General features: G+C 42.8%; 1 protein-coding gene across 3 annotated transcripts; it reads right to left on the reverse strand.

The window, feature by feature from the left end:
* Nucleotides 1-3,269: 3,269 nt before the first annotated feature.
* On the reverse strand, nucleotides 3,270-54,243 carry LOC142463951 (mucin-5B-like). 3 transcript variants are annotated; one of them, XM_075566861.1, is made up of 31 exons: nucleotides 53,745-54,243; nucleotides 52,982-53,053; nucleotides 46,990-47,251; nucleotides 46,745-46,862; nucleotides 45,766-45,856; nucleotides 44,973-45,079; nucleotides 43,896-44,109; nucleotides 43,079-43,204; nucleotides 42,725-42,842; nucleotides 41,489-41,627; nucleotides 40,892-41,002; nucleotides 39,586-39,655; nucleotides 39,140-39,277; nucleotides 38,334-38,498; nucleotides 29,996-30,090; nucleotides 28,999-29,125; nucleotides 28,100-28,355; nucleotides 27,575-27,627; nucleotides 27,017-27,117; nucleotides 26,774-26,925; nucleotides 26,342-26,480; nucleotides 26,119-26,223; nucleotides 20,211-20,390; nucleotides 17,246-17,485; nucleotides 16,868-17,024; nucleotides 16,340-16,468; nucleotides 15,519-15,663; nucleotides 14,953-14,996; nucleotides 9,782-10,210; nucleotides 4,480-4,591; nucleotides 3,270-3,459 (listed from the first exon to the last, which is right to left on the reverse strand). In XM_075566861.1, the coding sequence occupies exons 1-31, from the start codon at nucleotides 53,815-53,817 to the stop codon at nucleotides 3,288-3,290; spliced, it is 4,440 nt and encodes a 1,479-aa protein (XP_075422976.1). In that variant the 5' UTR covers nucleotides 53,818-54,243; the 3' UTR covers nucleotides 3,270-3,287. The 3 variants fall into 3 exon arrangements, with proteins under 3 accessions (XP_075422976.1, XP_075422977.1, XP_075422978.1); XM_075566862.1 differs by lacking the exon at nucleotides 53,745-54,243 and having other exon boundaries at nucleotides 46,990-47,264; XM_075566863.1 differs by lacking the exons at nucleotides 46,745-46,862; nucleotides 52,982-53,053; nucleotides 53,745-54,243 and having other exon boundaries at nucleotides 46,990-47,077.
* Nucleotides 54,244-60,112: the final 5,869 nt, after the last annotated feature.

Genomic DNA, 60,112 nt, shown 5'->3' on the forward strand with positions numbered 1-60,112 from the left:
GAGGCACGTGCCGGGCCGCCATCTTGGTTCATTCCGGCGCTATCAGGGGGTTTGTTCACCGGCATAAAATAGCTAGACACGCTCTGCTGTGAGGGGCCTTTTGATTTTCTGCTCATAGCCCGTGAGCTCCGCTGTGTCCTGCTTGTTTTGGGCGGAATTTTCTGTCCGATTGGTGCTATAATTCTAAGTTATGCTGCGGAGGGCTCCGGAGCCAGCTCCTCCTCCTCCAGGCAGCCATACACGCTGACGTCACCGGAAGTCTCCCGATGATAGGTTTTTCTTATAATTGAAATTCAATTGGAGTAGCCAGACCTAGGGGTTTGCTAGTCAGGTTGAGAGCTTCCAATTTGTTGGAATTGATTTTGTACCCAGAGAGTAATCCAAATTCTGTAAATCAATGACGTAAGTTTGGGAGGGAAGTGAATGGATTCACTGTTAGAATGATGTCGTCTCCGAAGCCTCCGATCCATGCGCATGCGCTACCAGATGGAGCCGCTGGTCTATGTGCATGCGTTGGCAGAGATGGACGCTGAGGCAGAACTTCTGGTGATTGCCGCGGATGAATGTGGGCATGCCAGCACTCACGTCACTTCCATAACCTACTTCTATCTCCTTGTAAGGTGATTTGGTCCCAGCAAAGAAGTTTCACTTCAAAAATACATAATTGTAACAAATGGGGGGCTAAGTGTTTAAGATATATCTTGTGTAATATATGTTAGAGCCATCTGAACTAGAAGTCTTAGAAGGTTTTACATTTTGTATTACTTCTCCTAATTCTTCGCTCGCGGTCATAATGTTCAGAGTAATAAGATCTTCTTGCGTGAGTGTCCGGTGATCATAGCTTTTAAGGTAATCCAAAGTTTTGGCTGTCAACTTTACTGTAGGTCTTGGTTATAATTTGTGTCTAAGTTATGAAGGCGGAAAAACATTTTGGCATATTTTTGTGTAGTTTTAATCAGATTGTGTGATATTTCACCATTCTTTCGTTTTATGGCTAATACATTAGATTTTGCTTTAATACTTCTTCATTGATTTTCTAAAAGCCTAACCGTCTTGTTGCACTTGTCATAAAATAATTGCTTTGTCCATTTCAATGCTTTTTCCTTATCTTCTAATTGAACTTGATAGAGATCTTTTTAAAGGGAGATTAATCTTTCACATAATTTTCTAGGTGGTTGGTAATCTTGTCTGTCAGTTCCAATATAGTTTACAGCTTGGACTTTTTCTTATGTGTTACCAGGGCAATGAATGTACCTCCTATGTAAGGGTTATGGGCTTCCCACCGTATAGAGGAGGAGATTACATTACCTTCATTAATCTTAAAATAGTCATCTAGTCATCTATTCCAGAAAAAGCATTTTGCAGGATCGATTGGCCCTATCTGAACGACATGCTTGAGGCATTTCGGTTTGACACGAGAGCAATGAGAGCCATTTTGTCCTTATATACTAATCTTAAAGCCAGAGTCATTAATCAAGGATTTCCCTCAAATTATTTTGAGATTGAGCGTCACGAGACAAGGATGTCCGCTTTCCTCGCTTTTATTTGCCTTATGCATGGAACCCCTGGCGGCCCAGATTAGGAAGAACCTGGATATCTCAGGTATTAACATACTGCTGCGGCCAGCTTTTATCTAACAAATGCCCGTAATTTTCCAGGGCTTTTATCGGCTGGCGCCGAACTTGGCCGTGCGCCAGCCGCATCTTCGCATCTTCCCCTCCCCTCGCGCGCATCTTCCCCGCATCTTCCCCTCCCCTCGCGATCCCCTGGCTGCTCCGCCTCTGCCCGCCTCTGCTTCGCGCATCTTCCCCGCATCTTCCCCTTACCCCGCTTACCTTTCACCCTTCGGGGATGCCGGGGGAACCCTGGCACGTGTGACCGGCGCCACAGTGACGCGCGGCACGCGTCAGAAACCAGCCGCGTCTGCCCGCACATTGCCCGCACATTGCGGTGGAGGCCTCAGGAGAATAAAGGTGGCCGCCACTGTAAATGAACAATCGCACAAAATATCGCTTTTTGCGGATGATGTAATCCTAACGATCTCCAAACCTCTACCCAACCTATTTAGTCTTTTCAGGACTTTTAATACAATTTCAGGGATTAAGATCAACCATACTAAATCGGATGTGCTGAATATAAATCTCCCCAAAAAAGTTGAAAAATTGATAGCTATTAACTTCAACTTCAAATGGCAACAGACTTCTATTAAATATTTGGGAGTCTTCCTTACAAATAGTTGCAAAACTCTTTATCGTGCAAATTTTCCCAAACTGATTCAAACTCTCAGAGAAGACATTAGAATTTGGTCCACGTATAATATTTCATGGATTGGTAAAATACATTGCATTAAAATTAACCTGCTCCCCTGTATTTTGTACTTATCCCAGACCCTACCGGTGCCGGTAATTTCAAAAGAGATCCTCTCCCTCCAGTCCTTGATAACTAAATTCATTTAGAACCACAAGAAACCAAGAATCAGGGGAAGAGTTCTGAGAAGACCGACACTAGCGGGTGGTTTAGCCGTACCTTGCTTGTTGTCCTATTACAAAGCGGTCAAACTCTATCATATTGTCCAATGGCACATTAATCCCAATCTGAAAAGATGGGCGGCTCTAGAAAGAGAAGCCTGTCTACCTTTAGATCTAAAGAATTTAAAGACCCTTTTGTTAAGTCTTTGTATGAACCTGCAAAGGGATCATGCCTTGGCCTTAATCTGGTCCCCCAAAAAGATGATGAATTTGCTTAGAGATCCGCTGTCCTCTATGACCAACTCAGTAAAAATCTGGGAGAACACCAGGTTCAGACTCTGACTAGTAGGAATTCGCTAATGGCCCCCCTACTAACTAAGCCTGATTTTGCTCCCGGTCTGGACAGAAAGGATTTTACAATTTGGCAACAGAAAGGGCTATGGTAAAGATGTTTGATCAAATCCTGGAAGAAACAAGTATGCCCCATTCTGAATTCTTCAGATGCCACTCTGTGCCCAGGACATACTTGAAAACGAGAGGTAACTCTCAATGTATTACTTCCTGGTAAAACCATTTTATAAATAAATACAATATAAATAAATAAATATATAATTAATTGCTTTTCATTTGTTTGTCTCCCTTTGTAGCCTGGAGACCTTTATAAATGACCACCCACGAACCTCTAATATCATAAGATGTACAGTATCACTGGTGGGTAAATATCTGCATGTTCAGTATCTTCAAATTCTACATCCATGCACTGAAAATGGCAATGAATATACCAGAACACAGATACGATGCATCATTTTTATTGGTAGCTCATGCTCCGAGGTCACAGACACTCTGCTGACAATGACATTCTTCCATTTGCTTGTAAGTATACCCCACACTAGTTCCATCACCGCACTCCAGCTGGATCTCTTTGATGCTAGTGCTGCTTTCTTGGCAACAGGAACAATTGTGTTCTATCTTCTTTGATGAAGGGGAATATCTGCACAATAACAAAAGGCGACACAGTCAGGCTGAAGGAGTCTGGTCAATTAAAGGTACCGTCCCTTCGCTGTCATGTTAAACCTACTGTAGGTGACTAGGTAACAAAAATCAAACAAGAATATTTGTAGATGCAGGTTTTTAAGATGTTTCTAAACACAGGAAGCTGAAATTTAGGCTGCGCTTATAGTGCCGGCGACAGCGACGCGACGTCACGCTGCGGTCGCTGGAAAAATCTCATTGACTTGACTACCAGCGATCGCAACCAAGCCATCGGCACCACTTCTACAATAAGCGCACGTGACGACGGCAAGACATTTGTTTTGCCGCGACGTCGTGTTGCTGTCGCCGTCACTATAAGCGCAGCCATAGGAGGGGTTTGACTTCATTTGGCTACCACTGCAAAGCCACCCTTTCTATATTGGCAGTGACAGGGAGAGGGCTAGGGGGTAAGTAACCACATTTGCTTGACAGGCGTTCCCTGGTTAAAAGAAAATGCTACTTATATTTCAAATAAAAGCCACATGTTGAAATATGAATAAAGTTAAGAAAAAACTTTGTTAATATTGTTACATTTCATATAAAAAGTTTTTGTTTTTTTTTGGGGGGGGGGAGGGGTTACAATACAGCAAGAGTTGCACAGTTCCAAAAATTTTTTTATAAACTTAATAATGTAATGCAGCACTTGGCCGTTTTGGTACAGTCTCTTTGGAAATGAAGAATGTTTTCCATTTCAAAAGGGCCCTAGAATAGTACAATGCGCGTCAATTCCATTTTTCCTACACCTTTAACCACACCCCTGCAAGACGGAGAAGTTGAAGGGGAGGGCAGTTTCCTGTGACACAGAGACATAAGACAATGCCCATGCTTTAGCTTACTGTTTTTAAAAGCTACCTTTACAGAATTGCCGTAACCTAATAATTTGGGAAGCCAGAAGACTTTAAATTTAAATTATTATTTAAAAAAAAAAAAACAACACCTGGAAAAAACAACTACGAATGAAATTGAAAAAAATTCTCACCTGGACAGGCTGCTGCAGAGACCCTCGCAGTGAGTTAGAGTCACGTTAGCCAAACAATCTCCATATTGGACAATAGTCCACATCTCCTCTACTTTACACGTGGGAATGGGTCCTGTGTAAAAGATTTACGTTCAAGTTTGATCATTTACACATGGCTGTGTGGTACCAGTCTGGTGCTGCTCTTCATTCCTTTGGGTAATGTGTGTACATACAGATATAGCCTAACGTATCCCCCAGGGAGCATACAATCTGGAAGGAGGGGAGTATTGCAAAGGTGGAAATGACCTGATTTGGAGAGGTGCTCAATGTGCATGGTGAAGGAGAGGGAGGAATGGAAAATGACATGTAGGCATCTACGTAGCTTGAGATAAGGGGATTATGATGGAGTATTCTATTGCAAGTCAAAAATCTATACTGTACCTGTAGGTGTAGAATTAGGAGGGGACATGATAAATTCAGTTTTTGACATTTTAAGTTTAAGATAGTGATTGGACATCCATGAAGAGAAATCAGAAAGACCATTAGTGAAGTGACACGCGATTTGCCAGTGAGAGTAAGGAGGAGGCTATCAAATAAACGCGCAACAAGTACTTTGTTTCTGTCTAACTCGGCTATACATTAAGCCTTGGGACGAATTGCATATATATTGTAATAAGAGATTGAATTGCATTTATCTAAGTACTAGTAATAGCTCATTATTACTCACGATTATCCCTGTTGAGTACAGTGGTCCATCTCATACTGTACATAAATGAGACTTATATTAGTATGTGACTCTACTGCAGTAATGATCCTACTGTATAGGAATTTAGTTCACAAACTTCAGATCACACTGCTCTCCACTAAATCTATTTTTTAGTATCTATACCAAGCTAGGTATGGTATATATAGAAGTTTATAACAAGCTAAGTGATTCACTTGGGTCGACACTCATGATGATATTAGTCCAATTATTATGGGACATCTGTTTTCTACATCTGTCGCCTTGGACCTACTAATAAGTATATATATATATATATATAAAGAAAAGAAAAAGGAAAAAAGCGCACCCCCTAGTGCAATAACTTCCAGGACATAGAATAAAATTATTTAATAAAATAGATGTGTGATAAAAGTGCACACTTACAAGATGGATATAGAATACATTCACATAAAGGTTTCTTTGGTAAACTGTGTGATTAGCCGGGTGACAGAGGGTAGGGGCATCAGCCAATACTCACACCTCTGCAGACCCGTGGAGCACTGCCAAAAGCCTGTAGGTAACAGTAACAAACTATGCCAGCAGGAACCGATGTCAAGATCTTTCAAAGTAGTGTTACAGTCCAACAGATCTATTCACCGCGACACACCACCTCAGTAAACATCCAATATTAGTGTCCACAATGATCTCAAGACACCACGTGAACGACGTGGTGACTTCGTCAGGCTTAGACCGACGTAACGCGTAGGACTGACGTCACCACGTCGTTCACGTGGTGTCTTGAGATCATTGTGGACACTAATATTGGATGTTTACTGAGGTGGTGTGCCGCGGTGAATAGATCTGTTGGACTGTAACACTACTTTGAAAGATCTTGACATCGGTTCCTGCTGGCATAGTTTGTTACTGTTACCTACAGGCTTTTGGCAGTGCTCCACGGGTCTGCAGAGGTGTGAGTATTGGCTGATGCCCCTACCCTCTGTCACCCGGCTAATCACACAGTTTACCAAAGAAACCTTTATGTGAATGTATTCTATATCCATCTTGTAAGTGTGCACTTTTATCACACATCTATTTTATTAAATAATTTTATTCTATGTCCTGGAAGTTATTGCACTAGGGGGTGCGCTTTTTTCCTTTTTCTTTTCTTCATAGTTACCGGGGAGTGATTCTCCCTTGGATCTAGCAGCCCCCCTCACCAATTATTTAACTGGCTTTCGATTCAACACACTGCTACCAAAAGATTTTGATGACATTTTGTGTCTGAACACTTTGGACTGGATTTTGTTCATTTTGTGGTATATTTTTATTCATTCATCATCAGATTTATGTGTAAGCGCTGTTTTCTTTTTCTTGTTATTTATATATATATAGGAAAAACAAACAGAAAACAGGCGCACTCATAGTGTAGTAAGGTTAACAATTTTATATGGGACTGTTTAAAATATGAACTGTACACTCAGAAACGGAGGAAGATTAAATGCATGTATGAGATAAAATCTCAATCGCCAACAAATGAAGCAGGAACTCAGCTGGAACTCCGGATAAGATGCCGTTACGTTGCTGCTCAGTAGGGACCTGTTGTGGTGGTTACTCTGTGTATCGGAGACAGGATACAGACACCTCCCTGCTGTTCAAACGTTCCTCTCACCATAGAGAGCTTCCGGGTAAGCCTCGTCACTCACAACACATCAAGCGCTGCAATGGCAATGAATCCCGATAGCACAGGGATAGACTCTCCGTTCGTGGAAATTATGGCAAGTCCAATATAATAAAATAAATTACTATACTCCAAGTATTATGCCCTACGCGTTTCGTCTTATAGACTTCGTCAGGAGGAGGAACGTTTGAACAGCAGGGAAGTGTCTGTATCCTGTCTCCGATATACAGAGTATCCACCGCAACGGGTCCCTCCTGTACCGTGACGTAACGGCATCTTATCCGGAGTTCCAGCTGAGTTCCTGCTTCATTTGTTGGCAATTGAGATTTTATCTCATACATGCATTTAATCTTCCTCCTTTTGTGAGTGTACAGTTCATATTTTATCCAGTCCCATATAAAATTGTTAACCTTACTACACTATTAGTGCGCCTGTTTTCTGTTTGTTTTTCCTCTAGGGAGTGGTGTTCCCCTCAAACAGGCTGCAAAGACTCTGGAGGACAGTGTTTGGGACTGGTTTTTGTATCTTCTATTTTTTTACTTATCTAATGATATTCATTGCTGTTTTTTACATTTTTTATATTGTTTCCTATTTTTTTTTTTATTTTTTTAGTAGTTGATATTTTTATTGAGTTATATACTCCTTTAATTTTTTATGGTTCACTAGTTCTTTATACAGTAGTTAGCACCTATTATATTTGGTCAGTTCAGCCGTCATTAGGCGCCACTTCTTGTTTCCCCTCCTTGTTTTTATATATATACATATTCAGGAACATCTTGTGTTCCTCAATGTTATTGGACCAGATGGTTTGATGAGAATCATCCAAGATCAGATAACGAAGGAGACATTGAGAGTTATGAGGTAATCACAGCAAAAGGGATTAATGTCTGCAAAAGTAAAATACACCTCACCAGTATTCATTGCAGAGCCAAGAACTACCCAGAAGTCCCACTGCTAGAATTGGAACAGGTTATTCAATGTGATATATTATCTGGTTTAGTGTGTAGGAACCAAGATAACAGGGGACTACGAAAAATGTGCCTCAATTATGAAATAAGGTTGAAGTGCTGTGATGACTACAGTTATTGTCCTACATCCCCTTTATCTATCATTACCTCCACTCCCTGCCTTTATCCTATAGGCTAGTAAGTGTGGTGTTGGATATAGACAGTGTATACACTATGCTTTATCAACAAGACGTTAACACCTATCCACTTTCATAGGTTATATATATATATATATATATATATATATGCAAAAGGCTTCATGATTAGAATTGTGAGAGACTATTTGGCAGCCCATACATCATATTGGTCTATCATTACCTCCACTCCCTGCCTTTATCCTATAGGCTAGTAAGTGTGGTGTTGGATATAGACTGTGTATACACTATGCTTTATCAACAAGACGTTAACACCTATCCACTTTCATAGGTTATTTACCCATTAAGACAACAGGTGACATTCAGACACCTTAGAGACTACTCTACCAATTCTTTAACAATTGGTAGAATTGTGGCACTTTACCTATATACCTCCACTGGATCTTCATTCATGTATCATATATATATATATTGTATGGCTTCTCAGTTATTCACCACACACGTTAATGAGATCCATATGCAGTAGCCTATGCTAGCTTTTTATTTGCGTCGATTGCGGAGTTTGTTATAACTCTGTTTGTGTGTTTTGTCCACTATTATTTTATAAATATACCATAATAAAGGTTATGTTTTATTATCACAACCAGATCAATTACAGGAATTCAGTGCTAGCCACAGAGGCTCCTTTTCTTGTTTCGGCAGGTATTGGTATTTCTAGTGGGGGATAAGGATGTAAAAAAGATGGTACCTCCAGTGACTGAGGATGTTGTTGGAGAATTGGAGGGTCTTGCTGTGACCGAGGGTGTAGATATTGGAGAAGTGAATGTCCTTGTAAATGCTGGAAAAGTAGAGGTTCCAGTTGTGTCTAAAGATGTTGAATTATTAGTGATCTCTGTTGTGACTGATGATCTTGATGGAAGCTGAGAGGTCTGTTCAGTGACAGATGATGTTGTTGATAGAGAAATTGAAGTTTCCTCCGTGACTGAGGGTGTAGTTGTTGGAGAAGTTGAGGTTTTTGTAGAGACAGAGTATGTAGATGGTGGAAAAATGGAGGTTCCTGTAGTTATTGATGATGTTGTTGGAGAATTGGAGGGTCTTGCTGTGACCGAGGGTGTAGATATGGGAAAAGTGAATGTCCCTGTAAATGCTGGAAAAGTAGAGGTTCCAGTTGTGTCTAAAGATGTTGTTGAATTATTAGTGATCTCTGTTGTGACTGATGATGTTCTTGATGGAAGCTGAGAGGTCTGTCCAGTGACAGATGATGTTGCTGTTAGAGAATTCGAGGTTTCTTCAGTGACTGAGGGTATAGATGTTGGAGAAGTGGAGGTTTTTATAGTGACAGAGGATGAAGATGTTGGAAAAATTGAGGTTTCTGTAGTGACTGAGGATGTAGATGTTGTAGGTTTGGAAGTTATACTTAAAGGGGATGTAGGACAATAACTGTAGTCATCACAGCACTTCAACCTTATTTCATAATTGAGGCACATTTTTCGTAGTCCCCTGTTATCTTGGTTCCTACACACTAAACCAGATAATACATCACATTGAATAACCTGTTCCAATTCTAGCAGTGGGACTTCTGGGTAGTTCTTGGCTCTGCAATGAATACTGGTGAGGTGTATTTTACTTTTGCAGACATTAATCCCTTTTGCTGTGATTACCTCATAACTCTCAATGTCTCCTTCGTTATCTGATCTTGGATGATTCTCATCAAACCATCTGGTCCAATAACATTGAGGAACACAAGATGTTCCTGAATATGTTGTAATTGTGCTTGTAGTGGATTCTATACTGGATTCTGTTCTTATTTTCTCTGTTGTAAATATGGTTGGAGACGTACTTGTTATTGTTGGTGAAATGGAAGTCCCTTTGCTGATTGCGGTTGTAGATGATGGAGGGTTGGATCTCGATTTACTCACTAAGGACATGGTTAATGGTGAATTAGTCTCTCTGGTGACTGGGGATGCAGATGTTGAAGAAGTAGAGGATTTTGTATCTATTGAAGTTGTCGATAATGTAGAAGTCCTTATGATGGCTGAGGATGTGGATGTTGGAGATGGAGGCTTTTCAGTTTGATATGAGTACGGAGCTTTTCCTGATGTGGTTTCTATTTGATTTGGCAGTGAAGAAGGCAGAACCGTTGTGGAACATTTAGAGGTGATGTTAACAATTGTCCCATTCCCATCACATATCATCGAGTTGCATCCTTCAACTCCATCAATGCGATCCATGTAGTGGTATATTTTGCCCCCATACTCACAGCGACAGGCTGAAAAGGAATATAAAGTGGTCATTATTCTCTTGATTCAGGTTTATGAATCCAGACTTCAGAAATGGGAGGCCTAACCTAAAATATTCCTCTTTTGTTGTTTGTGTGCTCTGTGGTCTTTCTGCCCTCTCTTAACTGAAACCTTTTACACTTTTCTACTGTCTATAGAACTCTCTTCCCATCAATATTCTCTCTCCCAATCATCAAATCTCCTCTGTAACCCAAATAATCAATGGATTGTTTTGAGATGTACTTAGAGACACCAATTACTAATTACATTCTCACCAAACACACTTAAGAACCCTCTTTGGTATGCAATGCATAACATATTAAGTGTCACATATGAAGTGTCTGTGTAGTTAAAATTGGAGCTGTCATCTCTGGAAGATTTCCATATCTTTTCTATATCTCTAAACATGGATACATATATCAGGACTAAAACATTGTGATTATTTTTTCACACAGGTATAGTATGTCTGTCTGAGTTGATTTGCCTTATATCAATTTAACCCCAACGGTAACAGAACTATTATTACATTAGCATATCTTTGGTTTCTCTGTCTGAGTTAAATAGGCACCAATCTCTTCCTTAATTTTTTTCCATAGTTTTTTAATTGGGTTCATAATGATTAAACAACAACATTACAATAATACAATACAGAAAAAAAACAATAAAAATCACAGAAAAGTATACTTTTACACAAAATTGTTTTTAGTATTGCTCATCATTCTTTGGATTTCAAAATTCAACACATTAACTCAAATAATAATCGAAAGAAAAAATAATAGCATTTTCAAAGATTAACATCAAAGCTATCACCACACATCCTCCTAACAAAATCTGGCATAAGATTCCCTATTCACCATCTCCCCAATCAACAATATACTATCATATTTCCTCAAGGAAAATAAAGTATCTGTGTCCCATCGCAATCAGTCTGAGGAGACCCCAAGTGGTATGCTCTTACTTAATTTTTATTGTCATGTGATATTATTAGAGTATTTAATTCAGTCTATGATGACTGTGGCATATGGCTGTGTAATATCTTAAATATCACATATGATGTGTCTATGGAATTAAAATTGGAGTGCAATTGGAGGTGAAGAATACAAGAAGAACTGCACTTCATCAACAACCCTGCCACGGTGAGAGCTTGACTTTCTAAATGCTCGGCCAATTTTTACACATCTAAAGACTCACTTTCTAAGTTTCTGTTTACACATCAGTGCTACCCTGCCCTCACAGCCGGATTTATACACCTGCTCTTTCAACTTTTATGCCTCATACCTTCCAATACCTGGGATCTCTCTCCTCCTACCTTTCTCTCCTTGCATCTCATTATGTCCTCCCTATTGCTTTTCCTGTTTGGTATTTCCTCACTCATTTGTAAACTTTTATGTTCTCTCCAACTCCCTCACTCTCCTCCTTCTATCCACATTCCTTAATCTGTCTTCCCCTGCACTTATGTTTGGGCCCATACACTGAACAACTATTTACACACCTTTCTCTCAGCAACTTCTACCACCCTCAATAAAAAGCACCCCACAAAACCTCTTTTCACCTCCTCTCGCTCTATACTCCTCCTTGCTGCTGGGGATATCTCTCTTAATCCTGGACCCAGCCATATACACACCAGCTCTCAGCTATGCCTTCTTTCTATACGTGTGGCAATTATATAACTTTCTCTCCTAACCTTTTACGGGGGGACTTCAACTATCATATTAATAACCACTCAGTCTCCTGGGCATCTTGCCTTCCTTCATTAACCTCCTCCTTTGGACTCCACCAGTGGACCAATTCCAGCACCCACAAAGATGGTCACTAGCTAAACCAAGTCTATACTAAAAACGATTCCCCTTTCTGATTTCTCTGTCTATCCCTTTCCGCTCTCTGATTATCACCTCCTATCATTCACCCCCCTCCTACCTGTTCTACTCCCTACTCTCGAGATCTTTGCTCCATTCACCTCTCTGCACTCACATCACCCTGAACGCTAACCTCAATTATCTCTCTCTCCTTCATCTGAACCTGACAATCTTGTCAACTCTTACAACTATATCCTATCCTTTGCTCTTGATCTACTGTATATGTCCCTTCTCGGCTCTGGCACACCTGGCTCTCCAACCAGCGGCTTTTTCCAAATTCACAAACATGCTTCCATTGCACCTGCACTCTCTTCTCTGAACAACTTCGGAGGAAATCTCACACTCAGGCTGATTTTCTACACTATACATGTCTCCTCTCCTGTTTTAACTCTTCTCTGTCCAAGTCCAAAGAACACTATTTTTCTTCACTCATCCACACTCACAAATACAATCCACGCCGTCTTTTGTCTTTATTTGATTCCCTTTGCCGACCTCCCCTTCCGACTTACCATCCTTCCATCATTTCTCCTCAAGCCTTTGCTGAGCACTTTAATGGCAAGGTGTATGCTATCCACAAGGAGTTTCCTTTTCTCTCTCCCTCGGGTGCTTCTACCTAAACATCTTTCACTCTTGACTCCGTTTCTCCTGTTGCAAAGTTGGAAGTTTCTAATCTGATTTTCTCTTCTCCCTCTACTACATGCCCTCTCGATCACATCCCCTCCCACCTTATCAGAATTCTTGACACCTTAGTTCCCACTCTCACTCACATCTTCTTTCCTATCTTCTTGCATTTTCCCCTCCTCCTTTAAGCACACGGTGGTCACACCTATTCTCAAAAACACCCTATGTGCCTTACTAACTACCAACCTGTATCCCTCCTGCTTTTTGCCTCCAAACTGCTAGAACGTCTTCCGCATGATCAACTATTTAAATTCCCATGCCCTTCTGGACCTTCTACAATCATACAGCTCACTCAACAGATTGCGCTCACTAATGTAGCCAATGATCTACATGAAGCCAAATCCCATGATCATTTTGCCCTGCTAATCCTGCTCGATCTTTATGCTGCCTTCAATATTGTCAATTACAGTACGCTCTTCTCCTTCATATTCTAAACTCTCTTGGTATCCGCAACAAAGCTTTATCCTGGTTCTCACCATACATCTCCCATCGCACATATTCGGTCTCTGTTGTTAACATGTCTTTGTCTTCTGTTAATCTGTCTGTTAGTACACCACAGGGCTCTGCTCTGGGACCCCTTCTTTTATCACTTGTGACTTCATCAACTCTTTTGGCCTTAGGTATCATGAGATCTATGCAGATGATGCACAGATATATCTATCCACCTGACACCTGCAATCCAGTCCCAAGTCTCTGATTGCCTCCTGGCTATATCCTCATGGATGTCACTCCGCCACCATAAACGTAACATGGCTAAAACTGAGCTCATATTTCCTCATAAAACTGGCCCAATATCCCATTTTTTCCATCACCGTAAATGGCCCTACCATGTATCCCGTCGCTAAAGCGCGTTGCCAAGAAGTGACATTTGACTCCTCCCTTTCCTTTTCTATTCACATTCAAGGCATGTTCTTCTCAAGGATGTCTTCTTTCTACCCCCTTTGTATCTAAAGCCCTCTCCCACCTTAAACCTTTTTCACTGGCTGCCCCACACCTCTGGAATGCCCTTCCCCTCAGTACCCGACTAGCACCCTCTCTATCCACCTTTAAGACCCACCTTAAGACACACTTGCTTAAAGAAGCATATGAATAGCACTGTGGATATTCTGAACACGATACATAAAGCTTGCCCTCCTGCAGACGCACTTACCAGAACTCCCTCCTACTGTCTCTGTACGTTCTACCTACCTACCAATTAGACTGTAAGCTCCTCGGGGCAGGGACTCCTCTTCTTTAATGTTACTTTTATGTCTAAAGAACTTATTCCCATGATCTGTTATTTATATTATCTGTTATTTATTTGATTACCACATGGATTACTACTGTGAAGCGCTATGTACATTAATGACGCTATATAAATAAAGACATACAATACAATACAAGGAATGGTTAAAATGTGTTGCGTCTTCTTCCTTAATATTGCCAAGATCTGCTCTTTCCTATTGCTAAACCGCTAATTCATGCCCTTATCCTCTCCTATCTGGATTAATGTAACATACTGCTAACTGGCCCCCCCTGTCTCAGAACTTTCTGCTTTATAATATATCCAAAATTCTGCTGCTAGAATAATTTCACTTTCTCCCAAAACCGTCTCTGCTCACCTCCTCCTTAAATAGGGTAACTAGGGTGACTAGTAGGGTTGTCAGGTGTCCGGTATTGAACTGGACTGTCCTGTATTTGGATACTCTGCCCAGTACAAAATGAGAGGTACTGTAATACTGGACATGGATGTGTCCGGTATTACCTCCCTGGACATAGTGACCTGACGCACCTTTCACCATTGTGCCCAGTATTTTTGGAGAAGCCGCCTGGTAACCCTAGTGACTAGGGAAGGGCAAAAATGATTTTATTGTATCCAAATTACCCACAGGCACGACGTTTCGGTCCCCAGAGAGACCTTCTTCAGAGGTCTTCTTCACAGGGACAGAAATGTTGGGCCTGTGTGCAATTTGGATACAATACAATAATATTTGCCCTTCCCTAGTGCTGTGACGATGCTATAGATCACTTGTGATCTTATCTTGACTATTCCTTATCTCATTTACTATACCCCACGTCTGCCTCCTAGAAAGGTTTTTTATCCCCTGTGTGTGCGACCTGCGCAATGATTCACACCGAGGGCACAATGCAAATACCACACAGGAATCTGGAGTACAAAATCAGAGGAAGGTATAGTACTACTGTATAATATTTACCTTTGATATCATATCCGCATGCAAGCCCTTCCAAGGTACACTCACTGAAAATGAGAAAAATGAAAAGAAAAATTGCACACTTTTATTTTCTTCTTGAAACTTTGTTCTTTTTTAGACATTTTTTTTTACCATTCCACACCCCTCATTTCCTAGGAAGGGGCTCAATATACAAAGTATTTAAAAAAAAAAACTGTTTAGGACAAAGTGGTAAAAATAGTTATTTTTTGTTTTTTTGCAATAAATCAGGGGTGGTTAACTCCAGTCCTCAAAGGCCACCAACAGGTCAGGTTTTCAGGATATCCCTGCTTCAGAACAGGTGACTCAATCAGTGGCTCAGTCAAAGACTGAGCCACTGATTGTGCCACCTGTGCTGAAGCAGGGATATCCGGAAAACTTGACCTGTTGGGGGCCTTTGAGGACTGGAGTTGAGCACCTCCCCAATAAATTTTACTGCACAACTTTGCATGAAGGTTTTTTATTTGATAAAGCAGCTGCTCTTATTTGGCCCCAGTTTTGCACACTTTGATAAAATAGCCTCCGGTCTGGTTATAAATAATAGATCTTACCAGGAGTGACAGTTTTGCGGCAAGAACCATTTTTCTCCAGGATTGTGCAAATTCCCCTCGTGGTCATAACAGCCACATTGCGACACACACTTTAATGTATCCTCGTTAAAATAGGGTTTATTTGCTGGGCAGATGGGGTAGCAGCCTGAGGAGAAGAAATCGGAATGAGAGGCAGTACTGTAACTCAAAGGTCAAAACCAAAAGCTCGGGAGAAGCTTAGTTGAGCCAGTAATATAATTAGCCCACAGCACCTTTTTACCTGTGTATATTTATTACATGTGTACGAGTGTGTATATGGAAGGCTAGCATTGCTACGGGCATGTGTGTATACAGTACATGTCAGGTTTGGCAATATTGGTATGAAAGAGAGGGTGTGGGGCGGGGGGGGGAGGGTACCCTGCTACTGCCATCAATGTAGCTGTGTCGTATACAAATGTCAGGGTTGGCAGTGTGTGAGGGGGAGGCTGGCATTGCCAGTGTGTCTGTGCCATGTATACATTGGAGGTTTGTTAGTGTGTGAGATGGGGACAGTTGTCACCGCCATTGTGCCTGTGCTGTGTAGAAAATTAGGGGGTTGGTAGTACAGTACAGTATGTGTATTTTGGTGATGGGAAGGGGTGGTATAAGTGTAAGGTTTGGCAGTATGCCTGAGCCATGGGTTTAGCAGTACAGCGTGTGCGGGGTAGCTGGTAATGCTTCCAATACCCTAGCTTCTGTAATGAACAATGAGTGTACTGTGATAAATGTAAAGTTATCTTATATTGTAGATTATAGATAAATATTGTGTTAGTGTCTTGTAGTGTAGTATGGTGTAGTGTTACCTTCTGATCCAGGCAGGTCGTACTGACATACACCCTTAAGGTTCCTGCAGGTCTTCATACAGGGGAAACCACATGGCTTGTAATGCCACTCACACTCCCCAGCAGTGTTATAGTAGTCACAGAACAGGGCTGAAAAAGAGAAGGTGTTTCAGGGAAAAGTGATTTCTTCAGTCCACATACAGATGCAATCAGACTCAATGTTCCCGGAGTGGCGTAAAGAAAAGCAAAATGCATCGGCTCCAAGGACAGTTAAAGCCGTGGCTGCCTGCAAGGGGGGGGGGGGGGTTAGTCCATTCTTGAGATAAAGAGCCCCAGGGCTTAAATGTTAAGGTTACATCTTAAAGGTGACGAGCTCATTATTTGTTGTCCAATTGGTGTGTTCAACCTTAGACATGTCAGAGCCTGTATCACTACACCCATCCCTCCCTACAGGTGACCACATCTGTATACCAGCATCGATCTCCTGTAATGTCTATGACTGACCCTTGCATCCCTGTACCCTTCCAACAATTATAAGGTGACACTCACGGCATATAGTTGGCGTTCTCCATTTGATACACACTCCAGCCTCACCGCAGGCCTGGGCATAAGATGCCACTGCTGTGCAGAAACATTCACAGTCTCCTCCAGCATCACAGGTGCAGGCATCACTAATGCAGGCTTCGTAATATGTAACAGGGTCCACCTGAGAGGGGAGAAAGTCATGCACCAAATAAATACAGGTTCAGAACAGTCAGCAGTATGGCTAGCCTCCACTCACACACAAAGACAGGCCTGCCTTTCATACATAGATACAGCATGGAAAAAGGCAATGACAGCCCCCGATACTCACACACTTAGGGGTTGCATTGTCTTTTACTCTCCAATGATTTATAGTGTAGGTGACAGGTGAGATCACAGCCTCACCTGAGAATGGCAAGGCAGGAAGGTTTTGCTGGTGATTATGCCACACTGCTTCTGTGCCCATGGCTTCCTGTATGGGTTGGCAAGACAGGGGTCCTTTCTGACAAGCACATCTGGGCACGTCGGGGATAATTTCCAGCTGTTGAAAAATTCCATCTCATTCTCCACAACAGACTGACTCCTGGTGGTAAAGTCATTGTTTGCATTCCCATCGTAGTTACCGCAGAGACCACAGACCTTGCCCTGCGTGGATAATGGAAAATGGAATAGAGAGAGGAGTGGAGGGGTCAGAGAGAGGCAGTGATAGAGAGAGAGCAAGAGAGAGGGGGGTACAAGAGAAAAGAAGAGGGAGATAAGGGAAATAGAGAGTGTAAGAAAGAGGAAGGTGCAGGTAAATGGAGAGATAGAGATAAGGATATAGAAAAAGAAAAGCAAGATATGGATAACGCAAGGAGGAGAGAGAGAGTGAGAGTGTGAGAGACAGTGAGAGAGAGAGAGTGAGAGACAGTGAGAGAGAGAGAGTGAGAGACAGTGAGAGAGATAGTGAGACAGTGAGAGAGAGAGTGAGACAGTGACAGTGAGAGAGACAGTGAGAGAGAGAGACAGAGAGAGACAGAGAGAGACAGAGAGAGAGAGAGAGAGAGAGAGAGACAGTGAGAGAGAAAGAGAGACAGTGAGAGAATAAAAGGGAAGAGTGCAACCGAGAGAAAAAAAATTGTAAAAGAGAAGCAGATGGGAAGAGAAAATATATATTCAATACGTTCATATTCACAAGAATTACAGTAAAGTTGCCACTTACTGTATGAAAAACGGAAAACTTATGGCACAATAAAACAGAAAGGTGTCCAATTCGAGAAAAATCCCCCCACTCCAAAGTGTTAAACTCACAAGATGTAATCTTTTTAGGAGAGCGCGGTTGTATGTATATGGTAGATGCAAAGGACCACTGCATACTCCTCCGTTTCTCTCCTGACTTTCCTCCTTATTATCCCCACTGATGGAACCCCAAAAAAGGAAAATAGCACAAATAGTATAATATTACTTTAATGCTCTAGAAAATGTTTAAAAGATAAGTGCTATTCAATCACAACGCGACAATAAGAACCAGCATTTAGCAAACAGAGCGAAGTACCGGACTGGTAATACTTCTGCGTCACGTGACTTTGGTCCTCTCATCTCGCGGTACTTTAACTTGGCTCCGTCCTCCTTCTCACGTCTTCGTAACAGCCTACGCGTTTTGCCTGGCTCTTCATTAGGGGTGGCCTGATGAAGTCCAGGTGAAATGGAGGAGAATCCAGGAGTCCTTTTCATCTATCATATTCACACAACCATGCTCTTATAAAAGATTCAAGCTTGTGAGCTTAACATGTTGGAGTGGGAGATTTCACATTGGATATTTTCTTTTCTTTTTTGCGCCATACTGTAGGTTTTTATTTGTTCCCATTTGGGTTTTCCACATGATTCTCTGGGTGAGGGTATAACTACCTTAGGCTGCAGGTATAGCATTTGAGATTTTTCACACCAGCACAAATCATTTCATTATGTTATTTGCATTGTATTGCATGTGTTGTATTGTGTGCATAATGTGTCACAAATTATATCAGTTGTATTGGGTTGCGCAGTTCTTAATTTGTTTATCAATTTCCCACTTATAAATGTTTTATTTCTACTATACACTATGTTGTGCATGAAGTATGCTCTGTGCTGGACACAGAACATATTGGGGTCTATTCTGGTAGCTCTGGAACTGCTTCTAAAGTGCACTTTAGGAGTGGTTTGGCATGCTTTGTTATTCTGTAAGCCCTTATCGCATGTCCAAACCGCGTCTAAACTGCTTATTTTTTTAGAAGCGTTTTCACTCTTGCTCAATCAGTTTGTCAAAAAAGCCTCCAACTCACATTTTTTGCCCACAACTGCTATTCCCGTAGCTCCGTTATGCAAACCGCTTCCAAAAACGCACATTGTTTTTCTAACACCACCTCAAAGGCAGCGAGATGGGTATTGCAAGTAACATCCAGAGACTGAAATATGGCTGAGAGAGAAAAATCCATAAGTCAGACTGGAGATGGAGTTAGCAGCACCTCTGGTCATTCCACTTCTAAACAAGTACAAACCAAGACGGTTTGGCTGTTAAACCGTGCAGTTTGTCACTTTTTCTAGACGTGGTTTAGAAGAAGCGGTTACCATTAGAGAATAGGGTTGTTCTTTAACATTTAATTTCACTAATTCTGAACGTGCCAAATGGTGCGGTTTGGCAATGACTACTTCAGAGCTACTAGAATAAGCCCCAATGACTAATAAGTATTTCTCCACAAAACACCTTACAGCCTATACATGTGAAAGGTCTGTAAGTAGCTATATTTACTAAGCTGTGCTGAAACGTATCTTATAGAGTAACATGACAATAAATATGGCCTGTAGCGATTTGAGAACAATCCCTTGATGCTAGTACTGGATCTCCAAACAGAGGCACAGCCTTCAAAGATCAGAGGGCTACACCACCTCATTAGACATGCAAAACACTCACAGAAGTTTGAGAAATGTAGTCATTTTGGACTTTTACTGCTTGCAAAATCATCATCATATTCTTAGAAGAATTCGCAACTCGTGCATTAGAAATGTTCAATACAAATTGCTGTCCTCTTAAAATTAATTTGAATTGCACTTACTGTAGAGCATGGCACTTAGTCAAAGTTTAACTATGGCATTTTTTCTTTTTAAACATTTTGGACTTTTATAGGGAATTTCAAGAAAACCGGAAGGGAATTTCTGCAAATACCAGAGCAAGCAAATCTTTCACAAAAATGCAACAATTTACATGTAAATGTGAACAGTTGCACCAACCAAACTACAAGAAATGTTCACGCCCTACTCATCATTTCCAAACAAGGTTACTCCTGTCTTGCACATTTGTCTGTCCAGCCCTTCTGTTCCCGTACATCAGACCATGGTGTCATTATCTTTTCACCTTAAAATCCGGGCTCAGCTTGATGAAGATGCTGGTCTTCTTGTCCCACATGAGCACCAGTCCATTCCCAGCTCTGATGACCAAGTAGATGCCCCTGTTTTGGACCTCATAGCGTATGGGGTTAGTTTCATTTCTCTTCACAACCTCAAACTTTGCATCGTCAAGGAGAAGCTCATAGCCCTGAGGAACCCAAAGAGGTTAAGCAGTGAGGCAGAGCAAATGACAACTGAAATCCATTACAAACAAAATATAAGGGAATGTGCTTGTAAATGTTCAGGGGTAGGCTGATACAAGCTAAATGTCTCTGAGAATAAGCAAAGAATGCAAAGCCTCTATACCTCTACAACGCCATGCCTCAGGGGATGGATTCAGGAAAACAGATGCCTACATTAGCTTCACCAAAGGGTGTTAAACTTTAGTACGCCTTAAGGTGCGCTAAAGTTAAGCACTTTTTAAGGTATTTGTGTGAAGGACTTTTACTTTAATGACTAAACAGCCAGAAAGTAAGCACAATAATACATAATACATTAGCTCTACAGTATGGCTACACCTCAAAGAGAAAGTATTAGACAAAGGGACCGAGTCTTGCACTACAGGTCTCAGACAATTGGCACATGGCTTCTCTACAGCTAAGTAGATCAAAAGATGAAAGGCAGAATACAGAACTTCTCAGCCATAGCGTTTAGGGGACAAAGAACCAATCATCACAATGGCTCGGGGAATTGTCAAAGCGGTGCAGAGCCTCAAGGACTAAATAGTGGGATTAGGATAAAGAGGAAAACAGCACACTCTTTCAATGCAGATCAAATTTTCATTATACTAAAGTACCACGGGGCATATTTATCATGGCACAATTGGTGCAATTCTGGCGGAAAAACCAGTGCACCAAATGTATCGAAGAAACAAATATCAATAGGACTTTATTCTTTGATACATACTGTATGGTGCAATTGTTTTGTCCCTTAACTGCTCCAATTTTTCCTTGATACATACTGTATGCCAACACTTGAACAAGTGACCACCGGGGGTCACTATAAGCCCTATAGACTGCACTCATAAGTTACAGTATCCATGTCAAACACTGTTTTAAATGGATAATGTGTAGAAGTGAATAGGACCAAAGGAAGGGTCCACCAACCCTATGACAGCAGACTCAAATGCAAATTAAAACCAGAAAATAACAACATTTTATTAAACTATTCATGACAAACCAACATACAAAAACACATAGGATATAAAATGTATATGTACAGTATATGTATATGTCCTACGGCTGTGACGTTTTTGGGCAGATAGTATGATTCCTATCAGAACTCATCCTTTAACATCTAGCCCCTAACAGCGATTGTTTTTGCACTAACTACTGACAGTATATTCCCTATACCTTATATACTCTAGGACATTAGTCCCTACAGTATATGAGCTGTGGTTAGATAGATACCAGCTCACCCCATTTTTCCAAGCGTCTCTCCCACCTGAGGATTTTATATCCTATGTGTTTTTGTATGTTGGTTTGTCATGAATAGTTTTAATAAAATGTTGTTATTTTCTGGTTTTAATTTGCTTTTGAGTCTGCTGTCATAGGGTTGGTGGACGCTTCCTTTGGTCCTATTCACTTCTACACATTATCCATTTAAAACAGTGTTTGACATGGATACTGTAACTTATGAGTGCAGTCTATAGGGCTTATAGTGACCCCCGGTGGTCACTTGTTCAAGTGTTGGCTATATTATTTTCCCTTTGCAAAAAGTTTTTTATTTATTCTGTACTATTAGGTGAGCGATCAGTCACTATGTGTATGTTACATACTGTATGCCCCATATGTATAGATGAATGATCCCATGGGGATCCCATGGGGAACATTCATCATGGAATCAAAGAAGGGATAGAAGTATAACAAGAAACATGACAGATTGGTACGGTAGACTCAGTACTTTTAAGTGTGATGTGCCCTTTTTAATCTTTTTTATTTTAATTGCAAACATTATATTTGTATAGATAACATTTATTCCCTGAAGAAGTAACCTAGTGTTACGAAACGCGTTGGATAAGAGGTGTCCATGCTCTTCTCCCCCCATCCTTTGTGATTCTGGACACTATTTGGACACTGTTTATTAGTCATTTGCCTGGCGAAATATCTCTCCCCGCTGCCTTACAACTCTGGATTGACACGCACGCTGTGCGTTCCATGAGAAGCATTGCGGAAGCGGAGGTGCGACTAGTGACGTCATCGCTGAGCGCCCAACGAGGAGTGGCGGCAAATGCTGCAGTGTTCAATGGATGCTGAATCCTACGGCGTCTTTACTTGCCTGTGAGCTGTATGCTGTGGGGCTCTCTCTGCAAGGGACTCGTCTACCTACCATCCCCTAACAGAGGACGCTGGAAGGGACTGATGAGGCGGCTGCTGACCCGGTGTATGCTGGGATCCATCTGAGGGTGTCGCACAGTGTCTTCTCCTGGTGTGGTAAACCTATATACCAACTGCTTGTTTATTCCCTACTTGATGTACGCAGAACTATTTATTTTTTAACCATAAAGTCACATTTTATACTTTAATACATTATGTGCGTTGTGCGCCTTGTTTTTTTGTTTTTTGTCTAACATTTATCAAACCTGGTTGATCTGTGCTACGTAGCTCTTTCTCACCTCTCTATATTGGGGCCATTTTCTCTGAGTATTGGGGCCGTTTCCTCTGATGAAGCCGAGCCACATTACATCTACCCTGGAGAGACTGCCACAGCCTATATAACACACTGCCTTTGAAATTCTTACATTTTGTAAGTAGGCCATCTATATGAGCCAAGAGTGGAGCTGACATTAGTCCATTCTGTATTACTCCTGCATTTAGATGTTCTGTGTTCTTGTTTTTTCCCCTTCATGCTCCCCCTGGATTTTGTGAATCTACTGCAACATGTTGGCACAAGTGAAGACAAGCCCCTGGGGGTTAACATTTACTATCATTCTGTATTTCACATTTATTTTTTATTTTTTATTTACTATATTTTATATGTGCATTTTATTGTATGTGCACCTGATATTAACTATATTAGAGTGTTTTATTCACTTCACTTTATTAATAGTGATCACCTGTTAAGTTGTTTTTGCGCCTAATATATCACTTTATACCGGTAATTTGCCAAATAGGAATAGTAACACCTCAACTAAAACGGAAAATTTCTCAAACACAAGGGAGTTCCCAGAGCAAAAAATAGGGACAAATGTTACAAAAATCCATATGAAATGTAGGGCAGATCGCTGCTCTCTAGTCAGTTACAGGAAGAGATATTTGGAGGAGCAGATCAGAAGGGTTTGGGTAAAGAATACGGGCCCTATTTACTAAGCAGTGCTATTCCAATCCAGGACACCGTCAAGTGTTGGTAGACACTTTAAATCCCATTTCATTATGAAATAGCATTCCTTAGTAAATATGGACTTATATGTTACTGTAAATATCCCATTAAAAGAGTCAGGAGGGCACACCTATCATAATGCAATTAACTTAACTGAATTTATTATAATACCTTTTGTTATAATAAATCCAGCTACATTCTTTGCATTATGATTGCTTATCTGGCCTGGGGTTGTGCTTCCATTATTTAGGAGCACCCTGGTTCTCAAGTATTTTTGTTTATTGTTCTTTGCAGTTTTATTTTGTGTGCATTACCCTATATACATATTTTCACTTGTAGGGGTACGTTATGAAGAATGGAGTGGAGTGGCTCAGTGAGTAAAGACACTGACTCTGTAAACAGTGACAATGCTGAGTTTGAATCCTTGTAACCTTGGGTAAGTCACTTTATCTCCTTGTGCCCCAGACACCAAAAACATAGATTGTAAGCTCCACGGGGCAGGGACTGTCAGTAATAATCATATGTGCTGCGCACCGCGCACTGTACTGTAATTGTGAAGCGCTTTGAGTCGCATTGGGACAAAAGCGCTATATGAAATAAAGTTATTTATTTATGCAGCCATTATTTCAATTAGTTTTTTTCTATGTAACCCTCCCTGCCCGGCTTCTAGGGAGATTACATCGGTGTGTTATGTATGTATATGCTGCATGGGTTACCTTGACTGAGGAGCTGGATCCAGGCGGTTGGGCGATATGGTAGTAAGGTTGTGGAATAATTGGCGCCATTAACTTTTGTCATACAACAGTCTTTTATTCGCGTCCCCCAGGCACGGAGACTGCACACCACACTTTAAACGTTCTAATGTTTCTTTATTTGTATGTATGCCTGTACGCATGTCTTTATTTATATAGCGCCATTAATGTACATAACGCTTCACAGTAGTAATACACGGGACAATCATATAAATAACAAATAATACAAATAACAGATCATGGGAATAAGTGCTTCAGACATAAAAATTAACATTTAGCAAGAGGAGTCCCTGCTCCGAAGAGCTTACAATCTAATTGGTAGGTAGGAAGGACGTACAGAGACAGTAGGAGGGCGTTCTGGTAAGTGCGTCTGCAGGGGGCCAAGCTTTATGTATCAGGTGTATAGTATTATCCACAGCGCTACTCATCTGCTTCATTAAGCAGGTGTTTTTTTACGGTGGGTCTTAAAGGTGGATAGAGAGGGTGCTAGACGGGTGTTGAGGGGAAGGGCATTCTAGAGGTGCGGGGCATTCTGTGAGAAAGGTTTAAGGCGGGAGAGGGATTTAGATACAAAGGGGGTAGAAAGAAGACATCCTTGAGCAGAACACAAGAGTCGGGATGGTGCATAGTGAGAAATTAGGGCTGAGATGTAAGGAGGAGCAGAAGAATGTAAAGCTTTAAAAGTGAGGAGGAGAATTGAGTGTGAGATGCGAGATTTGATAGGAAGCCAGGAGAGGGATTTCAGTAGGGGAGACGCTGAGATAGATTTAAGAAAGAGTAGAGTGATTCTGGCAGCAGCGTTTAGGATAGATTGTAGGGGAGACAGGTGAGAGGCAGGAAGGCCGGACAGCAGGAGGTTACAGTCATCGAGGCAGGAGAGAATGAGGGCTTGTGTCAGAGTTTTAGCAGTCGAGCAAGAGAGGAAAGGGCGAATCTTTGTGATATTGTGGAGGAAAAAGCAACAGGTTTTAGATACGTTTTGAATGTGAGAGGAGAAAGTGAGAGAGGAGTAGAGTGTGACCCCTTTCTTTATTGTTATCGATGCTTTATGTGCTTCCATGAACACCCACTTTTAACTTTCAGAGGGATGTATATCTCTTAGTTGCTTAACTGTTCTGAGACCCGGGCCCCCCTATTTCTTCTGTTTGAGATACCTCTGTGGTGTGCCATTGATTATATAGGACTCCCTTAAACTTCTTCTGGGATCCTGACTTAGAGGGTACTATCCCTATCAACAACATAATAAACAAGGGGGCCTGGTCTGTGCTATTACTTTATAAACATGAATTATCTACTCTCCTCGAGGCTCCTGTACTCTTGTCCTCCTGGAACCTGCCTTCTCGAACTTTCCCCTCTCCTTATGTACTCTTTGATGTCATGATCCCATGGCAACAGTGTGTGGCCTGATACACGCTAACCATACTAATAACCCTTTATAAGAGGGAGTGAGGGGGGTCATGAGTTTGAACAAAATGTGTTTGGTGCATATTATTTCATTTGTATAGTTGCATGTAATTAAAGTGTTTTTAAACAATATTGTAAATACTTTTTAAGCCCAGTAATTTGTTTTATGTATTAAAAACTGACATGGGATCCGGTACCTGGCACCCTAAGACCTGTAAAATTTGCTAAACAAGAGTATGTCACCATGTTGACTACATGGCCATGGGATGGGTAGAAGGAATGGTTTCTGAGATGCAGAGCCTGTCGTCTGTAAAACTGGGTGACTTAGTAGATTGGTGCAAAGCTTTTGAATCTGTTACCTCTAGGTCTGTGTTATCATGGATTTACATACATTGCACTCACCCCCAAAAAGATCTTGATGTCTTTGGAGCAGGCAGTACCTGTGGTCCCACATGGGATGTTCTCTGTGATGACTCGAAAGGTGCTGCCACCCTGGCCACCGTGATCCTGGAAATACAGAGGACCACTGAGTACAATGGGGCTAAGCACAGTTGTTGTGTCTCAGCATGATAGAGGTAGGCAGGTAGGCAGTGCAATTGCTCATTTAAAAATATTATATCCGTACCTGGGCCAGTGTGTATTCACAGTCCCCACTGAAGCCATAATGTTTTCCATCAAAAGTGATATAATGCCCATTCCCATAAACAGCACATGTCCCCAGACAGGCCTTGTGGGTACAGTGCCAACGCCTGGCCATACAGGTGCTATGAGAGAAAAGAGTGACATAATGACACATAGGAGAGACACAGAGCTCTGTCCCTTCCACTGCAGAGTGACCCAGGCAAAAGGGGCCTATGACCCATCAAGTCTAACTCAGTGACACACATATATGGCATGGTGACACAGCGACATATTCAAGGGAACTTGTGACTTATTAAATATGTTCCTCACACTGCATTGTGACACAGTGACATACCGTAGCGAGGGATTATTTTAGTTCATCAGGTCTGTTCCTTCTTTCCAACAGCATCCACTCCGAGGGCCTTTGAGGACTTACCAGGTGTTACAACCAACTGCAATGTTCTCTCCCGGAAGGTAAGTAGCCTCATTATGAATACATGGACACTCCTGCTCAAAGATGCAGCTGCCTCTTCCATCTGACACCAGCCCTTGAGGACAGATGCAGCCTGAAACACACTGAGAGCTGTACTGTGAAGACAGAAAGATAGAGTGTGAGTTCAAAGCAATGTGACTAACCCATCACAGGAACTGAAGGAGCATCAGGGTCGCAGATACTTACACAGTCCATGTCCAGCGTGTGACAGCTCTTCTGGCACTCCGCACCTTTAGTGCCCACTGTTACATTGGTACAGTCAAAGTAGACCATTGGAGGAGAGCAAGCTGAGAAGAGAACAGGAGGGGGAAATACAAGTAGTAAATAGGAGGTGTGAAGGAGAGAGACAAAAAGAGGGCAGCTAGAGGGAGTGTCAGAGCTGCAATAGCAGAGGATACTGTTGACACAGTGAAAAATCTGTGTGCAGAGTGAGAGGAGTCAGGAGTCAGAGAGGAATGTAATGACAAAGCCAAATGTGTATTGGGGATGGCAGTCAGTAATGAAGTATCAGGGAACACAGGTATGTGTATGTGTGAATTCAGTACTGGAACAGTAGTACTGAAGGTAGTATGGCAGGATGGAGGTGGAGTGACAGAGCTGTGTATGGACAGTATTGGAGTAACAGAGGCTGCTGAAGTGAAGGACGGAGGCAGGATAACAGAGATGTGCGTGGTCAGCACTGGAATAGGAGGGTTTTCAGGATGACATGAATAAGATACAGCGAGTGTTGGAATGAGGGTTTACCTGGATTTTCAATGATGCCCCCCACGCAGCTCAGCTGACCTAGGTTACAGATGCTGCAAGCAGAAACCAAAAGGTATGTATCAAACTGATTGACCCTTGACTGTTCCTCTTAAGGATCCCCTGGTGCATTTCCAACATGAAATATACCAACTCCATCCAGTGCCAGAGGAACCAGCAATGCATTGGGAACTCTGGCACTGAAATCCAAAACATTGCATGTCCTCTCTGTAACTGTCCTATACTTCTGTATGTGCCATATGTTTCAATGTCACTGTCTCTTTTCTCTATCTCTGCTTTGCTGTCTCTTTTCTTCATATAACAATTACAGTCCTTTTTCTATGCCATTGTCCCCTGCCCCATCTTCTACCTCTCACTGTGATGGTCCACTTTCTGTCTCCTACCTGTCTTCTCACCCTACATCCGTTTGCATAAAAGAGGTGTTACCAACTGCAGAGAGATCCCCTTGTAATCCCTCACAATTTCCTCCTGGGTGCTTCCCCTTACTGCACCCTGATAAATCCTTACCACATAAGTCCATTCTCCTGAAACATCTCCCCAGACTCCATGGCAATGCCTTTATAGTAGCATGGGCATGAACTGGGCATGACGCAGGTCCCACTGTCGTCCATATAGAATCCTTCTATGCATACACAGCCATCCACAGGGACAAACTCAATGCCACAGGTCACATCTGTCTCACTCCGGGCTCGGCAAGTGGGCTGACACCGAGTCACACTGTAACTGTACGTCTGGGATTTCTCGCAGCTCTCTGTGTATTTTTCTTAGAGGTACAAGGGAAATAAGGTAATAATCATACACTATGTTTTATACTACAGAGTGTGTGCAAAGATGCACTAAATAATGACATGTCAGTGGAGGTGCGGTTTATGGATTTAATTCCATTCTTAACTATTAAAGGTAATTTTAACTGCTAGTTTTACATAGCCCTTTACAGAGACATTTTGCAGGCACAAGTCCCTGCCCGTGTCGCTTACAATCTATGTTTTTGGTGCCTGGGACACAGGGAGATAAAGTGACTTGCCCAAGGTCACAAGGAGCCGACACCGGCAATTGAACCAGGTTCCCCTGCTTCAAACTCAGTGCCAGTCAGTGTCTTTACTCACTGAGCCGCTCCTTCTCCCTCCATATCCACTCTCTGTATTCATTTGAATCGATCTGATCTCTTCCCCAGCACAATCAAGATTTTTTTTTGTTTGTTTGACAGCATATTGATGAGTGGCCCCAGAGAGAGTGAATGTAAGTGGCTGGAACTGAACTTACAAGCTTGTGCATTCAACACTACAGTACTATGATACTTGTGGAGTGCGTTGGGTCAAGATCTGGGTGTACTTGGAAGGCAGTGAAGGAGAGGTACTGTAAGTAAAGTGGAAGTGATCCACTAATGAGGTGACTTCAGTACTCACTGCAGACAGTTGCTCTCCAGCCTAAGAGAGCGATTCCTTTTTTGGCACAGGCGTAGACGTAAGACGAGAGAGCAGCACACATGCAGTCCTCACTGTCCTTACAGCTACATGTGGCAAACAAACATTTCTAAAGACACATAAAAAGACATCTTAGTTATAATGCTACTGGGGGCCCATTTTTCAAGATCGTTTAGCTACAAAGCTTTTAATTCATCCAGTTACTCTATTTTGTAATGCATTGCATTATTATTTATACAACACCAATGTGTATGAAGAGCGTTACTATCTAATTGCTATTATATTTTGCACCACAACAAAGTAAAAGTGTTAGACTTAAAAAGCTCTGGATCATTTGACTTGTATACAGTAAGTGCTATTTTGCAGAACAGCGTGGTCTTTGGCAAAGGTATTATATCCAATCACTGTATCATTTTCCAGTACAGCAAGTATATATTGAGGGGGCTAGAAGATTATAAAAATACTCAGTACTATTAAGTTTGGCACAATATTCCTTTTTTTTGTCTCAATCTTCTTTTATTGAGCATATTTAAGTACAATTGTAACAGTGATAGCGACATAATATAATGCACAGAAATGAAGACATATCTTATCACCAGTTTCCCCATTTGGGTGTTTTCCGGGATCGCACCCCTCTTTGTCCGAGTTTTTGGGGCGACTGGTCTAGTCTTATTTAGTTAAGTTAAACAATTGTGGTCATCCATAGTCTTTTTCTTTTTTATGTTTGATTCTCTTTTGGCTGAGTGGGGGGAAAGGGAGGGTGTGGAGACAAGCAAGAAGGGGGGGGGATCATTTTTAAGGAGGCTGAAAGTATATGTAGATGTTAAGTTGCATTACACGGTGTAACATCCTCTTTTGCAGGGGGTTGGAAGTGTAGGGATAGGACTAGAAATGCATAATTGGGGTAATTTACAGTATATAACCATGTCATATGCAAACAGAACAAATGATAATTAGATACTGGTTGTATATGCATTACCGAGTGGTAGACAAGTGGATTCACCAGGCTGTGACATTGAGCAAAAGGTCCTGCTGGGTCAGTAAGAAGAGCACACCAGTGCTGGGCATATCTCTCTGTAGAGAATGGAAGAAGGTTCAGAATACAGCCAAAAGAGTCAAGACCAATGACAATCAGATGAAGCGAGATAGATGCAGTAACAGATGTGTGTTATTTGTGGCTCCCGCAATAGAAAAAGATGGGAGCCATGACTATTTGGTCCTCCCACCTCAGGGTGTCCCTAAATGATTCTGACAAAGAAAAGAGACCTTACCCAGTAAATCTGCCCCACTCACTGCAACATAACAGTGCGACAAAAAGGCAGAAGGGATATCAAATCATTGACGTGTAACAGTGTTTCCCCAGCGCCTCCATCTGCCGCAGGCCCTAGGTATATGGAGGCTATCTCTTATGGTAGAAATAATCCCTCTCCTTCCCGAGTAAGATCACCCACCAGGCAGGAGGTATATGAAATAGGAACGGCTTTATTCTGTTCAGTACAGTGCAGTTACAGCAGGCCTCTGCCCTATGTAGACTCTGGTGGTCTATCCAGCTGTAGGACGGTCCCTGGTCATCCACTACGGGTCAAGCTCTTCCCTGCCCCTCTAGCAGACTCAGAGGAAAGTTCCAGACTCTCTCCCCCTGTGGGGAAGAGGAAGAGAAGGCCCAATGCCCAGGCACTCTGCTGTGTGACCTGCCTCTCTCAAATGGGGAAAGGCACTACTGAATTTGGATGGCAATCCCCCTTAAGTACAGTCAGGAGGAGGGCACCAGGGCTGACCCATGATTGTGTATACTCAGGCATGGTTCCACCTCCTCCCCCTGTCACTCAAGGGTACTGCAGTGAGTGGGTAAACCCCATGATTTAGTAACTGGCAGGCCTACTCTTACCAGGGCTTACTGCAACTGAGAGCAGACTGGTAGCCAAGAACCAGTCGTGGCTACAGACGTATGTTCCATTGTAGGATATTAACAAGAGATCTATTAATCATTATTATATACTTTTCCCTTCTATGGCATAATTAAAGAGTGAAACAGAGACAGAAGAGACCAACAGATCACAGTGCCTGTATGTATGTCTTCCATTGCCACACTAAGTATATTCTCTCGTCCACAGGGAGTGACAAGGGGCTAATGGCCCATCCCATCTCAAGGTGACAATCAACACATTAAAATCTCACTATTTATGATTGAGACTCCATCATAATTTCAGAAGTGGATATATTTTATTATATTACGATAGAAAATGGAAGTTCAAGAGATTTCACCCATTGGCAAAATGAATCTCCCTGAAAAAACATGTTCAGATACTGTATTTTTCAGCATGTTGACAATGTAATGGAACGGCCTTGTAGCACATGGATTCAGATAATCCAGGGATGGGAAAGGGGAAAAAGGGAGGGGTAGGGGATGCTCCCGCATCAGCAGGTAAGTGAGTAATTAGTAGTATGTCAGGCAAAATGCCGGTGCAAAAGAGGAAAAATATATAACTGAAAAAAAGAGAGAAAAAGATGCTCCTTGAATGCACTCGGATAAGCCAGTGATTGATGATAATGAGTGTATTTAAAAACCTTTTAATCACAAGAGAAGGTTTAAAACAGGATTGTATAGAGGGGCATGGTATATATAATCCAAGGCCAGCCCCTAATAGGCAAACCAAACAAAATCGTCCGCACTTGAGAGGAGATGTGAGTATAACAACACCTTAATGTGGAACTGTGTCGCTCAGACAATCCCCATTACTATAATACCAGAATAGACGGCCCATAAGCCATATGGAAATCCTTTTATCAATAATTCAATGAACCTAAAATGGTATAGGTCATTGAAGCTAAGTCTGGAAGGGTGATTATCTTACACCGAATGGACAGATGGTATATATCTGGATGATGTCCCTAGTCCACTTAAGCGGTGTGTACAACAAATAAACAAAACATGGTGAAAACAATAACAACGCAACAAAGATGATCATCATAAAAATGGAAACTCAACCACCATATGCATGTAGTAGTGGGATGCGTAGCTGAATAGTGTATAAGCTCTGTAAAGGGCAAGCACAAAGTGTGCTAACGGAAACGCCCTGAGGCACGGTTCGAAGACCGTATCCAGTTATAGCCTCATGCATGTAGTAGTGGGATGCGTAGCTGAATAGTGTGTGAGCTCTTATGAGGGCAAGCACAAAGTGTGCTAACGGAAAACGCCCTGAGGCACGGTTCAAAGACCGTATCCAGTTATAGCCTCTGTGTACTGATTGATGTTTAATGCAGAGATCAAAATCACAGGTAGCCTCTCTAGAGTCCGGTAATAAACACTAATCAGACCTAATAATTATAAGTTACTGATAGGTTCACGGGGTAAGGAACAGCCTGACTCATAAATCATATTGAGTCTCCCTCTAAGCAGGTAAATATCATATATAGATTGCTAGGGCTGATCATGGTCAGTGACCAGTACCCCTGATTACACCTCCCTCCCTTATGTGCATATATTATGCTGGTGACCTGAATGGTAGCTATGGTAAAAATGGAAACATAGCAAACATAATGATGCACAATATAATATCAGGACATAAAAGTGTCTCAGGTCCTAATAGAGGTGCTACTTAGCTCATGGGTGCATATAGAAGCCATTACACCATCGTAGGTAGAAGGGAACGGCTACAGGATACCATGGGAGGGGTGTTCCGGTCTCGAGGCAGCAGCTACAGCCGCGGAGGCGCCATCTTGGATGCGGTGACGTCACCACGCTCGTAGTCACCTGACGCACGTTTCGCGCGGGATCGCGCTTTCTCAAAGGTACGTGCACGCTCTTGGAGTGCACTTTAAGTAGCTAGTGGTTGCCACAGCGACCGCTGGGGGCGTCTCCCCTTCGTCGCTCGCTTGCCTGAACTGCTGCACTGTCTGCTACACAGCCGGCTCTGAATTAGTGAATCATGTCAAGACCTCCACGTATCTGGGGGTATTGTTAACCCTGGTGGTTCACCATGGAGCAGTCCAAGGTATTTGAGTATCCTGTGTGCTATGTGGATACTGCGGATGCAGGTAAACATGCGTCCCTATAAGGTTGTGTCATAATGTAGTTCACCTTAAAGTGGCAGTCTCATATATATACACAGTAGCTATATCCTTGCCCCAAAAGAGTGTAAGGGGGTCCAATACCCTTCGTTAGAGCACAGTGTGACAGTTTGGGACACGGGGTAGACTAGCAGAAGGAAGGAAAGGAGGTAGGTGGTACTCCTTAAAGTGGCTATGCCACATAGGTACACTAGCTACACGTTTGCCACAGTAAAGTGTTATAGGGGGTCCAGTATCCCTAGTTAAGACACATTATGATGGCTTGGGGTATGTAGTAGGGGGTAAAAGAGAATAAAGGAAATGAGGTAAGTGGCCCCATCCCCGACTGAAGTTGCAGAAAAAGTTCTGCCTGCTGGTAATTACAATTGGAATCATGGGTATCATAAGGAGGGTAGAGATTAGCACAGGGGAAGCGAGTGGTCAAGATGCATACAGAAATACCACCCATCTCAGAGGGCAAGAACATAGATAGGATAGCACCGGATACACTGTTGGATGGTATTGAGCACACTCGTGGGTGTGTGTGAGAGGTAGGGAAGGGTAGGTAAAGCACAGAGACATCAAATAAACGGGGAGAAGAGAAATTCCTCGTTTAGTCCCCTAGGGACTAAGGTGCCCAAAGTATAAATCCAACGAGATTCCCGTCGTAGGATCTCGTTGTCCCAGTCCCCTCCTCTACTGTGATTGGATACGGCCTCAATACCTACAAATTGAATAACTGAGGATAGTCCTTGATGTTGATTGTGTACGTGGTTAGCAACAGGGGTATCCCGATGATTACGGATGTCCCCTAGATGCTCAAGCACTCTGTGCCTCAGCTGTCTTTTTGTTTTTCCAATGTATTTTTTCTTGCAGACACAGATAATCTGATAGACCACGCCCACAGTTCTACAATTAATAAACTGACGGATGTTGAAACTACGTGTGTCATTCCAGTTATTAAAAGTCTTTGTGGAGGAACAAGAGGTGCATGCAGTGCATTTGTGACATTTAAAGAAGCCATTTGATCTGTTGGCAAGCCACGTCCCTGTAGTTGGTCTCTGATAGTGGCTATGTACCAACAGATCACGTAGACTGCTGGCTCTCCTGCTTACAATGGTCGCCCTCTCATTCAGGACCTCTCTCAGATCCACATCCTCACGTAATACATGCCAGTGTGTGTTCATAATGTTGGTAATTTCTGGCCATTGGTTGTTGAACGTACCAATGAAGCGTATCACTTGTTTTTCGATAGGTGATGTGGCTTTGTCATCCAGCAATGTATTTCTGTCTGTGTGCCTAGCTCGTTGATACGCTCTCTTAATAACCCTATTGCTGTATCCCCTTTCCATGAATCTTTGTTTCATGGCTGATGACTGGGTTTCAAAGTCCTCGTTAGAGGAACAGTTCCTCCTCAGGCGTAAAAACTGGCCAGTTGGTATCCCCTTTAGCAGATGTTTTGGGTGATGGCTATCTGCTCTGAGGAGGCTGTTCGTAGCCGTGGACTTCCTATGGAGGGATGTGGCCAGTGTCCCATGTGTGGTTTTAGAGATCATAAGATCAAGGAATGTAAGGCTCACCCCGTCAACTTCCGATGTTAATCTAAGGTTCAGGGGATTGGTGTTCAGCTCGCCAATGAACGCATCGAGGTGCGTTCTAGTGCCCTGCCATAGGACAAAGATATCGTCGATATACCTAATCCACAACAGTATGTGTGAGGTATACCGACGATAACGTTCCTGGAAAACCACCTCCGCCTCCCACCAGCCCAGATAGAGATTGGCATAGGTGGGGGCGCAGGTGGTCCCCATGGCGGTCCCACGGAGTTGATGATATAGTTTGCCATCAAAGGTGAACACGTTATGTGTCAAAATAAACCTTAAAAGGTCAAGGACTAGTGTGTTATGGTCACTGTATTCAATTGTCCTTTTGCCCAGGTAGTATTCCACAGCCTGGATGCCCCTCTCATGTATAATTGAAGTGTATAGAGATTAGACATCCAGGCTGACAAAAAACGTGCCCTCCTTTATTGTGACCCCCTTTAGTTTATTAAGGGCATCCTTGGTGTCCCTTAGGTATGAGGGCAATGTAACCACAAAGGGACGGAGTACCTTGTCGACGTAGACACTGCATTGTTCAGTAAGATTTGAGATACCTGAGACAATGGGGCGTCCGGGTGGTGCTGTTAAGTTTTTATGTATCTTAGGGAGGGAATAGAAAGTGGCCATCCTTGGATACTTATTAAGGAGCGCCATACTTTCTTGTTTGGATAGTGACTTAGTGTGAATACCTGAATCTAAGATAAGTTTCAGGTCACTCATATAGTTATTGGTGGGGTCTGATTTCAAGATAGCATAACAATCGCGGTCGGATAGTAAGCGCAAATTCTCTTTTACATAATCAGTGGTGTTTAATACCACGATATTCCCCCCCTTATCTGAGGGTTTAATCGTGATTGCGGTATTTTGTTTTAATTCCCGCAGAGATGATCTCTCCTGATCATTAAGATTGGTACGAGAGGGCCTAGGTTGGAGTTGTTCAATATCTGATGTAACTAGGCCAATAAAGGTGGCGACATTATGGCATGTCTCTAGTCCCGGAGTAAATTTAGACTTTGGTCTCATTGTAGTGAAGGGACCTTCCCCCACAGGTCTAAGGGATTCCTCCTCTAATGCTGCTAAGGTGTTAATGGCCTCTAAATATTGGTCATCAAAGTCCTCCTGACCCGCTGCTCTAAGTTGCTGCTGTGCCCGTCTCTTAAAGAATTTGTGCAGTAGTAATTTACGGCCGAATAAGTATGTATCTTTGATACAGTCAAATCTGGAGAAGTCCTCAGTGGGGGAGAATGAAAGTCCCTTTTGCAGGACAGACATTTGGCCCTCACTGAGAGCTATATCAGACAAGTTCACCACTTGGCTAAAGTCATTGGTGGCATTCATAATCGTCGGCGACGAAATCGTCGTTTTTGTCCCCCCCTGTACCCCCAGGTGTCTCTGTCGCGTAATCCACCCCATCTTGCCTCTTCTGGTCTTCCTCGGTCGGGGGGTGGTGGGTAACAGGGGGTCCTGATCTAAAAAACCTACCTTCGGAGTGTCAACTATACCCTGGTCTCGTCTTCCCCCACCGTCACTCTCCTCATTGGAGGTATCCCAATCGGTGGATGACTCTGGGTGGCGGAAGCGGACTTTTTTATTCTCCTTTTTCTGTTTATAGATTTTCCCCTCCTTAAAATCTTTAGTGTCACGAATATACTTGCGCTGCTTTCTTTCTTTCAGCTCGCGCGTAAACCTAGTTATGGTTTCTTCTAATTTATTCTCTAGGCTGATGAATTCAGGGTTACCCCGCCATTTTTCCGCATCGTTACCGGAACCACCTACCTCCTTTCCTTCCATCTGCTAGTCTACCCCGTGTCCCAAACTGTCACACTGTGCTCTAACGAAGGGTATTGGACCCCCTTACACTCTTTTGGGGCAAGGATATAGCTACTGTGTATATATATGAGACTGCCACTTTAAGGTGAACTACATTATGACACAACCTTATAGGGACGCATGTTTACCTGCATCCGCAGTATCCACATAGCACACAGGATACTCAAATACCTTGGACTGCTCCATGGTGAACCACCAGGGTTAACAATACCCCCAGATACGTGGAGGTCTTGACATGATTCACTAATTCAGAGCCGGCTGTGTAGCAGACAGTGCAGCAGTTCAGGCAAGCGAGCGACGAAGGGGAGACACGCCCCCAGCGGTCGCTGTGGCAACCACTAGCTACTTAAAGTGCACTCCAAGAGCGTGCACGTACCTTTGAGAAAGCGCGATCCCGCGCGAAACGTGCGTCAGGTGACTACGAGCGTGGTGACGTCACCGCATCCAAGATGGCGCCTCCGCGGCTGTAGCTGCTGCCTCGAGACCGGAACACCCCTCCCATGGTATCCTGTAGCCGTTCCCTTCTACCTACGATGGTGTAATGGCTTCTATATGCACCCATGAGCTAAGTAGCACCCCTATTAGGACCTGAGACACTTTTATGTCCTGATATTATATTGTGCATCATTATGTTTGCTATGTTTCCATTTTTACCATAGCTACCATTCAGGTCACCAGCATAATATATGCACATAAGGGAGGGAGGTGTAATCAGGGGTACTGGTCACTGACCATGATCAGCCCTAGCAATCTATATATGATATTTACCTGCTTAGAGGGAGACTCAATATGATTTATGAGTCAGGCTGTTCCTTACCCCGTGAACCTATCAGTAACTTATAATTATTAGGTCTGATTAGTGTTTATTACCGGACTCTAGAGAGGCTACCTGTGATTTTGATCTCTGCATTAAACATCAATCAGTACACAGAGGCTATAACTGGATACGGTCTTTGAACCGTGCCTCAGGGCGTTTTCCATTAGCACACTTTGTGCTTGCCCTCTGCAGAGCTCACACACTATTCAGCTACGCATCCCACTACTACATGCATGAGGCTATAACTGGATACGGTCTTCGAACCGTGCCTCAGGGCGTTTCCGTTAGCACACTTTGTGCTTGCCCTTTACAGAGCTTATACACTATTCAGCTACGCATCCCACTACTACATGCATATGGTGGTTGAGTTTCCATTTTTATGATGATCATCTTTGTTGCGTTGTTATTGTTTTCACCATGTTTTGTTTATTTGTTGTACACACCGCTTAAGTGGACTAGGGACATCATCCAGATATATACCATCTGTCCATTCGGTGTAAGATAATCACCCTTCCAGACTTAGCTTCAATGACCTATACCATTTTAGGTTCATTGAATTATTGATAAAAGGATTTCCATATGGCTTATGGGCCGTCTATTCTGGTATTATAGTAATGGGGATTGTCTGAGCGACACAGTTCCACATTAAGGTGTTGTTATACTCACATCTCCTCTCAAGTGAGGACGATTTTGTTTGGTTTGCCTATTAGGGGCTGGCCTTGGATTATATATACCATGCCCCTCTATACAATCCTGTTTTAAACCTTCTCTTGTGATTAAAAGGTTTTTAAATACACTCATTATCATCAATCACTGGCTTATCCGAGTGCATTCAAGGAGCATCTTTTTCTCTCTTTTTTTCAGCACATGGATTCAGTTAGTCCCACCGCAAGTTGACATGGAGACAACAATACAAAATGATGCCCATGCGGTTGGCATCTTCCACCAGTTTTCAAAGTTTCCTTTTCCCAAAAAGATCACCGATTAGCTATCCAATTGCTCCTATATGAAGAACTTACCATTTTCCACGCTGAAGGAACATGGGTCCTCATAGATGTTCTTGATGTTAGGGCAGTCAAATTGAGTCTTCCAGGTGTTAGCAAAGGCAGCCGCAGTCCCTTCAATCAACCCACTAATGGCTCTGAAGTCATCAGTCTGGACATTGTTAAAGTTTCCGCAGAGTCCTGGAAGCGGAAATTTCATTTGATTCCCTTATTATTAACATTTGCACTTTCTGAGATCCTCAGAGAGGCAATCCACTTTCTCTACATGTAAACTTTTTGTGGGCACCTATCCACTGCATCAGTGGGCTGCCATTGAAGGCCATGAAATAAGGTTTTCAGTGTTAAACAGACACTGAAAGTGTTTTCGGAACATGCTCAGTAGCATGAATGTATTGAATTACTTTGCACTGATTTTTCTCCCCTTGCATACAAGGCATTAGGGGGGAGTTAAATCTAACTGTGAAATGGAGCAAAAAGAGAAGCTGGGGTGGATTCTGGGGTTGTATATTGGGAAAGTTGTAAGGAGCAATTATATGGAGCAAGCAAAGGAGGTATAGGGAGTGGTTATAAGAAACGATGGGCGTTACAAGGAGCAATTGTATGGAGCAGAAAAGAGGAGTTAGGCAGGAGCTATACTGTATAGAATGGTTATATGGAACTGGTGGGGGAGTTATTAGAACAATAAGATGACTTGTAGGATTATTGACAGTGATAGGATATTTGCAGTGACATACAGTACTGTGGCAAATCTAAGATGGAAAAGTTTCTGGTGTGCATTGTTGAGTATAAAGACAACAAGGTGTTGTGTGGAAGTTCTTTACCACAGGTCTGATCCTGGTAGGACGGGTCGAGAATCATATGGACCTGCATGATGGGAGTGAGCTGTATTTGTAGCTGGAGGCCAAGGGTTGTCTGGACAATGATGTAAAAAGATGAAGGCCTGAAGATGGTGACATTAGCTGTGAAAGAGAAGAGAAAGCCAGTCAGTGTTGCAAGGGGATGTTACATCAAGGTAATGTCATCATTTCATTAATCTACAATACAGCACAGTACATGTTATTTTTCAGTTGCCTCAATCAAGGACATTTCAAATATACAATACTTTGACTGGCTTCGTCATAGATCATGCGTATGTCTAATTCCTGGTAGTGCAACACACAAAGGTAAAGGGGGTCCCTTGGTCTGTCAGTGTCACACATAGGGAGAGGATCTTCTTCAGTTCGCCGGTGTCACATAAACAACATTGAGCAACTGTGAACACGCTCACCAGCTGAAATAGGCAACTGTGTGACCATCCAATTGAAGAAGACGTGTCCACTAGGTTTAATAACCACAACCTGTCAAATAAAAGAAAGGAACACTGAATCTACATTTTGCTCAAAGCAGTAATGATAAGAAACAGAAAAAAACAACCTGCAATCACTTGGAGTTGGTTCTGTCTTTGTCTAGGGTTTATTTTCTGTAGTAAATGTCCTGTTATTCTTTGTTGGTGAACTACAGAACATGTCTTCTACTCCCCCCCTCCCATTGCAATTCTACCCCATGCAGCTTAGGACAACTTGACCAAGACACATTAATCTGTGCAGGAAAAAAAAAGAGGGTTCTTCCCAATACTCAGGGGTCAGGCAAAAAGAAATTGAAATTAGAACATTAATATTGTATGATAGTTTTTATGATACTGTATTTCCTCAATTCTAAGACGCACCTTTTTTTCATATTCACAAGTATGTAATCGTGGTGCGTCTTAGAATCGATGTTTAAAAAAAAAAAACGAAGCTGCAAGGGGGCGATGTTGGAGCAGGCACAGCGGGGATGCTTACAAGGGTGTCTAGCACCCAGCAGCAGCTCAGCAGTCCAACAGCAGTTCAGCAGCTCCGACCACGGCCGTTAATCACCTCTCCCCCCAGTGACTCGTGTGAACGGGACCGGAACTCATCCCCTCCCTCCAAAATGGCCGGCTGTTAAGCTCCCGGTGACTCTCTGACCGGGGAAAGCCTGGCTGGTGTGCACCCGAGACCTGCGTAGGTTGCTATCTAACTTTTAAAATACTTCAGCTTTAATTGTATAACATTCTCTCTACCATTCTCTCTACACTTTCATGAATCCATCATGTACTGTATGCAGTTGGAGTACATCCCTTTCCACATTCATTGCCTTCTACAACGTCTTTCAAGGTATTTTCCCACCACTATATCTTTATATTTGTAGCAAAAAATTGTATAAGATGCCTGAGGTTTCTTATTCAGTACAGTATCTGTCTTGCTGGATATTAATGTAGTTTCTAGTAACTTTATACAATTAAAAAAAAAATCAAAGAGAATACTTAAAAATCAACTACTTTTTCTGGCCATGGTTGTAAAAAGATCTGATGGATGAAACATTTAATATATTATTTCTTTTTCTCCCATTTTTTTAAATTAAATCAATGGTGCATCTTAGAATCAATGGCGTCTTAGAGTCGAGGAAATACGGTAATTTAAATGAGACGGTGCTTCGTTGGGAAACAGGTACAAGTAATCTAAGTGAATTCCAGGACCCTTTTCTTTTCTCCTGTTGACATGTATAACACTTACGGTTTGGCCGCCCTGTAGTCCCAACATCACACTCTTCAGACAGGTGTTTCTCTCACTCAGGCCACACCTGTACATTTCTGCCTGCACCATGACATTACTTTGGTTACAGAGCTGGAAGTAAAGGTAAGAATAGGAGGTGAGTCCATCAATGTGTGTGTGTGTGTGTGTGTGTGTGTGTGTGTGTGTGTGTGTGTGTGTGTGTGTGTGTGTGTGCACTGTACACATTACTGTATGCATCTGCATGCTACTTGGTGTGTCTGTGTCACTGTCTGTGACTGAGTCCACCTGTCTCTATTTGTTACTGTGTGTGTCTATACATTACTGCATCTGTGTGTGTCTGTTTCTGTCTGTGTATCTCTTTGCATGTTTTGGGCATTTCTTTTGACGTTAGTGTATATATCTGTCTGCTCCTTTCTACGTGTCTCTGTGTATTTATGTATGCTTCTTTCTATTTGTGCCTATTTCTATATCTTCATATTAAGGAATCTTGAAGTGAAGGCTCTTTGTATTCATTAGACCAACCCCACTAGCCTTATGAAAAAAATGACTTTGCTCACATGTACTGTATCTGAAAGACATGCTCTCCATGGACCTTACCTTTACCAGGACATAGCTGCAATCCCCATGGACAGTGTAATGGGTCTGATCAAAGGTGGTAATGTGGGATCCGCCCTCTATAGAGCAGCTCCCAGTGCAAGGGATCTCTTTACATTTCCACTTCCCCCTAGAGCAGGTGCTGGGGAATCAGACAGGGACGTGTTAATGTTGCAGTCCAGACAAGTAATCTACATTAATAGCTTCTGTCTGTCTGTGTCCCTGCGTCTTCTCGCAGTGGAATGGAGCCATAAATATTGTACAGTATGTGTCAGTATGCCAAGCTGCAATGGGTAGCTATAGACCTATGGCTCGCTCTTGTCTATGTCACTGCAACCGTGTCTGTAACGGTTACATACACCAATCATCATTCATTATCCATAACTGTCCATGAAATGTTTGTAAAGTTAAGTATATCACAAACTCAGGGAGAAGGGTGGGACTGGGGAATGGGAAAGGGAGACCCACGATACTGCTACTGTATACTAAATGTTGAAGTGATGGTGCGACAATCGGGTAAAGGGTACAAATGAACACAAGAAAAAGGACCCCAAACGGAGAGCACTCTCTCACTGTACTGATCACAGATAAAGAACACACATGTAGGACAAGTGTCGTGTAGTGAGTATCGAGTTTGTGGGCAATGAGGTGAGTGAATTAAAACACTTTATCGGGAGTGATACTCAAAAATATAAAATAATACGGACGCTGTAGAGTCCCAATAAGGTGTTTTAATTCACTCACCTCATCGCCCCCTAACTCGATACTCACTACATGACACTTGTCCTACCTGTATGTTCTTTATCTGTGATCAGTACAGTGAGAGAGTGCTCTCCGTTCGGGGTCCTTTTTCTTGTGTTCATTTAAATTGAAGTATAACCTCTTCATTTAATGAAACCATGTATTGTCATTATAACTCTGTGCCCAGGGCACACTTAAAAACCAGAGGTAACTCTCAATGAACTACTGGTAAAACATTTTATGAATAAAAAACAAATAAAAACTGTGCCATGAAGAATGGGGGATTTGTCAATTCCTTCTTTCTATACCACTTATTCACCTTTTTTGTTCAGTATGTTGTGAAAGGATCTTCCCTATTCTTTGAAAATGTTCGGCTCTATTGATTTGAACTTTTGTATCACTGATAGCCTGACTCCCTACTCCCGCACTACATTTGGAGGGACAGATTTCACTAATGTTTGTGTTACTACATCACTTTGCATTTGAACATTAACTCACCAGGCACGACAAGGAGTAGAGTAGGAAGAACCAGGTGAGTAAATCTCACTGTTATAGACACAGAAGCACTCTTCTTGGGGGATACATCCTGTGTGGTTAATGTCATCAAGCACCGTCCCTGCAGAGAGGGAAAATATTTAAATCCTGCAGAATATAAAGGTACAGAGTACATCTTCAATACAGGTGTGTGAGCCTACAAATCAGGAACAGGATAAGAGAGATGGTGGAGGAAAGAGCTTCATCAACTCAGTCTCCATTCAGCCAAAATTCATGTTTGCTACTGTTGCTATTTAAACTGTATGTAGATATGAAATGTGGTACAAGAGGAGCACTAAAAATAAGAGGTGATTTTACCTGTGGGACAGATGCAGCCATCTATACAATGATCCTCACACACCAGAGCCCTCTCTGGGTTGGAGCAGCTATCAGCACAGGGCGAACCACATTCTTTGTGTTCCATGTTAAATGGACATTTCCTGACTAAGAGCGCAAGAGAGACAGGTCAACGAATGGGAAATAGGTCAAAGAGAAATAGTAAACAAAAATGAATTGTGAAAGCGGTCTTATCATCATCTCACAACCTTATGCCCATAGCCATAAAGAGGATAACAAGATGACTGACTCCTAAGTCACTGACAATGGGCATAGGGAGGACCTCCAGATTGTCAACTCATACCGGAGTCTAATAAGGAAAACAGTCAGATTGTCACATGGCCTCATAACCTCATAACAATAATATTCATAGACTAAACATCCAGATCTTCAACTCATAACCCAAAGACAATGAATAGATGAAAGCCAAATACATCTACTCATAATCTAGTGACAATTGTCCCAGAAAGAACAAATGCATTCTTAAATCAAAATCCAGCAGCATGTGGTTTAGAATTGCCTATCTGACTATTATCCATACGTCCTGTGTTATTGGCTGAGAAATTTCGTTTCTGGTTGTGACGAATGACACTGTTTTAAGAACCAGCTTTCTATTTACATAGTTACATAGTAAATAGAAAGCCGTTTCTTAACCCAGTATTTGTCTCTATCAACTAGAAATCAATACAAAAGGAGATGAACAATGAAGTCCAACATTTGTACTCTACCGTAGAGCACTACGAAATGTCCCATGCAATGGAGCATATATATTTATTGTCTTTATTCCGGTGACACTCACAGCACAGTTCCTGTGTTCTCCATTTCTCTGGCTGACCTCCAGCGTGGGCGCACTGCCGGGAGTACTCAGCAAACGTGTTACACAGACAGGAGTGGTTCTCACTATTACAATGGCACAGATCCTGCACACAGGCCTTTATGTAGGGATCAGCCTCTACAAGCTTGTTACAGCTCGAAAAGGCTGAGGACAGGAGGATGCGCTCACATATTTTCTCCTGTACAAGAAATAAAAAGCATCAAAAAATTACATTTACATATACTTACAGGACAATCTAAGTGGGACAGTGCAGTTGAAAGTAAGGATATTATTTGCATGTACAGTAATCACACTTTTTAGTGAATGTTATTTGCACCCATTTTAAAAACCGGAAGTCTAATTTTTAATGTCAAATTAATTATTTGTTTTCTCTATGAGCCACAATAAACACCTGCCTAACTTGTAACAGTTCCTAGCTTTTCTTACTGCACAATGGAAATGGAACGGAAAGTGAAGTATTCATTTAGTCTGGAGTTAATGTCACCAAACAATAGACAGAGGCCCATAAATGTGTCTTTCAGTGCAAAAATATAACTTACAGCAAAAGACTGCTTAGTAAATATGGGCCTGATTGTTTACTGATGTCTCCAAAAATAACGTATCCTATTGAAGCACAGTCAGAACTGCCAAATGTGAATGGCAACCATTGCATGACTCAATCAGTCAACCTATACTGTTTATACTGAAAAATATATAGGCCCATATTTATTCAACAGTCTTCTGCCATAGGACACCTTCCGGTGCGGGTAGACACCTTACAGCCTATTGACTTCAAGAGTTTTAAGGTGTTTTCCAGCGCCCGAATGCAGGCTTAGTAGGTACTGTATGGGTCATAATCTAGGCACACCTCTTGCAAAGTTCAAATCATACTATGTATTAATTGTACGAATGACATTTCGGTTCATGAGAGACTTTCACCAAGGGCAAAGTCTCAAGGACTATGGAAGCAAGTGGCACATTCTTATCTCATAAGAAGTCAACTTCTGTACATTACCTCTGTGTGATGGGTGCAGGAGCTACTTTTGAGATCAAGGTCCTTACCTGATCTAAGCAGTTGTCCTGGGGTATAGGAGTTGGATTATTGCAATCCTCCATTGGACCATCCAGTTGCTGCAGGTTTCCAAACTGCACTGGATTGAGCTTAATTCCTGCAGAGGGAGAACTTTTGGTCAATGTTGGTGATCCATTCCTCCTTCCATTACATTCTTGTTTTTACCTCATACATACCACCGGGATCGTGCACCTATCCTGGACGCAAATTCCACCCACAACAGGTTTACATGACATCCATCGACCAGAACATATTGGAAGGCTACTTTTGGAATCTAAAATACTGAGGCCTAGATTTAAGAAAAAGTGCTAATCCTTAGCACGCTTTAAGGTTTATTTATCTACGTAAATATCAATGCTTCACAATTACCGTACCTTCACATTAATGAATGATGTAAATGCAGTGGTGGAGCGGGACACTGCTGCTCTGCTGCTTTGTGGACAACATAGTCTCTTAATGCTGCAGTGCTCAGCTCACAGCAGGCATGCTGGACAATGGATGGAAACTTACAGTAGATAGTAGATTTTAATATAAATACGTGCTACAAATAATAAAATAGCTCTATATGTAATCTGTGTGAGTAGCTCTATGAGAAAACTAAGAACGTTGCTACATAAATACTGTCATAGAGGTACTGTGCACAGAAGATAAACCTTTTGACATATTATAGTACACTTTTTACTGTAAATTTGCTCCTTTGTAAGTACTGTATGGGCCACTGGAAAACAAAAATCTCATATATTAATGTAGTTCTTACTTATTATTATATCAGTGGTGTCTTACCGTTGAACATGAATTCACTGTAACCAGAGATACCATTAAAGTCACCACATAACCCACAAGTTTGGTTGGTGTACTTGGTGTTCAGTTCCATCTAAAGACATAGGATATTTCGGGGTTATAATGGTTGACGCGCAATGGTCTCCAACTCTCTGAAACACAGTCAGAAAAAGTGACAAGCACAGTTCTATGTAGCTCTGTTGTTCCCTTGTGTTAAAGTACTGCAGTCAAGCTATCAACGTATCGCGAAAGTCTGGTCACGCTATCAGTCCATATATCTCAATGTAGTTGGTCAAGATATCAGATAGTATTTGGGAACCCATTCCGCTGAACTTTTTCCCCTGCAGATATGATGCATCCATGCTCCTCTGTAACATATATCAGTATGGTGGGATTCTACTGTAGATAATGCACCATATCTGCAGTGAGGAAAGTTCAGTGGAATGGGAGAATGTCTCTTCACAGGTTTGTATTGAACGCAGTATATGTGTTTTTGATTGATTTTGGTCTTACTGTAAATGAAAAATTCAACTGGGAAATACCACCATACTGATATATGATACAGAGTAGTACAGATATATTATACTTTATCTGCAGAGATAAAAGTTCAGGGGAATGGGTTTATAACCCCCCCCTCCCCCCTTTATATATGTTTTAGGCCTTGTGAATCAACAAATAGAGATGTAGCAAGCTCTACGGTCCTCAGCACCGCAGACAAACAAGGGAATATCTGCGGAGCCAGGGACAGAGTCTGCCGCGATGGAGCTTTAGGGGGTCCATGCTTCTGAATGGGACCACCCAAAGCATTAATTATTAGGTGTTATGACCACCGCAATCTCCTGGCCGTGCATGGCAGCGGCACAGAGCACACTAAGTCTGTGCTACATCCTTGGCATTCAGTGGAATGTTTCACAGTTTTGCAAATGCCTTCAAACATCTCCAGTTACAAAGATAGAAAGAATAATCTGCAGTTAGACCATACCAGCATGCTGTCATCTTCATTCCACATGAAAACCAGACCCAGTTTAGCAACAATCTTCAGATATACCCCACTCCTCTCAATATGGATCTTGGATTGACCAAGTGGAAGCTTTTCAGCACTACAAGGCCAAGGGGTAGAAGGATTAAAACATTGTAATAAATTACCCGTTCAGATTCTCATGTTGCCACAAATGTAGGACACTTCTATTGTGGTTAGGTAAAAAAGCAGCCTAGGAAGAGACTTACATGACTCCATCCACCATGATTGATTTATTGAACATCTCCACCACAACCGCATCGATCTTTATGGTGATGTGGCTGATGGTTGGGATGCTGTTGACCATTGTGCGTCGGATCTGGATGTTGAAGTCCTCATAGTTGCCCTTGCAGTGAGAGGAGAAGATGTAGTTGCAGGTGCCCGGGAAGTTGAAAATCTCCCCATCAAAGGTCTTGTAGTGGAAGTTTCCCCAGGTGCTGCAGACTTGTCCATTATGATTTGTTAATAAAGCTGCAAGTCATAACTGGGATGAGTTCTAATAAATATACTGTACGTAAAAGCATGTAAAAACTGATGAAATCAATAAACCAGCCCATTGTCTTAAACACAGGGGCTTAGCAATAGCCCGGGCAGCCCGGTCAAGGCCCGGGGACCTGCACTCTTGGGGTCCTGGTCTCCCCCCGTTGGCGGCCCTGCTGACCATCTCTCTCTGTTCTCCCCAGATAGAAGCAGATGGGGGGAGATGATAGTATGCGGCAGTGGTCCGCCAAAGTGAAGCAGAGGAGCAGCTGGCAGAGGAGTTAGGAATTGCACGGAGGCAGAGCAGGACGGCTGGGGAGGAGCGCGCCCCAGCAGTCTGACCCAGCAGTCTGACCCAGCAGTCTTTCTTACTGGAGCTACAGCGCGCTCCTCCCCGTCTGTCCTGCTCTGCCTTCGTGCAACTCCCAACTCCTCTGCCGGCTACTCCTCCTCTTTACTCTGGTGGCCCGCCATCATGTACCATCATCTCCCATCCCCCGCCTGCCTCTATCACCACCCTGTTCCACAGGTAGGCATGGAGGAGGAGGAGGAGGAGGAGGGGGAGAGAGCTGGAGAGATTTAAATTGAGGCAAATTTTTGTCCTTAATCTACGTAATACGTTCGCTTATTATGGTGCCCGGAAATATTTTTTGCCCGGAGGCCCGTGCATTTCTAGCTAGGCCACTGCTTAAACTGCTGTAAAACATGAAGCAACATTTGATCCTCAGTTATTTCCATTAATAGGGACACCTTGTACAGGTAGCTACGCTTTACCATATAAGTTTCCACAACTAATGCTGGGAAACTGTTCCATGCAACCACTTATGTATATGTCTTATGTCGTCATCTGCAAAAAGAGCATTCAGTTGTACTAATGCTAAACAAATATTTTGATCTGATTGATATGCTGAAACCTTGTCTTCACGATTAAGTAAATATTGTATAATATATATAAAATATATATATATATATATACACACACACCAAATTCAGAAAGTTTATTTGTTTATCCGGCTATAGTAATCCACACGCTTAATCCTAGAGCCACTAAACTTGGCATGCTACTAATAGGATCAAAAGGAAGAGTTTAGGTATGTTTCTGTACAAAGGTTCAGCTGCACAAGATGTCTGCAACGCAGTCACCAGTGTGATGTCACATTCAAAATATATAGCCTAAAGGTACAAACACCCAGTGGCTGACTTGCTTAGAGAACTTGTGGATGGCAGATAGGAGGCAACGGAGGAGACGGGCATCCCAGGACAGCAAGGAAGAAGGAGAGGGTGGTTGTTATAGGGAGGGTATGGATGGAAGAAGCCAAGAACAGAGTCAAGACACGTTTGGAGGAATATGTAGGGGGTCACACAGTTGATGGAGGAGATGGAGATGTAGGGGTTACACAGGTAATGGGGAGATATAGGGGGCATATTTATTTATTTATTTATAAAATATTTTACCAGAAAGTAATACATTGAGAGTTACCTCTCGTTTTCAAGTATGTCCTGGGCACAGAGTAAAACAAATAATACATGGTTTCAAGTACAGTTACATAAATGAACAGGGTATACATTATATACAAGACATTGTGTGCACAGTTAAAGAAAATATATATTATGAGCGTATGAAACAGTTACAGACCAGGTTAAAATGTGAGACAGCCTTAGATTTAAAAGAACATAAACTGGTGGTGGATGTGAGAGTCTCTGGTAGGTTGTTCCAGTTTTGGGGTGCACGGAAGGAGAAGGAGGAACGTCCGGATACTTTGTTGAGCCTTGGGACCATGAAAAGTCTTTTGGAGTCCGATCTCAGGTGATAAGTGCTGCAAGTGGTAGGGGTGAGGAGCTTGTTCAGGTAGCTGGGTAGCTTGCCCATGAAGAATTTAAAGGCAAGACAGGAAAGGTGAACTTTGCGCCTAGACTCGAGTGATGACCAATCTAGTTCTTTGAGCATTTCGCAGTGATGTGTGTTGTAGTTGCATTGGAGAACAAAACGACAAATTGAATTGTAGAGGGTGTCAAGTTTGCTAAGGTGGGGTTGAGGAGCCGAGCCATATACTATGTCTCCATAGTCAATAATTGGCATTAGCGTCTGCTGTGCGATATGCTTTCTGACCAGGAGACTTAGGGAGGATTTGTTCCTGTAAAGTACCCCTAGTTTGGCATAGGTCTTGGTTGTCAGGGTATCAATGTGCATCCCGAATGATAAGTGGGAGTCAAACCATAAGCCCAGGTATTTAAAACTAGTGACAGGTGTTAGGGTGGTGTTAGCGTTGGTTCTAATCAGGAGCTCAGTCACTGGAAGCGTTACAAATTTAGTCTTGGTCCCAAATACCACTGTTACAGTCTTGTCAGTGTTTAAAAACAGTTTGTTTTGGGAAATCCAGTTTTCGAGTCTCAAAAAGTCAGACTGAAGTATGTGTTGAAGGTCAGAGAGGCTATGTCTGTGTGCATATAGGATTGTGTCATCTGCATACATGTGTATTGAGGCTTCCTTACAAGCTGTGGGAAGATCATTAATGAACACTGAGAAGAGTAGGGGCCCCAGAACAGAGCCTTGCGGGACACCACAGGTGATATCCAGGGGGTTGGAGTTAGAGCCTGAGATGTACACATGTTGGGATCTTCCTGATAGGTAGGACTGAAACCAGTTTAAAGCATGCTTCCCTATTCCAGAGCTCTGGAGTTTGTTAAGCAGGAAAGCATGATCAACTGTGTCAAAAGCCTTTGCAAAATCTAGGAATACTGTACCAGTGAGTTGTCCCCGTTCCATTCCACGCTGGATTTCATTGCAAACTTTTAGCAGGGTAGTTACGGTGGAGTGTTTGGCACGAAACCCAGATTGGAATAGGCTAAGGAAATTTGTCTTGGTATAGAAATCGGTTAATTGGGAGAGGACACATTTTTCCATGACTTTGGATAGAATTGGGAGAAGTGAGATTGGCCTGTAGTTTGAGACAGTGTTTTTGTTCCCACTTTTGAAGATTGGGACAACTCTGGCAGTTTTCCAGGTCTTAGGGATATGGCCTGCAGACAGGATAGAGTTGACTATGGATGCAATTGGTTTGGCAATGGCTGGGGCACCAAGTCGTAGGAACCTAGATTGTAGTAAATCGGGTCCACATTGGCTGCTTAGTTTTAGTTTGAGGAGCGCTTGTATAATCTCCTCTTCAGATATTGGGCCAAATTGAAAATTGTGGGCAGTGTTAGGAGAGGTTGGGACTGTAGGGGTACTCCCAGGATGAGATTCAGGTTTGTGGTTTGGGCTGCGTTTCGCTAATAAGTTAGTGGCACACCCCACAAAGTAATCATTGAATGCATTTGCAATGTCAGTGGGGTTTGTCAGAGTAATATCCCCCTTAGTGATATTACTTGGTTGTTGATGGTTAGGAGGCTGGAATACATTGTTGATAACCTTCCAGAAGTTAGCTGGGTTTGATGTATTCTGGTGGAGATTGTCAGAGTAATATTGTGCTTTTGCATGCCTTGTTTGCCTTGTGCACATGTTCCGCATGCATCTGTAGTGATTGAGATCCTTGGTAGTGCCAGTTACTTTATAGCTTTTCCACAAGGCATCCCTGAACTGGTAGAGTGCTATAAGGTCAGTTGTAACCCATGGAAGGTGGGCCCCCCGTACCCTTATTTTGCATAGTGGAGCATGGGTATCGCAGAGTTTTAAGAACTCGGATTGGAAATAGTCGAGCGCAGAATCAGGGTCGGGAATTAAATCGATTCTGTGCCATGGGTAGTTGGTAAGGTCATCCAGAAACTGTTGTGGGTTAAAAAAAATTAATGTTCTAGTGAAGAGAACTTTAGGGCTTGAATGGGGCGGTTTAATTTTCCTTACACAGTACACTATTGCATGGTCACTGAAAATATCAGGAAGGATGCCAGAGGATTGGATTCTACTGGGGTTTGAGGAGAGAATCCAGTCTAGCAAGGAATGGTTGTGCGATTTCAGGTTTATACGTGTGGGTTGGGAAATGAGTTGCGATAGGTTAAGTGACTTGAGTTGTATCTGGATTTTGTGGTTTTTAGGGTCAAGCCAATTGAAGTTGAAATCCCCAAGAACTAGCAGCTCACTCTTCTCATTCAGAGAGGAAATGGAGCCAAGAAATTGGGTGATATCAGTCAGGGATTGTAGAGGGGCTTTAGGGGGGCGGTAGATGCCGGCAAGCAAGATGGGCTTAGAAAAGGGGAGGCAGATTTTTCCAACTAGAATTTCAAAAGAGGGTGGGCTTGGTGGGCAATTTAACAGTGTAAATTGTAATGTGTCTGCAATATAAAATAACACCCCTCCTCCTCTCTTTGATCTATCTCTCCTAAAAATGGAGTATCCCTGAATGGCAATATTTGCATCAGGGGTTTTAGGGGATAGCCATGTTTCCGTAAGAACGATGGCTTTTGGTTTACATAAGGCACCATGCCCTTAGTTCGTCCAGTTTGGGCAGCAGGCTCCGGATGTTTATATGGGCGACAGATAGCCCTTTTTGGAATTTAAAGGTGGAATTCTCAGGGGCATGGGACAGAGCTGAAATGGGAGGACCTGGGTTAGGTTCAATATCACCTGCTAAAGAGAGTAATAGTATGAGTAGAAATTTGGGTAGTTGTTTGAAGGTTATAAATTTGTGGTGTTTGCCATTTGAGTGAGCAGTGGTTGGTGTGCTGGTTTTTAGAGTTCTCCACCAACATTCAGTAGATAGTGCAAGGCTTCTGAGTAGTCCAGGGTGTATGGTGATGTTGGGTGTGGGCCAGGATGGAGGAGTTTGTAGTGGATAGAGGGAGTAACATCTCCATGAGGCCAGGAGAAAGAAAGATGTTAAAATACATAGCAGGTTCATGATGCCAGAGGTAGGCAGTGCTGCAAGGAGCTGTTGTGAGCAGAGTGAGTGTGAGCAGACTAAACAGCAGGTGTGTGCCTGTTCCTTGTCAAATGTGTAGCTGTATTGCAATGCTAGAGTCAGTTCATGGTTTCAGTGTATTGTGCAGTCAGTTTTGGGAGAGACTGCAGTGAATAAGTTGTAAAGTGGGGGGTTTAAAATATGCAGGTTAGCAAGCATGGGATCATAGTGTGGTCATAAAGCTCACCGTTTGTTGTATTGAGTAAAAGAGTTTGCAGTAGATCCAGTCCCCAGTCACCTCTAGTCAAACTGTAGTCTAACAGTGATGGGAGGGGGGGAGGGGGTTTAGGGGGCGATGGGGGATAGGGGTAACTGGAGATGGAGGATATCTATCAAGTGTTGTAAACTGGAGCATTCCTCTAAAACCATTGCAAGTTGCATCATTTTAACTCTGCATCAATGTTTCAAGGAGCTTTTTTCTATTTTTAATTCACTTGTGTAATGAGTGTTTTGGGATGTAGTTATAGGAATTAAGGGAGGAGAGAGTCAGAGCAATATAATTGGATGAATCAAAGGTTGTGCCTATAACTAATGGAGTTTTCCTCTCTCTTTTGCATCAGGTTAAGGTGGCATTAATCTCTGAACTATGTGTACGAATCAAGATTAGGAAGCCTCATTCATACTGTATGTCACGAGCACACATTGATGTTGATGGAAATATTTGCTGTGTGTTTTGGATGCAGTTAAGCCATTTTAATACATATCCCACTATAACTCAGTAGAGGGAACAATGAAGCCTGCTGCATCTGTATGAGTGTAGCTAGTGGCACCACTGCATCTGTACAATCAACAACCTCTTTCCTGCTGCTCTTATCATAGTACTTACGCCTTACAACTGCCGCTATCAGAGTTGGTGATGTCATCAGCATTGGAGGGGCAGAATGGTTTTGAGCAAGACCTAAAAGATACAGTAATACATACAATGGAACATAATGTTACAATGTGAACGCATGCATTTTACAGTACTTGTAGGCTGAGAAGCAAATTGATTGACTGAGTTTGACTCTAACTTGGCAGAACAGCAGTGTTGGGACAATAAAGAGAGGTAGCTGCTCTGCGGTCACTGCGATCTACAGTATACTTAGAGGGTTATTCATTTAACTACGATGGTGCCAACTGGGGCACAACCGCATGGCAGCTACCATTCAAGTCAAAGGGAGTTTGTGTGTTATGGTTTCCCGATCAGCACTATTGCAGTTCAGAACAGCACTATTGCAGTTCCTTTGTCTCATCCGTTTCCATTCTGAATTTGACATGTGTAGATATTTTTCTTTCTGCTCCCCTTCAAATGTGGCATTAACAATTCTCTCTTATGTTGCTCTCTTGCAGTAAGATAGATACACTATGATACTTACTGCTCATAACATATACACTATTATATACTACTCTCTACTTGCTGTCGTATCACAACTTCAAGGAGAAGTATGAAAAGCACCTTATTAAGGGGGACCTTTCAGTAGCATGAAAGCACAAGCTACCCCCACTCCATTTAATGAGTTTAGCCCTGAACTGTATATGTAATTCCCACTCTGAACTTACAACATAAATACTAAATCATTACAATAAATGTATCATAAAACTGTTCTCACCCGTCTGTTTTAAAAAGGAGAAGATCCAGATCAGGACACAAAGCTTTCCAGGACTTCTTGCATTGAAGTCCATGTTTGCAGATAGATACTGTACACTTCTTAGTTAGATGACCCTGTGCTGATCTTATATTGCCTATGATCTTGGCTGCATTCCAGGGTAAATCATTGGCACATCACTGGCACATCATTGGCACATCCCACTTTCGACACTAAAAAGACTCAATGCTGTCTGAGCTTCCTCAATGGCCCATGTGCATTTACCTTTATTAAGGTCCATGGGACTTAGAGGTCAGTCCCTCGTAGGACCCTATGAATTTATGGCAGAGGCAGTATAATTAATTTAACTAGATAATAGGAAAGAACAATAATTTCTGCAGGGGGGCCAACCTTTTTGTTCAGGTATGCCAATAAATGCCTATACAATTTTTTAGGTGGGCCATCCTACTGCCCCCCTATGGAAACGACGGGGAGAAGTTAAATGGCAGCTCACAGGCCCCCCGTGTCAGTGGCCTTGAGAGCCACTCCTCTCTCTCTCTCCCTACCCTCTGTCTCTCACTCCCCCCTTCCTCTCACTCATCTCACCCCTTCTCATCGACTCCTCCTCTCACTCAATTCCCCTCTCCTCTCACTCAATAACTCCTCCTCTGCTCTCTCACTCAATTCCCCCTTTCCTCCTCTCACTCAATTCCTCCCCTCTCTAACTCAATTTCCCCATAATCCTCCTATCTTGCTAAATTCCCCCCTCAACCTCTCACACTCAATTCCCCTTCCCCCTCTCTCACTCACAATCCCACCCACTCACAACCCATCTCTCAATCACAATACTCCCAACTCTCACTCACAATCCCCCTTTCTCATAATCGCCCCTTCACTCTCAATTCCACCTCCTCTCACTCCCTGTTCTCTCTCCTCTTAATCCCTGATCCCCCTAACCTCAGTCCCACTTTCCCTCCTCACACCCCATTCCTCACTCCTCACTCCCCATCCCCTTTCTCTCACTCCCCATCCCCCCTCCTCTTGCCCCCCCTTCCTCTCACCCCCCCTTCCTCTCACTCCCCCCTTCCTCTCACTCCCCATTCCCCCTTCCACTCACTCCCCATTCCCCCCCACTCACTCCCAATTCCCCCCTCCTCTCACTCCCCATTCCCCTTCTCACTTTCCATTCCCCCTTCTCACTCCCCATTCCCCCCGTCCTCTCACTCCCCATTCCCTCTTCTCAGTCCCCATTCCCACCTTCTCACTCCCCATTCCCCCTCCTCTCACTCCCTATTCCCCCTTCCTCTCACTCCCCATTCCCCCCTTCTCACTCTCCATTCACCCCTTCTCACGCCCCATTCCCCCCCACCTCTCACTCTTCATTCCTCCCTCCTCTCACTCCCCATTCCCCCCTCCTCTCACTCCCCATTCCCCCTCCTCTCACTCCCCATTCCCCCTCCTTTCACTCCCCATTCCCCCCTCCTCTCACTCCCCATTCCCCCCTCCTCTCAGTCCCCATTCACCCTCTTTTCACTCACAATTCCACCCCTCCTCTCACTTCCAATTCCCCTCCCATCAATCCCAATTCTCCTCCTTTTATCACTCCCAATTCCCCCCTTCCTCTCACTCCCAATTCCCTCCCTCCTCTCACTCCCAATCCCCCCCTCCTCTCACTCCCAATTCCCCCTACCTCCCACTCCAAACTCCCCCTTCCTCTCACTCCAAATCCCCCTCCTCTCACTCCCCATTCCCCCCTTTCTCTCACTCCACATTTCCCCTCCGCCTCTCACTCCCCATTTCCCCCTCATCTAACACCCCATCCCCCCTCCTCTAACTCCCCATTCACCCCCTACTCTCAGTCCCCATTGCCCCTCCTCTTACTCCCCACCCCCCTCCTGTCATTCTCCATTTCCCCCCCCTCCTCACTCCCCATTTTCCCCCCTCCTCACTCCCCATTTCCCCCCCTCCTCTCACTCCCCATTTTCCCCCCTCCTCTCACTCCCCATTTCCCCCCCTTTCTTCTCACTCCCCTTTTCCCCTCTCCTCTAGTTCTCATTTCCCCCCTCCTCTCCCTTCCAATTCCCGCTCCTCTCCCTTCCAATTCCCCCTCCTCTCACTTCCAATTCCCCCTCCTCTCCCTTCCAATTCCCATACTGTATGCGGGTCACGAGTTGACCACTTATTGTTCTTATAATGCAATTTTATTTCCCCTGAAGGAGATTTAAATCTAGTAACTTCAATGCTAAGTATTATGGAAAATGGGGGGAGCTTAATATAGTGGAGTTTGGCTCAAGGGTTCCCATCCTGGACTTAGGTTCCCACCCTGTAAAAGAATGGAGGGGGGTGTAAGAGATGTGTGCAGAGGTATGCAAATGGAGACTGTTTTAGGGTGAAATTAATATATGGCTTTATTGCCTGTTCCTTTAAACAATGTAAACACCAAACATAAAACAAAAACCTACTCCACTTTAGAGAATAACTAGATAGTACTGTATATGCCCTATCTAGTTGTGGCTGGCTGGTTTAGCCAGTTCCCAGTCCCAAAAACATATATCATCTTTCTCAGGGAGCAAATGTATAAGAAAGTCTTATCTGGTTTTCCAGCTGCAAGCGTTTGCAGTCAAACCGCTCCCAGGAATCACAGTCGGGTCCTTCCTCTGTCAGCATAGTTGTATGCTCAGGAAAAACTCATGTCAGTCCTCCTTCTCCTTATGTCAGCCCAAATGTGAGCAAAGGAATCTCTTTCCTTACATGAGGCTTTCTACAGAGCTCTCATTAGTCCAGATGGAGACTAGTTAATTGAGTGGAAGCAATCAACTATCTCTCTGCTGGATTCTTAGAGCTCTGAGGCTGCTTTATTTAAACAGCGATAAGTCTCTGTTACAGGGGGTTAAAAAAAAGGAAGCAGGAGGAACTGCTCCTTTAAAAGGACATTAAGTTGTTTTTGCCCCCTAATTGTGACTGCCGTTTTAAGTTACACAAAGGCTTAGTACCATTTAGTAGATCTGGGCCAACTACTGTATAAACATTTTGCTTAAGGTTTCTCTTTATGTAGGGAAAATGGACCGACTAAATAGGTCAAAAAGTAACCCTAAGATTACCCCCTTTTCACCTGTTGTATTTATACTTACAATGAGAAACTTATGGTGTGCCCCCGCTTCAGCTTGGATATATTACAGAGGGAGTGGTGCTGCAAGGGGCATGTAACTAAATACACAAAATAGACAGACAGAGCCCCTAGTGGTAGCACTCTATTCCAAAATGATATGTTGATTAATTAAAATAACTTTATTATTGACATAACTTTAAAATATTGGGGTCTAAAACAAGGATTAAATATTCCAAGTGTGTGTGTCTCTATTGGATTGATGTATCCAGAAGAGTGTACATAATTGGATTAATGTCCAGTGTTAGGGTAGTTCACTGGCCCTAGTGTTCCTCGTGTAGAGTGAATAGACTAGAGTTCTAATGGATTGTCAGCAGTTTGAGCCACTCATGCAGTGCCCCAGTAGGATATACTAGTTGGTGCTCTTAAGTATGGGACCTATGCTGTGCTATTGCGTGATGGCAGCCAAAGCATATTAAAGTTGTTGTATCGAACAATTCTTGGTCTAAGTGCACCTATTGTATGTATCCGTCACCTCCCTATACATAGGTGGTGTGTTGAATAGGGTGTATGGTGCCTGGTACATAAACATCTACAGTGGTTGATGTCTGAGGTATGCTTTATACTAGTATTGATGAAACTTGTACTGGTGTATAATATGACACTGCTATAACTATGTTCTAGATAGATACCAAGTTAATAGCTAAGTACTGTACCTTTTGGGGTGTAATGTCGGTCAGTTGAGAGACCTGTCCCCATTTGGCACAGTGCTATTGCATGTGTGGTTGTATTCTGGCACTCCAGGGGTTAATTACTGGTTAGGTTTGCCTACTGCTAAAACGTATAGTACCCTATGAGCTGCTTGCTGTATCAGGGAATTAGCATTGTGGCTTCCTTGCCTAGTGAGGTAATACAATGTTGTGCCAGATATATATGTTGCCTTTACTGGTAGGTGACTACTGAATCCATTGGGACCCTAATAGTCTTTTTGTGTGCACTGGAGGCGCCACGCTGACTCTCTCAATATCACTGAGTCAGTGTATGTGAACGCGAGCACCTCCGCGTGCACGTGGTCACGTGCTTGCCGACGCGCGCGTTTCGCGAGTGCTTTTTCAAGGCTGAATAGTCAGTGGGATTCCTATGTCAGAGCAAGGTATTTATAGCTCTTGGATTAACCTAGAGTAACCCCATTGGCCAATCGCGCATGCTCTCAGAGAGGCTGATATGTGTAGTTGGATTCAGCTCCGTGTCTCACTGAATATGTGGGACTTTGAGAATGTTGAGGCATGCTGGTTTTTGCTTCCTGCTTGTAATGTTTAACAGAATGTCAGTTAGTATGTTTATAAATTGCTTGCACTGTTGTGACACCCATGTTTATTTAGTATCAATAAATGAATTCAATATTATTTATGTTTGTCTGGTTTGTGAATCGTCATTTCATGGGCTTAGATTAATAAATTGTTTGAATGGTACAAATTGAGTCATAGGTAACTAGATCTTATTCAAATTGAACAGAGATTAGATGCTATTAATTGATTGTAATGGAATGCGAATTTTATTTTGCAGTTCTATATAAAGGGACTATAAACGAAACCTTCATTGAGGCCCTTAGGTGTTAATGCTTTGAGATTATAGATCCATCGAGCTTCCTTCTGTAGGAGCACAGTGTCAATGTCCCCTTTTCAGCTCTGCCCTAGGGTGAATTGATCTATACCTGTAAAATGTATAGATTTAAGATTGCCTTGTTGACAAGAGTTGACATGCCCTCGCCAGTGGGGTGTCTACATTATTCCGTATTGTGCCTAAGTGTTCCAATACCCGTTGTTGGAATTTGCGTTTTGTTTTGCCTATGTAGATCTTCTCCACATTTGCAGAGGCCTTGGTATATCACGCCGATACTTTGACAAGTGATAAATTTCCTAATCTGGAACGTTTTTGAGTTGTCCCAGTTTTGGAATGTTTTGGTAGTGTGAAATGTTGGGACATGCTTTGCAGTGATGGCATGAATAACTGCCATTCGGTTTAGATGGTAGCCATGATTGCATGGGGACTTCCGCTGTAGTGGCTGTGGACTAGGATGTCTTTAAGGTTTTTTGCTCTTCGGCTCACCATTGATGGGTGAGCAGGGATGACTTCCTTAATGTCCTCATCTGCCTCCAAGATATGCCAATGTTTTTGGAAGATTCCCCTGGCTAAATCCCACTGTTTGTTGTACGTTGCCTAACAAACGTACCACTTTGAGGTTCTATGGTTAGATTCTTATCAGTTAGCAAGTTTGAGCGCGTGGAGAGTGTTTAGGCTCTCTTGTATGCGGTTTTGATACTCTTATTACTGTATCCTCTTGTTTTGAAACGTTGGGGTCATGGTCTTGGCCTGCGCTTCAAATTCTGCAATCGTACTATATCCTACTGGGGCACTGCATGAGTGGCTCAAACTGCTGACAATCCATTAGAACTCTAGTCTATTCACTCTACACGAGAGAACACTAGGGCCAGTGAACTACCCTAACACTTGGACATTAATCCAATTATGTACACTCTTCTGGATACATCAATCCAATAGAGACACACACACTTGGAATATTTAATCCTTGTTTTAGACCCCAATATTTTAAAGTTATGTCAATAATAAAGTTATTTTAATTAATCACCATATCATTTTGGGAATAGAGTGCTACCACTAGGGCTCTGTCTGTCTATTTTGTGTATTCTATACTTACAGCTGCCATTCTGCTACACCTCACACACTTACTCTGGGTTGAGTACATGATATTACTGCTGCTATCACTACTTCCCTATAAGCACTTAACCACTTTGCTGCCAGAGGTGCCGGCAATGCATTAGTTTGCAAAGCGTTTACTGCCATTTTGACGTTAAACTGTTACATCAATTTCCCTTACATGGGCGTCCGCAGGGGGGGGCAAAGGGGGGGCGCTTGCCGCCCCCTGGATCCTGGGCCGCCAACAGCGGGGGAACAGAGGGCACTGGCATGACAGGATTTAGCGCGCTCTTCTGCAAAAAAAAAACAAAAACCTCCCTTGTCCTCCTGATTGGCTGGCGCGTGTTGGCACGCTGCCAGGATTTTTTTTTTTTGGCCCTCGCAAGCCCTATCTCAGCGGTGAGCAAAACTGGGTTGCGCCAAATTATTTAGGGGGGGGGGCGCAGCCTGTGCGGCGAAACCTGGGGGCAGAGTAGAGCAGAGCAGAGTAGTGGCGGGCAGAAACTCCGTGCTGCTGCTGTTTCCCTGTGCTTGCAGAGGGGGCGGGGCGTCTCTGCACACAGACACA

This window comes from Ascaphus truei, chromosome 12 (assembly GCF_040206685.1).
Source record: "Ascaphus truei isolate aAscTru1 chromosome 12, aAscTru1.hap1, whole genome shotgun sequence".
Taxonomy (NCBI): domain Eukaryota; kingdom Metazoa; phylum Chordata; class Amphibia; order Anura; family Ascaphidae; genus Ascaphus; species Ascaphus truei.

Excerpts from the sequence above, each read along its gene's own strand:
- LOC142463951 (XM_075566861.1), bottom strand. The coding sequence starts at position 53,817 with ATGGACTTCAATGCAAGAAGTCCTGGAAAGCTTTGTGTCCTGATCTGG. Across the intron at positions 43,205-43,895 it reads GAGAACACAGGAACTGTGCT|TCAGGAAATGTCCATTTAAC; the intron begins GTGAGTGTCACC and ends TTGCGCTCTTAG. Across the intron at positions 16,469-16,867 it reads GAGAACGCCAACTATATGCC|CCCTGTTCTGTGACTACTAT; the intron begins GTGAGTGTCACC and ends TCTCTTTTTCAG.